Raw genomic sequence first — 68,626 nt, 5'->3', positions numbered from 1 at the left:
ATCCTCAGTCTGCAGGGTATGCTTGTTTGACAACGGAGCTTCTGCTTTGGAAGAAAAAAATTCAAGGGGACATAACGAGGGGATGTTGGAACCTCTGAGGCTGGGAAAGTGGTCTCGGAAAGAAGGGGTAGGGCAAGGGCTCAGACCAACCCACCCCAGTGCCCTATCTTCATAGAGGGTCTTCAAAGTGAAAGTCAAGGAATGTGGTGTAGGGATCTTCCCTTCCCAGGACAGCCAAGGGTAGATAGGATCCCCGTGGGGCTGAATGGCCCTGTGCAGTTCCACCTCGGCTCCATGTAGCCCACATAGGACATCACCCCCTACAACTGCCCTTTCCCCACCCCACCCCCGATTCCTAGGATGGACAAGGGAAAGGGGAGTGAATCTCACCTTCTGCAGCCACTAGAGCCAGAAATAAGATCAGCAAAGAGACAGGTAGCAAGAACCTAAGATTGGAGTAGGGGGAGTTACCTGGGGAGCCAGGTGGCTCAAGAGCTACACATGTCCTGACTTCCATCCCAGATGGCCTCCCCAAAGGCCTCCTGACTGAGGCCTGGGAACCCCAGTTCAGAAGTTGGAGCACCCCCTCCAGCTGCCGTACAAACCCAGAAACCCTCTTTTCTTCCAAGTCTTAGACCCAGTGCCCCATGATCTCACCGGGGGCAGGGAGCCATGGCTGCATCCAACGGAAGGGCAGAAAGAGCAATAGCAGCCTGGGCAAAAACAGGGCTATATGGAGAGGGTGGGTGGGACCTGGGCAGGGACCGCCCCTCAGGAGCCACTTAGACCTCGCCCCTTCAGCTCAGGCCAGCCCACCTCTTCCTCCACCATTCTGTCTTCCACTTCCTATTCTCGTCTGTTGGCTCCTGACTGCCCTCTAAGGGAGGGCAATCTCTGCCCCACTGGGACAGCTTCCTGGACCCAAGCAGTACCTGGGCATGCATCTAGTGCGTGCTCTTGTTCCCAAGGGGAAATGAGGAACTCGGGTCAGGAAAAGTAGGACGAGGAAACAGAAAGTGTGGAAAGGTACCAGGACCAGACCAGAGATAATAGTGGGGACAAAGCAGGAAGATAAGGGCCCTGGCAGGACTGGCTCCACGTGGTCCTGAGCTGACCCAAAGGCCCAAGAACAAGGGGCCTTTTCTAGGCAAACTAATTCAACGCCCCATTGTCTTGCCCAGAAAGTGAAAGCCTGGGAGGAAGGGGCGGTTACTGCCAACGGCAACTCTGAAGGGGTTTTGTTCCTCAGAATAAATTGGAATTAGATCCTAGCCCTGCCCTGCACCCCTGGGTGCTTGTACTAGAAGCATTGTGTTGAATTCCCTCCATTTCTACTAATTATCCCTTTGTTTAGGGCCCACTTCAGGAAGATGGAAGAATAGGAGAGAATAGTATTCCTCCCACCCACCAACCCCAGTCCTAAAGTCCTGGGCATCTAGGTCATGTGATGCTTTTTTCCCTTCCCAATGTCCACATGCCATGGCAACTTGGAGGTCCTTTGTGGGGGGATTAAAAGGCTGGTGGAGCTGGGAGTCTGGAACTGATGAGCCACGTATCTACCCTATCCTTCCTCCCAGGATCCCCTTCCAAAAAGCTCAACCATCAGGGCTATTGATCAGGATCCCAGGACTATACCCAAAGCCAGAGAAGAGCAGAGTCAAACCTGGGCCACGCCCTGCCTAGTTTCCAGAAAGAGGCAGGACCCATTGTGCTTGGAGACCTGGAGAACTCGGGGGGCTTTACAATCAATCTGGGAAGCCTCGCCAGCTCTAACTCTGCTTCCGTCTCCTACAACTGACCTAACGGGAACCACCGGAACCTAGCAGGGCTCACTGTGACCTAGACAGTGTTCTATGCTTTTGAGACATATAACTCCAGAGCCCCGCTCTGGAAAGCATCTCTTGCATCAGGGATACTGGTGTGGGGTCTTCCAGGGGCAGAGATGTTCATGTTCCAGGACCCACATTTTGTTTCAGACCAGGACATCCAGTCTTCTGAGCTCACTGACCTTCAGATTGTGGTAGCATGTTAGCTGGCCCCCACTCAGTGTCTCAGTCCCTGCTGTGGACAAATCCCTGAAGTCCTTGCTTTAGGATCTTTGGTCCAGTTGGGGTATCCTAACTCTTGGGGGTCAGTGTCCCTCCTCTGGTTAGGATCTCCACTGCCCTTAAGCATCACCAGTCCAGGCAGGTAAGCCATGCATTTCCCAGGTCAGGAGGATGGAGGGGGCTTATGTGCCCTGGCAGATTTTGGTATTAGTAACAGCTGGGGCTGGATTACCAAACCTAAGTCTAACCAGACCAATTTTGGGAAAGTTCTCATCACGGACTGATGCTAGCCCTAGGAACCTGACTGCCTCAAAATAGTTCCTAATGTCATCCTGCCCTTCACAGCAATGAAGGCTTCCTCCCATTAGGATTCCATGTTTTCCTAGGATCCCTGAAAATTAAGCTCATTTCCTCTTAGGTACAATTATACAAAGTCTATAGAAAAACACATTGCCTTTGCCAAAGGACAATGTGATTATTGGACACCACTGAGTTATGCTCCCCTAGGTCCCAAGAGCTACAGAAGCCCTTGTTTACATATACACATACACATGATCTTCCAGGGTCATTATGCCCATTTAGATTGGCAACAGTCATTGCACCATTGTGCATGGATTCCCTCACGTGATTGAGGAAGGGACTATCGATAACAAACAAGGCTGAGGTGGAATCGGAAGGAAGGATCTGATCAGAATTGCTGCTGGTCCAGGGAAGGGGAGTCAACGACAAGGCTAAGAGTAGGACTTGAGATTTATAGGGATATTGTAGCTGCCAACAAAAGCTACAAAATCAAAAGGTTTGATGGAGAAAACTGTTGATTACAAATCCCATACTCTTTGGAATTGTCACCTGGAGTGTGTCAGTCATTCTGTCTCTCTGGCCTGTTTCCTTGTCTGTAAAACAAGGAAGATGAACTAGATATGTCCTCTGAATCAAGTTTTTGATAAGTTCAATTTGGAGCCCCCGAGGGGGAGGTTCTGGTAGAACAGCAATGGGAAATGTCCTGAATGAAGTCAGATGCTCAGCTGGAGCTCAGAGGAGCCAGGGCTGGAGATTTGGGAGTCCGGTACAGAGAGGTGGTGTTTGAAGCTGAGGTAGAGAATTGGTGAGATTTGACAGGGAGAAAATAGGGAGTTTGAAAGCAGCTGACTAGAAGGTGTTGTTTGAGGTGTACTGGAGAAATACAAAGCTATGTAAGCTGTTGGGGGGAGGACACCCCTGGTGAGTATCGAGGAAAGTTTCCTGGAGTAGAGGACATTTGATCTGAGCTGAAATAGTTCAAAAATGGGAAAAACAATCTTAGATTTAGAGTGAGAAGGAACATTAGATGGCATCCAAACCTGTCATTGTGCAAAGAAACTTAGGTCTTGGGAGATTAAGGGATACACTTCAGTTCCCATACAGGTATAAATGAAGGCAGGCTCTGTGTCCTGATTTCAAATCCAAGGCTCTCTTCATAGAACCACAATGACATTGCACATAAACAAAAGGCCAGAAGGTACAGAGAGGGTCTGTGAGAGGGATAGAGGTACCCACCCTGCACAGCCAAGTTAGCCATTTTAGTTGAATTGGAGTGCATAGAAGAATGTTACATAAAAGGTAAGGTGACACCTTGTTGGAGTCAAATAGAAAACCGGAACATAGGCAATCTCAAGCTTTTTACTATTGAGTCCTAGGGATTCATCCCTCAGTAAACATTAGCAGGCACTATGCCAAATGCTGCCTTTTCCTATAATTTAGAGAATGTGAAGTACCAGGATAGATTGACCCCCTATGAAGGAATGTCAATATTGCTGATTGTCACTTGGGCCCCTTTTGCTCACCTTGCATTTCCTCTTTCATTCTGTTGGGCTTTAACTCTGCTTAGTGAGTACCTTGGAGAGGATCTCAGAAGGAATTTTGGAACCAAGATCTCTTGTCCCCTCCCTCCCTGGATAAGAATTGCCACTACAACATCCCCAGCTAATGGTGATCATCCATCCTCCCCTTGGATATCTGTAGGGATGAGGCAACAGCTTCCCTAAGGCACCCCATTCACCACCTGGAAAGCTGTTTTTTCTGCTTTTGAATTAAAAGGCTTCTGAGCCTCCACTGCTCTTAATTCTAGTTCAATCCACATGATAGGCCTTCCAAACCTGGAAGGTGGCTCTCAAACCCTTCCCCTTCCCCCATGCCAGCTCATCCAGCCTTGGGCCTCAATAACCAGATTCCAAGGATCTTTGCTCCTCAGTTAAAAACTAAACCCCAGAGGACCTTTGCGTCCTCCTTCCCTCCCGTCTTGCACTTCCTCCTTACCCCTAGGTTTGCACTGCTCTTCAAAAGCACCCAGGTGCCTTACCTTAGGTAAAAGTAGCCCTGATGTTCCCTTAGTTATCTTCCCAATTTGGGGAAAAGTAGGTCTTCAATCTGGAGTATATGTGTTTCCAAAGTGCAAACCAGATAACGTTTCATAGAATGTAAAAGGAAAATACCCTCATTTTCACATTTCTCCGCGTATTAGTGTTCTGAGCTCTGGCCTACCTTTTCTAGCCTTGTTTACCTGTCACTCCTGTTCTCATATCCATGTTCCAGTCTAACCGGACTTGGAGATGTTCTTTGAACTCGGCCTGCTATTTCTCATCTGTCTTTGTACGAGGCTTTCCATCATGCCTGGAATATTTATCTTCCTTCAGGGTGCATCTTTCTCCACAAAACCTCTGATTTCTGCCTCACAGACTACTGGGTAGTGAACTTTATCTTCTGTGTCTGTCTGTGCAATATTGTGTCACTCCTGGAGAGTATCATTTTCTAATGGGCAGGAATTTTGTTTTTGTACCTGTAGCACCTAGCACAGAACCATTCCCAAAGCAGGTCCTCAGTAGTGGTTTGGGGTTTTTTTGATACTTGAACCCTAACCCAAGCTTCTAGATCTTCCCAGCCTTTGAGCCTATTTAGATCTCTGGGATCTAGAAAAAAGCCAGCCCAATTCCTGATGGCCTCCCTGTGGCTGCTACCGCCATTGTGAGTGGACATGCCATTCTAGCAATTACACCTTCTTTCCCTGCATCCATCCTCCAAACTAGATGAGTGCATTTTAGAGGGGAAAGGAGAATGAACATTCAACTCATTTGCACACACATTAAGTGCCTAAAGGAGAAAAACCACACTTCTTGACCTCAGGGAGCTTATAGCATCCCCCTATAAAGGGAAGAATAAGACTTTTTTTTTTAATTAGGGGTCTTTAAGTGGAGGCTACAGGAGCCCTTGTTGATGTTGTAGAGGGGATTTCTGTTGAAGTATTAATCACTCAACACATTGCCTGCAGTGTGCCAGACACTGAACTAAATATAGGTTGAACTAGTTAATCACTGAGGTCCCTCCCAACTCAAAACTATGTGATTCTTTTGACATATACACAGATAAAAGAAAAATCCAAAGAACTCTAGGAATATTTGAGTGAATAATCAGGAAAAATTCCATGAAGAGAATCTTAAGAACTAGAAGGAACCTCAGAGGCCTTCTAGTCCCACCTGTCCCTGACCAAAGATCCTTGTGTTTGTCAGTCATTTTTCAGTCCTGTCTGTGTGATCCCATTTGGGGTTTTCTTGGCAAAGATACTAGAATGGTTTGTCATTTCCCTCTCGGGCCCCTTTTACCGAAGACAAACTAAAGCAAATAGGGTAAAAGTGACTTGCCCAGAGTGTGAGGCCATATTTGAACATGGGAAGATGAGCCTTCCTGACTCCTGGCCCAGCACACTCTCCACTGCAGCCCATAGCTGCCCGATCCAAGATGATTGCCTATGCCTGCTGGTTCTGCTAGGGTAAGGCCTCTGAAAGCAGCTGTGTGACCCTGTTCAAGTTATATGGCCTCTGCCAGTTTCCTTGTCTGTAAAATTGATAGAACAGCACTATTTTCCAGAGTATCTTGTGAGAAGTAAGATCAAGACCACTGTAGTGTTGTACAAAGTGCTATGTAAATGCTGCTTCAGTGAGGGTTCGTGAACTATGCCATTGCCATTTTTCAGTCGTGTCCAACTCTGTGACTATTTAGGGGTTTCCTTGAGAAAAAAATTAAGAGTGGACTTAGCCGTTTTCTTCTCCAGCTCATTTTACAGATGAGGAACTGTGACCAAACAGGTCACTTTTGACTTGCCAGGGTCCTACAGCGAGTGATGTTGGGTGTGGTTTCAAGAATGTGACAGTCTTGGCCTGGCATTCTATTCATTGTGCCACCTAGCTGTCCTTAAATACCTCTTTCTGGATAAAGACCCCATCTTAGGAGAGCTACTATTTATTCACTGGGTGGTCTTTCTCACACGGAGCTTCAATCTGGTTCCACTCAGCCATTCTAGCATGGCAAGATTTTACTTTGCTCTGATGTTCACTTCCAGAGTAGAAGTGGGATAATATACTACTACTAGTTGTCTGTAGCTACGGATTTGACTCACAAAAGAACTAAATCTTAAGGTAATGGGTCGTCCCATGACAAAGAAAACTTTCCCGAGTGGGAATAAGTTGCCTATCAATCAGCTGCAGTTAAGCAGAACTAATTCAGCAGATGCTATCAGCAGTTCATTGGAGAAGTGGCAACAGCTCAGAGGACAGAACCATTGTGGAATCTTTCAGAGTATGACATAGATGGTCCATGTTGCACACCACCTTAGTAAATTTTGAGATACGGGTGTTTTTTTTCCCCACTGGCAAGCTGAGATTCTGGCAGTGTCCCTTATTCCCTCCTCAGTTTTCAAATAAGGAGTGGATGCAGGGGAAGGATTTTTTCCTAAGTTTATTCACCAATGATTTCTTGTATCAAGGCTAGTCTGCTAGAGAATACAAAATGGAAGTTTTGAGCCAAAAGTTTTGGATACTGATTGGGTGTTACTTTCAGTAGATCATGTGGAGGGAGCCTATGCTTATTTATTAACGATCTTTTGTTTTATATCTCCAACATATTTCTAATCCCCTTACCTTCCTGGTAAATTAGGGTGACTCAAGAGCAGTTGCTCTGAGTCCTCAAATTTAAGATTTCTTCTGTTCATTTTTGTTCATTTGATGTCAAAAACCTCAATTAAGCAGCAAATCATCTCTGCTAGGGGAAAAAAAAACTGGCACCATAATTGTGTACACAAACAAGATTTATTAAAGGACATTCTTTACATTACTAGAGGGACTTCCAAGTCTTCTAGATTTGAGTCACCACCATTTGTGTGACAGTTCCAATGATGGCTTTCCAGTTTTTTGAGGATTCTTAAGGCAGTGGCTGTTCTCAAATTTTCAGATCTATATATCCGGCCCTTGCATTACAATTAGTTGAAGGAACAAAGGAAGGGTAAAGAAAATGAAGAGAAGCTTGAGCTATTCATGGCTGATTTGGGGCCTATAAAAGAAAACTCCCTTGTCCATCTGGGCAATTCAAAAAACAATGACACAAAATTTGTTCACAACCCTTATTTCTGCTTCAACTATCCTAAACTTTCCTTAGGGTCTATATTTTGGGATATCTTGCCTCTATGAAATGGAATAGGCAGTTGATCAGTAGAATAGACTCTAACAACTAGTTACCTCTCTTCTTGACATGGTCCAACTGATTGACTGTCCAACTGTCCTTTCTAAAATAAGTCTTCCTCCATCAAAATAGTTCCCACACAAAATAGTTCAACATCAGAAAAAGTATATTCCTCCTTCCAGGCAGGAATATAATTCCCTCCAGGGAAGACTCAATTTGTAGAGCAGTAATGTAAAAGCTTTTTATTAAACATAATGAAAAGAAAAATCTATAATTAGAATAAAAAACAATAGGATTTTTAATCTCATCTCTTTACCCTGCAAACTGTCCCAACTGTCCCTTTCCTTAAACTTTCACCCCCAAGACCCTCAAGGTTTGGCCTCCTTGTGTTATTGCTGGAAAACTCTGGAGAACACGATGTCACTCCCACCGACTAGGGCTCTGCACTTCTTGCCCATTACTTTTACAAAAAGGCCAATTGCTTTTTTAGTATTATCCTGGGAGAATGCTTGAAGAGTATTATTGTTAGTGCTTTTTTTTTTCCCCCAGTTAAATTCTCCAAGGAAATCTGCCTTGAGGGGGTGGGAGGGAGAGAGAGGTTATTTATGTTCAGTCATCATACATTTGTATAGTTAAAAGTTTGGAAAGTGCTTTGCTTAATTCTTTTATGGTCCCACTGCCTGGGACAGGATCCTTGGCCCCCACCAGCTGGTTTCTTTTTATATGCTTCACCACTTTATCTGAATGCCACTGGCAAATCTGGCAATAGTAGTAATAGAAATTTTATCTCCCTCACCTAGGTCTGGAGACCCCAGACTCGGTTAGGGCGAGTGCTTTGTACACCACCTTTACCCAACCCCAGGGTACATACAAGGGAGCTTAAGGATTCTCCCTTTCATTGCCTTTCTCTGAAGCTGGGGACAAAGCAACCACTCTTTTATGTGCACCTCTCCATTCCCATTCCATTAAACAAGCCTCAAGGAGTTGTTAAAATTGGGAGAATGACAGTCTGGCTGTCAGCATTTTCAAAGGCACATTTGTAAAACCCTTGTCAAACTTAAAATGTGATATCTACATAGGAACCCAGTTGCTCTTATGGACAAAGTGGAACAGAAATATTACCATTGTTTTGGACACCAGCTCTCTTCTAAAGCAATCCACTCTGCTGGCTACTTAGTCACACTACTGACTTCATACTAAATACCTCTCCCATTTGATAATTTGTTTAAGTTCCTTGTTTTAGCCTGTGTAAAAACGTTGCATTTGTTCCTTATACTCTTTTGGTTTGTCCCATCATTCTAACTTGTTGAAATCTTTTTTGATCTAGACTATGTTTTAGCTATCTAAGCTTCATGTCATCTGCAAATTTGACACCTATGCTATGCCTTCAGATGAGTCATTGATGATAATGTTAAAACAGCACAGAACCCTGGGGCACACCACTGGACATAACCCTCCAAAGTGACATCAACCTATTAATAATTGATTCTTTGGAGATAGTATTAAGTAAACTTGAATGACCATCACATAACCCAATGGCTCCCAAAACCAACAGGTCTGGGAATCTCTAGGGGGAAAGGGAGCTTCAGGCCGATTCATGAGATCCACAAAAAAAAAAAAAAAAAAAAAAAAAAAAAAAAAAAAAAAAAAAAAAAAATTATTTTTATAATACTATGAAATTTTAACTTCTAACTAGGTAAATAGCAATAGATATTACCAGATGTTCTGGTAAGTGTTTTAACAACCACTTCTCAGGGAAAAAAAAAACAAACAAAAAAAAAAACTGTGTGCACTATACACTTAAGCTTAATATGCATTATTACAATTCTCTCCATTCTCAAGACTAAACAATCAACAGAATAAACCAAACCCTGATTTGTAGCATTTTCTGAAGTATAAATGCTCACACAATCAATCAGCTTTCTCAAGGCAGTTTAAACTAGCTCCAGTACATCCCTGAATGCAACCCACATAAAGAAAAATCTGTGGGAAGGGGGTGGGTGAAGTGGGAGAGGTGAGGGGATGAGGGAGAGTCCTCAATAAAAAGTGTAAAGAAGTTCTGAGAACAATAAAATTGAAAATTAATGATCTAATTCACAGCTTTCCATCCTATCTATAAGCACTGCATGAAAGACTTTGTCAAAACTCTGCTGAAATCTATTTCAGTCTATTGTGATTACACATCCCTTCTCCAATCTGCCCACCTAGGAAAATAATGTGAGTTTGGGGAAAACATCTTCGCCTGAGAAAATTTTCAAGCCTAAAACATCAGGGGTTATCAACTCTGAGACCATGTTTCATTTCACTCGTTGAGCAACAAGGGGCTCTTAGCAACTAATCATAGTGATTTGTGATTCCTGTGGCTCCCTAGCTTTCATATTTTGCCTGATTTTCTTTTCTATGATAATGCTATTATCAGCTGTGTACTCTATCTAGAGAGATTAAAAAGCTTTAAAAACCCAAAATGTACCCTATGCCCTAAATAAAAAACTGAAGCTGCTACCAGCTGGGGCAGTGTCCCTTGGAGACCTGATATGACCTGGCCTTGAAGCTGTATTTTGGCTTCTTGTGGTCATCTTTTCCCTTTCTAAATGTTCACAAATTATCCTCTTGAAAACATGGTGCAAAATTTTCACAAGGTTTAAAGTCAAAATTATTGTTTGAAATTTTCATCCCTTTTGGGGTTTTTTGAAAATTGGGATATTTATCCTTCTCTAATCCTGAAGGAAAGTAACGTCAGATTCAAACAAGAAGATCCGACTGCTCACGCTAACATTAAACCATAAGTAAGGTTATGTATGTTCTATTGTATTTTATTTTGTCAAATATTTTCCAATTACATTTCAATCTGGAACTGACTTGATACCTCTCCTGGAGCAATTTTTCCCATACTCCAACATTCAAATCACAACTCTAAGCACATTGAGTTCCCATTAAATATTTCAGCACCTTAAGTTGTAGTTTGTGTCTAGTACTCATTGAACACAGCATGTTTAACTGTTAGCAAGTTTTTCTTGCCATCTAACAAATTTGTTTCTTTCCAACTACCATCCGTTCCTCCTAGTTCTACTACACCTCTTAATTCTGTTAAATCTTATCTCAAACTTGCTTCATCTGCAAATGTAATATGCTTTTATAAAAGTAGGCACTTGAGAGTAAAGGACTGGAATTCAGAGGAAGAATTAGGACCAGATATATAGATTTAGTAGTAATTTACACAGATCTACTAATTATCTCACTCATGGAAGTAGGTGAGACCACCAATAATAAGAAAAAGAACCCAGATCTTGAGGGACACCCATGATAAAGGTCCAGGATATGGATGATGTGCCTGTTGAGGCAACTGAATAGGAAGAAATTAGGAGGGAGCAGTTACAAGTCAAGGGAGGAAAGTGTATCCAGAGTAAGGGAAAAAACTACCAATGAAACAGTTACAGAAAGGTCAAGAAGATCTATTAAGATGCCACCAAGTTTAACAGTGGAAAGTAAGTTTAGGAAAAGTTTCATAAAAAACCTCACCATAAGCAATGGAGAAATTAGTAGTTAAGTTTTAATCACTCAATAAATCCACAAGCATTTATTAAGCACTTAAATGCCAAGCACTCTGCTAGGCATGCAAAAAAAACTTTAACAGCTCTGAGGGGACTTACATTTTACTGGAGATAACAGGTATATAAAAGAGAGATACAAAGCAGATGCCAAGTTCCATTGTAGGAGTAAGGTCAATACTAGCAACTGAGGAAAGGTAGCCAGGAAAAGGTGGCACTTTAACCAAGCCAGGGGACTGCCAGAGCCAAAATGCAGAGATGGGAACTGCAAGCACGTGGGTATTGCTAGAGTATTCAACATGTGGAAGGGAGTGAGGTTTAAGACTGGGAAGGTAAGGTGTGAAGACCTTTAAAGAACACACAGAAGACAGTTTAGAGATAATGCTCGAGTTACCAGGGAGCCACTGAAGTGGGGAGTGAGATGGTCACACTTGTGCTTTGGAAGTCTGGATGGGAACCTACAGGGACTTGAGGAAGAGGGGACAAAAAGTAGGCTATTGCAATAGACGTCAAAGGTGATAAGGCCCTGAGTACTTTGTTAATCATAACAGTGAAGGCACTCGGGATGTTAAGTAATACAAATAATATTTGGCAATTGATTGGATTTGTGTGACGTCTTAAGTCTAACAAGTTGAGGAAAACCATGAAATTGCAAAAAAGATCAGAATGATGGTCTTGATATAAGGAATTCTAGAAAAGGATGGTTTTAGAGGGAAAGATAATGATTTATTTGGATACATCGAGCTCGAGATGCTTTTGGAACATCCATTTTGAGATATCTAAAAGACAACTGCTGATATTACCTATCCTTCAAAAGTGTGACATGGCTAAGATTCAGCAACAGAGAACATCCAAAAAAAGCAGTTGCTATGAAGGGCATCAAAGTCAAAAAAGGTTGAGGATTGAGCAATTGCCATTAAATTTGGCAATTAAGAGATCATTGCCAACTTTGGAAAAGAGCAGTTCCAAATGATGAGATTTGAAGACAAGTTGCAGAAGTCTGGGAAGTGAATGGGAGGACAGAAATATAGGTGCCTAGTAAAGATTGCTTTTGTAAGAAATTTAGCTGAGAAGAGAAACGGGACAAATCTAACAGGGATGCTCAGATTGAGAGAGGTTTTGTAAGGATGAGCAAGGCCAGTTTGTTGGTAGCCGGAAAGAAACCAATAAATACAGGCACGGAACAGTAGGGGCAAGGCAGGAAGGGTCAGTAGGATCATGTAGATGGATTTGCTTTGGCAAGAGGAGCCATCTCTTCCTCCAAAGCATAATACTGTCTAAGCAACATGAGAGGAGAAGAAGCAACTCTCAGCAAATGGCCTCAATTTTTGCCTCAATTTTTTTTTTTTAAGGGAAGAATGGATCAAAGTTCTCAGCTGAGAGGGTAAAGGGGTGACTAAAAAAAAAAATGCAAGGTGCTACACATCACTAACAAAGGAAATACAAGTCACAATAATTCTAAGGTTCTACCTTAATCATATTGAAAAGTTTAAAAGAGAAAATAGAAATAGTTGGAGAGGCACACTAATGCACTATGGGTGGAAATTATGAACTGGAAAGTAATCTGGAACTATACTTCAAAAAAACAATCTAAGCTTATATCCTAACACCTCCAAACCCATCCCTGTACCACACACATACCAAGGAGATCATTTTTTTTTAAAGGAGCTATGTTACAAAAATGCTTGTAGCATCACTTTTTGCTATAGTAATGAGGAACAAGGGAGTATCAATCAATTGGGGAATGGCTGAGCAAATTATGGCATGTTAATGCCATATTGGAAGGAAGGAATTTAGAGAAATTTGGAATGGGTCATATAAAATGATGCAGAATAAATTAACTAGGACAATTTATGCAATAACTGACATTGTAAAGCAAACTTAACTCCGATCAATGAATAAACTAATTCCGAAAGATCAATACCAACACCTCCCACCTCTTCACAAAGAACTGCTAGACTATGGATGCAGAATGAGACACATTTCCTATCTGGCCAATATGCGGATCTGCTTTGCTTATTACAAGACAGGACTTTATTTTTAAAGGGAGTGAGAACTGAGTTATGGAGGAAGAAATTAGAAATAATGTCCAAAAAAAAAAAAAAAGTCAGAAAACATAAAAGAGCAGGAAATTCAGAGCCAAGAGCTGAGGGCAGTATTTGAATTACCACTTCCAATTAGTATGATTGGTTCATTACAAATGCAAGCGGCACATAATATGATTCAACATTTCAATGAAATGGCTTTTTATGTTCTTTGTATATAGAAATACATATATAGAATGATCATGTGTATTTTTTTCTATCAAGGTCAACCAATAAAATTGAGAATGGATGTGGTCAAGGGACATAAATAATTCTCAAAAGAATTGTAAATTGTTACCATATGGAAGAATGCTACAAATCACTGGAAATGCAAATCAAGTTCAGCTAAGTACCTATCTAATATGCAAAGAATAAAAAATGTTATGGCTGTAGAAAGATACAATATAATATACTACTGATGGAGCTGTAAATTGGTCCAGTCATTCCCACTAGCAGGCATATACTACTAGGAAGTCAAAGATGTGAAAGGTCCAAAATACTCCAATCATAGCAGCACTTTTTCATAATAGCAAAGATTTGAAAAATAGGTAAACAGAAGCATGGGAAGATGTGTGAGCTGACAAAGTGAAGTAGCAGAGCCAGGAAAACAATATGTGCAATTACAATGGAAATGGAAACAGTAACAAAAGTGGAAATTGAAAACTACAGAACTATGACCACCAAATTTGGCCCCAAAGAAGAGATGAGTATGGATCTCCTTTTTTGCAGATGTGCAAGGCTTTGAAAGCAGAACATAGTCTAAACTGTCAACCATGATTAAAGTGTTAAGTTTTGCTATAAACTGCTCTTTTATGCGCTTTTTTATTCTTACAGAGAGAATGGCCCTCTGGGTGGGGGAAATGTAATAACAAGAGATAATCAATTTTTTTTTTTAATAATAAGAGACACCTGAGCAGAGGAGATGGAAGATGTAAGAAATGGAATGATTGATGTGGTAGGAGAGTAAGGAAGGGATTCAAGAACACAAGTATCAAGAAAGGGTTAATATCTCTTCATACTGAAAAAGGAAAGGAGGGGCAGCTATGCCATGGGTAGAACACCAGCCCTGAAATCAGGAGGACCCGAGTTCTTCCTAGCTGTGTGACCCTGGGCAAGACACTTAACCTTAATTGCCTCAGCAAAAAAGTAAAGAAGTGAAAATGTGGATGGAATTTCAAGTGAAGTAGGGGCAGATTTTTATAGTAAAATCATGTAATAAAATCCAGCAAGGATTTGTTAAGACACCTACTATGTGGCAGACTCTATTTTAAAACACTAGGGGATGCAAACCTAATACATCTCTGCTTTCAAGTTTATATCCTAATGGGAAAGGCAAACACACAAAATGTATGTACAGCATAAACAGAGAATACAAAAAATATATTTCATATGTGTGCATTAAAAGGTAGTTTAGAGAGAAGATACTTATTAGCACCCAAGAGGAATCATTAGTTTCTTATATAGTGCTCAGCCTGAAATCTTAAAAGACAGAAGTGAGAAGGGAATGCATTCAGGAATGGAGAGTTAATGCAAAGCCATTTATCTGTGAGACAAGTGTCTTATGTGAGAAACGGAGTTCAGTTTGGGTGGATCACAGTGCAGGAGAATAACAATTGTAGAATGAGGGGGAAAATATGGGTAAGAAAAGTGAAACAAAAAATATTGTGTGCTAAGACACAGGGACCCTTCGGAATTAAGACTTGAACATAGTGTATCTAATTTATATTTTAATATATTTAACATCTACTGGTCATCCTGCCATCTAGGGGAGGGGGTGGGGGGGTAAGAGGTGAAAAATTGGAACAAGAGGTTTGGCAATTGTTAATGCTGTAAAGTTACCCATGCATATATCCTGTAAATAAAAGGCTATTAAATTAAAAAAAAAAAAGACTTGAACATAATCAAAATCACTTTGGCAGGCACCAGCATGTAGGGATTTAATACAGGGATATTAAAAGGCTGTTGAAATTAGGCAAGAGGTGCTGAGGATCTGAATTAAGATGGTAGCTAAAATGAATAGAGGAGTTAATTGAAAGAGAATGGTAAGACTTGCCAATTGATTGGCTCTGTGAGGTAAAAGATATTGAGTTGAGGATAATGCCAGGGTTATGAACTTGAAGTATGGGGTTACCTTTTACAGAGAGAGAGAAGTTCAGAGGAGAAAAAAAGAGATTTCCGTTTTTGGACATACAAGATTGAGATGTCCTTGGGAAATCAATCTCCAATTGGCAACTGGTGACATAGGACTAAAGTTTAGTGAAGAGAGAAGCAAATCTGTGAGTCATTTGCATAGAGATAACTCCCAATTGCCAATGTCACTGAAAGAGAAAAGGGCAAGCTTTGGCTAACACCCATCGTTAGAGTGTAGGAAAACCACTGAGAAAGGTCATAGTCTGTCCAGAGCTCTCAAGAGTCTGGGGCAGACCTGGAGCTGCAAGGAATCTCATTAGTGATAAGGCCTAGTGAGCCAGTCTTCTTGAATCCCTACTTTGCTTTGTCATTGTGGGCTCTAGAACATCACTATGTTGTGCTTCCAAATAGTGTGGATAAAAAAGGGTTAAAATTTTAAAGATTATCACCAAGTACAGAAGCAGATCCAAGATAATTATAGCAATCAGTACTTTACTTTATTAATTCTGGAGCTATCAAGTCCAAAAGCTGCATTCCGGCAGACGCAAAAAGTAGCTGGCTGCCAGCAGGTGGAAAGGACAGATGTAGCAGCAGAGGATCTCTAACAAATGTTGCAGCTTGAGTATCTCCCATAACCAACACAAGGGAAAGAACAGTTTGAGTGAAGTGCCACCTGGCGGTTACCTTAGAAACGTCCTCCTTGACTGTATTTTAACCAGCAATGTCTTCCTGATTTGTTAAAGAAACACTATTAGTTGGCCAAACCAAGCATAAAAATATAACGTGCAATTTGCAAACTTTTAAGGCCCTACTTCTATAAATGCCAGTCATTAAAAAGGCCGTCCATGTACATTTGGGCAGCTGGGTGGCACAGGGGAAAGAATGCCGGCCCTAGAGTGAGCAGGGGAGGGAGAACCTGATTCAACAACAAATGAGTAAGTTTTTCCTCACATAAAGCCCACAAGTGCATGTCTTAACTTGCCCTTTCCCACCCTAATTACTACCAATTCTGCCCTTGGATCAAACAGAATAAATCCATGACTAGCCAGTATGGCACGACCATCTCTAGTCGTGCTGATCTCTATCTGGTCACTGATGGGCCCTACCATGTGGGCATTGGTTCTGGAAGAGAAAGGAAGGTGACCTGGCCCAGCCCTCCCTCACTTGAGTTATCACCTCCCAGATGTCAAGGGTGTCCTCCACTACCAAGGACAAACAACATGACAAGCCACAGCCTAACACTCTACCTTCTTAGAGAACCGTGAGTATAAGCAGCAAGGGGTGACAAGGAGTTCTGGCCAGGCAGAGCATCTCCATCAATAAATCCTTAAGGCATCAGTATTCCCAGGATTGGACTGAACTGTTCACCAGGTTCTTTCTTAGCCTCAGCCTAAAAAGGCAAGGCATGAGACACAAAGAGTCAGGATGCATCCAGATCCCTGAGTTGCTCTGCAATGAGCTCTTCTCAACCCTGTTTGGGAACTCTGTATTGGAGCACCTTTCTCTACAGACTCTACAATCCAGAGATCCCTACACATGAGGATGTTCCCAAGATTCCTGGGCAATTTCCTTACCTCAGAGAAGTTTCCTCTGAAAATACAATTCATCTCGGGGCAAAATGGTGACATTTATCTTCCCTCTTCAAGAATTAAGATTAGGGAACCCTGGGATCCAGTCAAGTCAAAGGATCTCACCATGTTTTTCTCTCCAACTTCCAGTAGCAATTAAAACATGCCATAGCTCTATTCTGGGAATATTTTGTTAAGACTCAAGACTTTCTGCTATCATTTTCTAGATGGGGCCAGCAAGGGGCAGAAGACCCCAGGGAAGTATCACACTATCAAACAGGGCTCAGGACTCTAGCATGGGAGACATTCAGGTAGATGAAGCTGGCATGCTGCTGCTTTTCTTGGAAGTTGTACAGAGGCTAATTTTGGCTCCTTGTAAGGGAAAACTTCGATAATCAGCAAAATGAGCTACTCTGGGAGGTAATGGGTTCCTCTTCCCAAATGGAGGCTTGAAGTCAGTGAATTTACATAGGGTTATTTATTGTAGGTCAGGTACCACCAGTCAGTGGCTCTAAATTCCTCGTAGGTCATTTCCAATTTTGAGATTGTGATTTTTGTGTCAAGCTAATAGTTGATCATATTTTGGGGATGCAATATATATCCCCATAATCCTACATAATCAAACCTGCTAAGTACTAATAGTCCTAAGGCAACTGAGAGGTCATCCATCCATTCTAATTTGAAGCAGCTCTAATGATTGGGAAATTTTCCCCTCTTTTAGCTCTGCCCTCTGAACAATGAACTCCTTCTGAACGCCAATCCCCTAATCAGTTGTCACCTCTCCTCACCTTTATTCCTGGTGACTTGAACCAGTTTTTTTTTTTGTTTGGTTTTTTTTTTGTTTGTTTTTTCTTTTTTTTTTTTAATTTAATAGCCTTTTATTTACAGGATATATGCATGGGTAACTTTACAGCATTAACAATTGCCAAACCTCTTGTTCCAATATTTTACCTCTTACCCCCCCCACCCTCTCCCCTAGATGGCAGGATGACCAGTAGATGTTAAATATATTAAAATATAAATTAGATACACAATAAGTATACATGACCAAACCGTTATTTTGCTGTACAAAAAGAATCAGACTCTGAAATATTGTACAATTAGCTTGTGAAGGAAATCAAAAATGCAGGTGTGCATAAATATAGGGATTGGGAATTCAATGTAATGGTTTTTAGTCATCTCCCAGAGTTCTTTTTCTGGGCATAGCTGGTTCAGTTCATTACTGCTCCCAATGGAAATGATTTGTTGAACCAGTTTTTGTGTAAATATCTCTCCACCATTCTGGTCACCCTCCTATGCACACACTTCCCAAAATTTGGTGCCCAGAATGGAATACTACAGTCTAGCTATTGTCTGCCTAGGGCACGGAATACTGGAATCATCACCTCTCTTGTTATTGATATATGCCAGTACTAAACCAGGATAAAATTGAGTTTTTATGTTGCATAATCCACTCATTCTAGAGAAAGCTCATTCCTTATGTTCTCATAAATCCCACATTTTGTTCACATGGATTGCTAAACTGGTCCCATCATTTTTACAGTTGTTTGAACCTAAATATAGGACTTGACATTTTATCCCAATTTAATTTCACATTAGATTGAACCTATTTGTTCTACTTAGATCTTCAAAGTGTTTGCTTTGTCTTCCAGCTTCCCATTCATCTGTAAATCTGATCAACAGGCCATGTAAGCTTTTATCCTGGGCATTGATAAGGCTGGATCACTGGGAAACTCTAAAGAAAGAATTCACTCTCTCCCCCCTCTCATTGGCATCTATTCACTAATGACTATTCTGAGTTGGCTCATTCAATGACTTTTAAGGCTGACTAATTGTACGTTCAGCCTACATCACACTATCTTCCACAAAAACAGCCCAAGAGATTGCCATATTTTCTATATCTCTACACTTCCCTGAGCAATCATTAGCCCAATCAAAAAAAAGGAAATGGTCCTTTCTTGAGAAGCCAAGTTGCTTCTTTAGCGCTTGCTGCTCCCCGCCCCCCCCCGACATTAATCTGGAGGGAAGGTAGAACTGGTCCTCAGAGGGGAAATGAGCACCATGTATCTTGAGCCAAAGTCCCCAGAGAGGTGAAGGTGAAGAGAAAGTTCAGCAGCACACACATCCAACCCCTTCCCCCAGCCCACAATTACGCATTTGCTGCCATCCCCTCCCCTTCCCTTCCTGTCTCCACTGAAGATTCAATGAAGCTGGGGTCACTTTGGACATTGCTTTAATGACAGACTTGGTCATACGGGCAGAATCATTAAAAAGTCACTATCAGGACCAGTCCTGGAAAGAGGACCCCCAACTCCCTCCACCTCGGGCTGGGGACAGAGCCGTTTAGGCCCACACATTCTGAGGTCAGTGGGGAAATGAGGGTTGGGGGTAGACAGAAACCCCAGGAGGAAAGCAGCCCTGTACCAAGGGGGAAGGGAGCCAGAAGAAACCAAACCCATATAGGGCCAAGAGGGTTCTGTCCCTCCCCAACATGGAAAAGGGCCCCAAGAAGGAAAGAGGAGGCATGGTGGGACACTCTGCAGCAACAAGATGACTCCTTTCCCCTTCACAGGGAGGACTCAGGGATGGGAGAGACAAGACAGGAACCCCAAGAGTGCAAACCCGAGATGGATAGGAGAAATTCTGCATTCCCACTTCATAAGGACAGAACCTGGAGAATCAAAGCCCTTAGACAAAGGACAAATCTTTCATAAAGTGCCATGGAGGTAGCTGCAACACAGCTGTAAGAGCAGGGGTCACCCTGCCCTGTCCCTTAATGTTCCTGGAGAAGTCCAGTTTCCGCAAAACAATGCCAGGCCTGGGGCTTAGGGGGTCGGCTGGGCCTCGTAGTTGAGCACGTAGTAGTCATGGACATACATGAGCACAGCCACAGGCTGCCCGATGATCAAAGACAACCACACTGCTGCGTTGCCATAGTTCCCCTGGAGGAATCGGCCTACGAGCCAGGCCAGAGGGATCTGGGGACACATGCAACAGGTCAATTCTATCACTGACCTCAGAACCCAAAGGCCAGGAGCCCCAGGTCAGGGAATGAAAGGAGGGATCAATGGAGGGGATGAGGGAGAGGATTTGGAGATAGATCATGGGAGTAGATGAGGAAAATATTTAGGGTATCTCACCTGTGCCATCATGCCAGTGAAGGCCCAAGGCCGGAACATCCTGAGGGGGACACTCACAAGGTACTAGGTGGAAGAGAGATAAGAAAATGGATTATAAGATCAGCTCTGAGGTCTCTTCCTATTACAAGGCTCCTACAAGAAGCATGACCCTGGACAGGAAACATATACTTGGAGACCCAAGATGTTCCTATTCCTCTCGCTGCCTCTGCTGAGTAAACTAACCTCATGAAAAAAGGCTGAAGCCAGGAACACACCAATCTTAGCCATCCACCTATTGACGCCCATTTTTAACACTGGTTTGTAGAAGTGTCTAACAAGGAGGAGAAAGAAAGAGTTATTCCCTGAATCTCAGGTTCAGCCCAAAGACAAAACAAATTTTCTGTTTTATTCTTACCCTTTCCTCCCATATATACAGTCCAGGTTTTGAAAAAACCCCTTCCCCAAGCCTGCCCAGATCCCCACCTGATGCACCATTTGTGGACAGGAATATTCCAGTTCTGCCAAAAGTAAATGATTGACTCTGAGTTCCTGTGGAAGCACAGCATTGTCAGGTGCCAGTCCCTGCAGAGCTCCCCATCCAGCCCCCCAACCGTGACCTCTTCCACTCACCACCAGTCTCTGTAGAACTCTCGGTCACCAAACTGCATGAGTTCAGCCACAACATTGAGGCAGGAGTGGAAGAACCAATAGAAAAAAATGAGCCAGATAAAGTGGTTGGGCACCTGAGGAGGAAGGGATGCAGTCAATGAGGGGCTCTCTGAGCCAGACTCCATGACCTGCTTGTTCCCCCTTCTCGTTCCCCGCAAGGGCCATATAACACTTACTGCTAATTTCAAAAGCCGTTCGATGATACGGGAATAGTCCATATCCTAGGAATGATAGGGATCAACCTTATCTTTTCAGCATATTGGAGGGAAGGGGGAGCAGGAAGAATAACATTCCTCACTGCCATCTCCCCCCAGAAAATACTTAAATAGAAATTCTTGTCGTCTCCTCCATCTAATAAAAGCAGAAATTCCCATCTCCCCATCCACTGAACTTCACCACTCTCAGCCACAGAGACTGTTTTCCCTTCCACACACATACCAGATACCCCAATTATCTCTCACCTTGAATGGCTTCATGGAGTTCTGAATGGTGGGGACCATCCACTGAAAAAGGGGAGAAGTTTTATACCTATCAAGCCCTAAGAGATCCTATGAGAGAACCCCTCCACCAGGTTGAGTGCTCCTCCAGCCCCAAACTCCATCTATCTTCCCATACCTGCTGGATGAGCCCCACCAGTAGCTGAGTGAAGAAGAGCTAGGGAAAAAAGAGGCAGATAGTCAGAGAACAGGAAATGACAATAATTCTGTACCCCAAGGTCCTTATTAAACCAAAGGGTCCCTCCCTTACCATCTCAAAGAGCCTGCGTAACAGGAAGCGTTTCCGGATCCGGGGGGATCGAGGGAAGTTGAGCTCATAGCAGAGAGTGGGGGCAAACAGGAAGTAGTACAGATCTATAAAGAGGAAGAAAGGAGAAGGCACAAATACTAGACCCTCATCACCTCCAAAGTATAGCCCTACCAAACTGGCTTTTCCCAATTATTCTTCAGAGGCTCAAAGGGTGGGGGGAAAGGGGTGATCCAATTTACCCCCTCCTCTTTTCAGGCTTACCTCGGTAAGTCAAATTAGCAGGGTACTTCACCCCACTGGATACCACATCCCCATTGGCCTTTTTGGTTCCTGAGGCTGCAATCCCAAAAGAATCATTATGAGAAATGGAGGGCAGGTTTGATGACTCTGATCCCCAAGGCCTCAGCAAGGCTGGGATATCAAGCTTTTTTAATCCTTCCTGGCTACTTCCTGACCTCCTTACCTGCTTGGTTCTTGGCCCTGTACTGCCTGCACCACAGGTTGACATGATAGTAGGAGAACATCTTGAGGAAAAGGACAGTGTAGGCACCCAGAGCAAACACTGAGCCCACTGTTGGAAGAGAAGAAAGAGTCTTAGCTTGCCTGGTCTTGTTCCATGGGGGAAAAAGCCTTATTTCAACTCTAGACAGAGGAAAAGCAGCATAACAGGGACCAAGCAAGGCTCAGGAAATATTCTTAACTCCATTCTCCCATGATTTGGAGAGGCAGGAAAGCCTACCAGAAGGACTGTCCCAATTTAGGAACCCGAGGCAAAGCTAGGCACGTGGATAGGAGACAAAAATCCAGAGCCTAGAGGGTGAAATGTGGGGCCCAGGAAATATAAAAGTGTGAAATGTAGTGGTAAGGGGTACCTGGTGTAATAGATTTGACCATAAAGACCACAGCTGCAGGAAAGCAGAGCATGGTGACCAGATTGGCCATGTGCAGCAGGAGCCCTACCCGCTCTGTGATAGCACCCTGGAAGGAAAAATGGAAAGAGTCAAACTCTCAACACTCTCACAACTCTGCTCTTCTTCCTGTTATTGCCTCTACATGTGATCGTTCCCTGAGCTAAGTTCTCTTTTCCCTAATATATTTCTTTCTAGAACAAGCTCATTTACTTTCTGGGCTCCAAGTATCATGTCTGTGCAGATGATCCTTAAATGTAAACCTTTAGCCCTTAGCCTTCGTCTGAGCTCTAATCCTGCATCTCCAATCCTGCCGAACATTCACACTGTCTTCATCTTCCCTTCCTGCTCAAACTTACTCCTGTCACTAACTTCATTATCAGTTTGTGGTACCATCTTCTTCAAAACCTCCACCAGGTTTTATGCTTTTATGAACTACTGCAGACTAAAGTGAGAAAAACCAGGAGAACATCACACATTAACAACAATACTGTTCAATGAAAAGCCATGAATGACTAATCTATTTTCAGCATTACAATGATCTAAGACAACTCTGAAGAATTCAATTAAAAATGGCATCCACCTCCAGAGAAGAACTGAAGCAGTCTGAATATTGATTGAAGCATACTTTTTTTCACTTTAATTTTTTTCATGATTTTTTTGGTTAAATATTTTCTTTTGCACCATGAATTATATGGAAATGTTTTGCATGACTATATATACATATAGCTGTGTCAAATTGCTTACCATCTCAAGGAGAGGAAAGAAGGGAGCAGAGAAAAAAATTAGAACTCAAAATTTTTTAAAAATGAGTGTTAAATATTGTTTTTACCTGCAATTGGAAACAAAATTATCCCAAAAAAAGCCATTGCGCTTCATTTCCCCCCTAATACTCCTATACTTGTTAATGTAAGAGTCAGAACTGATTAGATGGCCAAACTCAAAAAGTAATTGCTAATACTTCAATGTCAGCATAGCAGGAGGTCTGTAGTACAGTACCCTGGAATCTTTGATTAGCTCTATACTGTTTAACAATTTTATCAATGGCATATTGGATGAGATGTTTATTAAATCTAAAAATGACCTAAAAAGGAGAGCTAACAATGCCTGACAGAGACAGGATCCAAAAGGACTTTGACAGGTTAGAACACATCTTCTTGGTGTCATGGATTCCTTGGGCAGCCTAGTGAAGCATTAAGATCCCTTCTTGGAATAATGTTTTAAATGAATAAAGTAAAATACATAAAATTACAAAAGAAGTCAATTATATTGACAGTTATCAAAATATAAACAACAACAAAACAAATTCACAAATTCCAGGCTAAGAATTGCTAGGAGAGATCACTGGAGCTTGAATTTAATAAGGTAGAATTCAATAGGAATTTTTAAAGTCTTGTACGTAGGTTAAAAAAAAAAAAAAGGTACAAGATGGGGAGGCATGGGTTATTCTGAAAAAGACCTGGGGATTTTTGGTAAACTTAAAGCTCAGGATGAATTAGCAAGTAAAAGTTAATGTAATATTCAGCTACATTAAGAATGGCTTTCAGGAATTTTTCCCATCATCTTCTGCCTTGTCAGACTATCTGGAGATCTGGGGCCAGTTCTCTACACAGAACAGTTAAAGAAAGGCACTGATAAGCTAAAGATTGTCTAAAAGAAGGGAATCAGGATAGTGAAAGGATCTGAATCTGACTCAGTGGAAGAATCTGGAGCAGGGGTCCTCAAACTAGGGCCCACGAATCAGATGTGGCAGCTGAGGACATTTATCTCCCTCACCCAAGGCTATGAAGTTTATTTAAAGACTCACAAAACAAAGTTTTTGTTTTTACTATAGCCTGGCCCTCCAACAGTCTGAGAGACAGTGAACTGGCCCCCTGTTTAAAAAGTTTGAGGACCCCTGATTTGGGGAGATAAGATAGCTGTCTTCCGAGTATTTGAAAACTGCCACCTAGAGGAGGATATTATGATTGTTTTGTTTGGCCCAAAGGGCTAAACCAGGAATAATGGATAAGACATTGCAGAGAGGCAATTTTTTTCCTAATTCCTAATTTTAATTTAGGTTTGATTTCATAAAAAAATTTCTTAACAATTAGAGCTATTTGCAATAGTAATGAACTGTTTCTAGAGGTGGTAGACTCCTCCCTGTTTAAAAGTCTTCAAGAGGAGGATGAACAACCACTTGTCAGGTATGTTACAGCAAGGATTTCTTTTATGTAAGGGTTGAAATTAGCAGCCACTAACATCCCTTCCAAATCTCAAATTCTCTAATTCTGTTCTCTGGAGCAGAACACTCTTCATTCCTGCAGCCAGTGCCTTACTCTAGACCTAAAACCTCAACCCTAAACAGCTAAAACAAGTTCCTAGTCTCCCTACCTCTAATTTTCTAGCTTCCTTATCTTCAGTTCACCCTACACAGACTGTCAAATACATCTTGCTAAAGTGTTGACTCTTTAAGTTGCTTTTCTACAATCCTGCCAAGATGAGTTCCTCATAGCTTATAGAACTAGAAGTAACCTAAGAACATAGTCCCAGCCTATACCCCATTTCATGAATTCTTTTTATCTTATCTAGTCTCAACTGGGATCTCACTAATTTTTGTTGCTGTTTATAGTCCTTTTTCAGTTGTGTCCAACTTTTTGTGTGTTTCTTTTTGGAGTTTTCTTGGCAAAGATACTGGAGTGGTTTCCTTCTCCATTTCCTTCTCCAGCTTATTTTATAGTTGAGGAAACTGAGGCAAAAAGGATTAAATAGCTTGCCCAAGATCACACAGCTAATAAGTATCTGAGGCTAAAGTTAAATTCAGGAAGATGAGTTTTTATGAAGCCCAGCACTCTCTTCACTACAAAACCTAGCTGCTAATAGGAATCCTTTTAGTCTTTCCAGATTGAAAATCACAACTCCTCACAGTAATTGTTCCAAATTTCCTCAAGTTCCCAAATCCTCATTTTAGCAAACATACTTGCTACACTGTTTTTTTTTTAAATCAATTTTTTTTTATTATGAAATCTTTTCTTTTGGTCTAGTCTCATAGCTTGTATCCTTGTCCTTATCCTTTAGGAGCTTTTCCCAAGAATCATTCCCCCTCTTTCTGTAGTATCTCCCTATTGCTTCCCATCACGTTTTTATTTTCATTTTTTTTTTTTTTTAGAGACAATTGGGGTTAAGTGAATTGCTCAGGGTCATACAGCTAAGTGCTAAATATGAACTCAGGTCCTCCTGACTCCAGGATGCTCTTATCCACTTCGCCCTCTATATGCCCCATATACCTCATTTTAAAAGATTTTCTCCTAACCCTGCCATCCCCTGAAGCTAACATTCTCTATCTCAACTTCCTTTCACTGCCAAAACCTAGGAAAATAGCATATACTTATCAATCATCTTCTCCAACCACTTTCACAAATGGTAACCCCTAATCTCAAGGGCTAAATTAGGTAGACTCTTCTCAGTCCTCGTCTTCCTTGGCTCTCCTGTAACTTTTGATACAGTCTATACCTCCTGGATATTATCTACTACTTTGACTTCTGTGACACTTATCTCCCCTGATCTTTCTCCTGCCTTTATCATTCTTCTTAGTAGATCATTCAGCTCCCATTCTAAGTGTAAATATTCTTCAAGGTTCTACCTTGAACCCCTCTATTCTCTTCCTTCTCTATGAAGTTCACCAGCTCCCATGGGTGCAATTATCTCTATGAGAATAACTTTTGATTTGATATATCTAACCCTAATTTCTCCCCTAAAGCCCAACATCCAGCTACCTAGTAAACACTTTGACCATTGATATATTGAGCTCAACAATATTGAGCTTGCCCTCATAATCCCTCCTTCCTTTTCCCAATTTTTTGCTTCAGCCTTCTCCCAATCACACAGGTTTTCAACTTCAGTCTAATTTCAACTTTTCCTTTTCCCTTGCTGACACCAACCCCCAAGAGCTCCCACCCCCACCCCATAACTTTCATTTGTCCCCAGTTCAGGCCTTCTCTTCAGCTTACCTTATCACCTAATTCTTAATTGGTCTATCTCCTCTCTATTATAACTTTCATACAGCAACCAAGGCACCAGTGTGCTCCCTATATTATAGAGATAGGAGCACTGGACCTGGAGTTGGAAAGACTTGAATTCAAACCCAGAATTACACTCTTACTAGCTGTATGAACTTGAACAAGTCACCTAACTTGTTTGCCTCAGTTTCCTCAACTGTACAACAGCACTATCTCTCAGGGTAGCTGTGAGAATCAAATGAGATAGCTGTAAAAAGCATTTAGTATGGTTCTTTGGACATACTAGGCACTATATAAATGCTTATTCCCTCACCCTTTCCCCTACATTCATTTGCACAAGTTTTACCCTGTCCTGGAATATAATCCCTTCCTCAATCTTCCTTGTCAGACATTTCTGCTTTATGGTCACCTCTCTGATAAAACTTTCCCTGATAGCCTCATCACAAGTATTCCCCCATTTTGTTGTTAGATTCCCCCCTACTGGGGGGGGGGTCTAACACATATATAATCATATATGTGTGTGTGTTTGTGTATATATTTCACTTCCAGAGAAAGAACTGACAAAAAGTATTCATATTAAGATTTATATATATCCAACCATATATATGTGTGTTTATGTATGTATGTTTATATTAAGTATATTTATTTGTTCATCTGTGTCAAATGTAGCCTTCTCTAGTGTGGGGTGGTGTGAGGGAGATAGTTCATAATTTACAATGTAACAGGAAAAAAAATTAAAAAGTAAAAATCCAATTCCCTGTAATTTCTACTTATTATTCCTACTCTGCCCTAGAGACACAAAGAACAAATTTAAATTGTCACTGTCATAATAATTCTTCAGATATTTAAAAACAGTAATTATAACACCACAATGCCTCTTTCTATTTCTCCAACAATTTCCATGGTTTACCACCACACAATGTCATCTGTGCCTGAAATCCCAACCTGAAATCTGTACCTCAAAACCCTGCTCAGAATCATGGTCCCCATACATCCTCCTTGATTACCTCTCCTTCCTCAGAACTTGGAGAAATAATCCTTTCTTGTTATTCCACAGAAGCCTTACTGAAAACTCCCCAAAGTATACTTCCTACCCTACACATGAACCATTAAATCAGGAGCTCCCTAGATCTTACATAAGCCTTACTCTATAGGAGCAAACAATGTGTGTTTATAGAGGGAAGGCAACATATATTTGGGGAAAGATGGAAACAGCTATTAGTAGAGTATGAAACACTATGACAAAGTTGATGAGTATTTGAGATAGAATGAGGACTGAGGGGCGAGGAGAGGGACGGTACTAAGGAAACATGGTTAAGGTAGCACTGTCAAGAGGCAGGTAGGTGGCGCAGTGGATGAAACACCAGCCCTGAAGTCAGGAGGATCTGAGTTCAAATCTGACCTCAGACACTTAATACTTTCTGACTGGGTGACCCTGGGCAAGTCACGTAACCCCGATTTCCTCAGCAAAAAAAAAAAAAAAAAAAAAGGGTAGCATTTGTCTTCCTCATTGCCAATGGAAATAATTTGGAATATTCCAGACTAGTAGTCAAACTTGTACCTTCTTGATGCAGATGTATGTGTATGCAACAGGAATAAGAAGAGACACTCACCACAGCCAGACGCTTCTCCACCTGGAAGGCAGCTAATGCAAACCCATTGGCTACTGAAAAAAGAAATCAAACAGCTTTGGGAATTACTGAAGCTTCATCAGGAAAAGCCTTTGGGAGGAAGGACTAAGCCTGTTATTAGGTGGTCTCCTCCTGTCTCTCCCAGAGGCCTGGTCCCACTTCTGCCCTTCCTCCCCACTCCATACATCTTCTCACCCAAATCAAGCTCACCTATAATGAGGCACAAGGAGGGCCAGCTGTAGGGATCCTTCAGGAACAACGACACCACCTGGATTGGGTCCACTAGAATGCCGTACCTGAGGGTAGGAATCTAGGGCATTGGGGGCTGGGGGACTGGGGTAGGGGCCTCTCAACTTTAGCTCCAAGAAGTTGAAACCTGAGCTGCAATAGAGCCCTGTTGCCACAAGGGGACACTGGCATTCCAGTCTCACATCCAGCAAGCCTAGGCTAAACAGGCAGGGTTAAGGGTCCTGACACAGGGAGGAGTGAAGGGAGAAGGACATTAGGGGAGAGGGAGCAAGAGTTGGGATGACCCTTTACCCCTCTCCAGTTAAGGGTATGGGGAAGGCCATAGTGAATACCACTCACTTGATGATGTTTTCCAAAAATAATCTAGCATTGCTCAAGATCTGTAAGAGAAGAGGAAAGAGAAGAAAAGCGTGTGAATAGACACACGCCTCCTCAACTCGAGGCATCGCCAAGCCCTGTGGGGCTCCCTTTGCTCCCCAGTCACCCACCTAACTACCCACCATATCCAAGGCAGAGAAATTTCAGACCCCAGAGAAGCCTGGCCTTACAGAGGCAGCTAGGTGGACTGGGCCCAGAATCAGAAACACAGAGTTCAAATCCAGCGCCAGGCACTAGCAATGGGATCGTGGACAGATCAGTAAGATGGGGTCTTAATAACAGCAGCTACCTCCCAGGATGGCTATGAGGATCAAATTAAAATGCAAAGAGCTAAACAGTGCTGTGACTGAATCTAATTCTGAGGTTCTGGCCATCCTGTCCCTCTTCTCCCACAAATAAAAGGCCAGTACAAAGCCATTTTCCCCAAATGGAAACTAATAAGCAATTTCCTGTAACCCTACTCTTAATTAGGGAGCATCTCAAGAGGCCGACTGAGCTGTCACCTAGGACGCTTAGGAAACTCTAGAGTCACAGACTCTCAAAGCTTCAGAAAAGACCTGGACTTAATGCTCTTCTCCATCTTTCCTGATGGGATTTGCAACATAATTTGGGGCTGCTGCTTCTGCCTGCTTGGCTCCTGACTTAAATGCTGTCCCTTTCCCAAGCCCAGGGAACAGAAAAGGCACCACCAAAAAACAGCTAAGTCTAACTTCCTTTTCCTATTGCCTCAGCTGTCTAAACTCTGCTAACTCATCAGGCCTGGTCGGAGAGGTATCTTAACCTTTGTAAGCAATGGGCCTTGCTCTCCCTGGGGCTTTGGCAAAGGGTGGAATAGTGAGCTGCTCTCTGGATTGGGAGGTTAAAGTGGGATGAGCCCTGCCAGCCTGGTGATCCTGTTATTGCAACCCATCCCTGCCAAGTCCCTTTGGTCGAGCAGCTGGGCCATGCCAAACTGAGTTACTCCAGAATCTGGCCTACTTTGAGGTTTGCCAGGGAACCCTAAAGAATTGTGGGTTATTCTGAAACTCCAGGCTTACTGGAGGCCAAGTAAACTGAAAGGGATGGCCAATCAATAGATATTCAACAAACCATTGGTGAAAGAATGAAACTAAGATTTAAAGATTGCTAGGTCATGGAAAAGGAAGAGTGAAAAGCATAAAGTTTCAAAATGAACAAGAAAAAAGATCTAGGGTAGGAGAATGAAGATAGAGGAAAAGACAAGAAATGAAAACAAATGACAGAAATTAGTCTGAAGCTGAGAACTAACAATGCAACTTAAAGGGAGGGGAAGTCTGAGTAGTCTAGATAAAACCCACTTTAAGAACAGTGGTTACAATCCCTATATTTATGCACACCTGCATTTTTTATTTCCTTCACAAGCTAATTGTACAATATTTCAGAGTCTGATTCTTTTTCTACAGCAAAATAACGTTTTGGTCAGGTATACTTATTGTGTATCTAATTTATATTTTAATATATTTAACATCTACTGGTCATCCTGCCATCTAGGGGAGGGGGTGGGGGGGGGGGGAAGAGGTGAAAAATTGGAACAAGAGGTTTGGCAATTGTTAATGCTGTAAAGTTACCCATGTATATATCCTGTAAATAAAAGGCTATTAAATAAAAATTAAAAAAATGAAAAAAAAAAAAAAAAAGAACAGTGGTTAAAGGGTCTCTGAATGTAGAAGTTGTGAAATTAAGATTATCAATAAATGTTTAATTTGTATACCTGTTTTATATACCTATATACCCAGAGTCACATAAAAATTTTTTAGGTGAAAAGAGGTCATGAATGGAAAAAGTTTAAGAAGCCCTGAGGCAAAGGTCTTTCTTCCAAGTCCAAGGTGCCTCTGCTGCCTTCCTTTCTTCCAAAAAAACTGTCTTCCACAAGTGCTACTTCTATCACATCCTCATCTCAACTCAGCATTCATGCATCTGAGCTAAATAAAAGAGCCTACAGCAGATACTCATCAAGCTTTGGAGGCCACCTACTGTAGGGGAAACAGCCAAGGATCTGTAATTGGAAGACCTGGGAAACTAGCTCTGTTCCTCACTGCTTTGCCCTCCTGAGTCTCCAATACTACTTCTCAGACTGGATCTCTAGGGTCCCTTCCAGATATAAATTTTAGGATATACCTTTCTCTGAATTGCTTGTTCTTCTTCATTACCTACTGTCATTCTTATCACCCACTATTCCTATCAATTCGCCAGCCCAAACCACTCCAGCTCCCAGTGTCCTCTCCTTTCTCCATCCTCCTTAGCCCTTAAGAGTTGACTTCATATCACTTAGCCTTAGTAGTCAACTTGTCTGGGGCCTGGGACAAAGCTGGGCCCACAATAAACTTTCCTATGATTCTTGTTTTCCCAAACTCAAAGTCTAGCACTCATGCCTGCCAACTGGTCAGGTCTCAGTGAGTACTTGGTCTTGGTGGTCTTGGCCTACAACTGTTCCCACTCCTAATTAGGACTCTGCCAGACTAATGCAAGAAAGAAATAGCCTCTAAACTCACAAGAGTCAGATCCCAGAGACCAGGGTACCAACTCTTCCTTGGAAGTGACTTATTTCTTGACAATTCTTTATCTTCTTTCAAAGAGAAATTTGAGTGCCTACCTCTTGTTTACGGCCTTTTTTTTCCCTCTAGTTCCACCCTCCTGTCCCAAACTAATCCTAGTTCCCCTTTTCTCCTCAAATGTTCCTGAGGCACTGCTAGATATCTTCACCCTTCCCTACCTGGCATTATCCTCATCTGTGTACTTACCACATTTCCTTTAAGGAAAGAACATAAGGTCCTGGAAAGCAAAGGCTTTTGTTTTTATGTTTATATCCCAGCATCTTATAGCATACCTTGTACACAGAAATTTCATAAAGGTTTGTTGAATTTATTATTCAATTTTCTTCCAGTTAAGACTAATGAGAGGCCTATTGTGTGACAATGCAAGGAGCAAGGAAAGCCCTTAAGAGTTCCAGCCCACCAAAAGATCAGAGACCTCTAGAGGTAGAAGGCATATGGCTGTGCTCCCAGGGATGGCTAAAGGCAGACCTCTGAGATGAAGAGAAAAGCTGGCTGACAGTTGCCTGACAGACTAGCTGGATCAAGAAGCCCTGTCTGCCTATTTGGGGGAAGGAGGAGGAGAGGAATCCTGGGCTCTATTAGGCTGCCCAACTTCTGGGTGGGCTCTTTCACACTATCTTTGGGAGGCATTGCCCTGACCATCAAAGAAACAGTATGGATACAGTCATTTCCAGACTTTCAGGCAGTCAGCCGAGTCCTCTTCTTTAGCAACAACAGAGTTCACACACTATTTACTTAATTCCCCTTTCTTATATAAATCTGTTCCTCTCAACTACTGATCCAAAGTGATAGGCTTTGGAAACATCATAGAGGTAATGATGCAGCTTTTAAAAGCCCAACTGAAAAATCTCTCTTTGAAGCCTTTCCTCATCTCCTAGCCTAAATTCAATTCAATGAATACTTAAGTTTCTGCAAAGCACAATGTGAAAAGTATGATATAGTGAAACAAGAAATTCTGAGAAATTCAGACAAGATCTGGATTTGAATCCTGTCTTTCTTTAAGACACTGATTAGCTATGTAACTGTAGGACAAGTCACTTTGTTTGCCTGAACCTCAGTTTCTTCACCTGTAAAACAGGTACCCTACAGGGTCTTTAAGTGGTTCAAATTAGAAAATATATATGATATTTTAACATGTTTAACATATATTGAATTGCTTGCCATCTAGGGGAGAGGGTGGGGGAAAGGAGGAGAAAATCTGAAACACAAGGCTATGCAAGGGTTAATGTCAAATAAAAAGCTTTATTAATATATATATATATATATATACCCCTCAAAGTACTATATAAATTTCAGCTCTTATCAAAAATACATATGCTTACCTCAAGGAATTTACAAGCATTAAATTAAATATCATTAAGAGTACTCTCCTATTGTGTGGCCCAACCCACATTACAGCACTTTGGACTACTGAATTCCATTTGTCTTTTTTTTCTGTACTAAAAATCAAACTTTTTGAGACTGAGAACTAAAGCAAACTTTGAAATGCTCAAAGAAATGCTTAATAAGTGTTTAATTGGCTTTCTATGTGAAATCACTTCAATAATTTTGACTAATTGATCATAGAATTTCCTGTGCTGATGCATTGATATGTTATGTCTAACATTTTTGCTCTTCTCTGTCTACCCATCTATCCTTTTTTATTTCTTCTCTTTCTACCCCCCACTCCTCTTTTCTTCCTCCCTATTCTCTATGATTATACCTATATATAGGTTATATAAATAACCTTCAAATCTATATATTTTTAGCCCTAATTTCTTTCTTCATTCTTAGTCTCTCATCAATTGTCTACTAGACATCTCCATTAGAGTATTCTGGAGGAATCTTAAATTTTAGGCAACAAAGACTAGAAAAGCCCTTAGTAATCATAAGGTAATCAACCTAAAGGTCCTTTTACTTGCATTTACTGCAAGGAATTCAAATCCAGTTAAGTATTTTATCAGTATGGAGTACAAATACTAGCATTTGGAGTGCCCTGAAATTTGACATCAAAATAGGAATTCAGGAATAGCTAGATGGAACACTGTATAGAGTGTCCTAGAATCAGAAGGATCTGAATTCAAATCTAGTCCCAGACATTTGACAAGTATTAACTGTGTGACCCTGGCCAAGTTATTTAACCCAAATGCCTCACCAAAAAAAAAAAAAAAAAAGTGGGGTGGGGAGTATTCATAATTAAAAAGGTTAGGAGGCACTGATCCAATCCAATGTGCTTACATGATAGATGAAGTAGAAAAATAAAATGACTTTGTCCAAGGTCACACAGGTCCGAACTTTGCTATTTCACTTCATTCTTTTCTGGGTTCTAAGTCATGTGCCTTGGGGCACAGCCACTAGTTAGCTGTTAGGATTGTTGCACAGTATCCGGGAGAAGTTCAACTTCTATCTCAGGTCTTGGAGCCTGCTTCAGCCAGGCCCATATTTGCCAGGTTCAAGCATGAAGAAGTGTTCTTTCCCTGTTTCAAGCTCTGGTGGAATCTCTCATTAATGTAATTTTTCATTGTCCTATAAGAGCTAAGATAAAAAGACTTGCTCTGCTCTGAGTCATAGAATGCCCACACTTTTCCTACTCCAGGTTCCCAGCTCCCCCTTTTTCTTCAATGAGTTTTTATATGATTCAGTGCTCAAGGTCCCCAAGAAACAATTTCCTTTGAATATAAATGAAGTACTATAAGCACAAAAAAAGGAAGGTCCTTTTTCATCAGGTTACTGTCAATAACATGAAATAAAGAAAAGAAAAAGCCAAAGGATGTTCTGGATATTCCCCCTTCTGGGATGTCACTCCACTTCTCCACACCAATTCTAGACAATTTTCAGAGAATCCTGGGTCCTTCTTGCACACCTCTATGTACCTGATAAACTTGGTGGACTTGCAATCTTTCATCATGGCCCAAGTTGTACTTGGAGGAAACCTCAAAAAGCTAATCACAATGGAGTAGAGAAGAACCACAGTCCCTTCTTTTGCCCTGTGCCAGAGTAAGAAAAGTCAGCTTCCAATTAATCAGAAAAAAAAAAGAATCTCCACCAGAGACCTTGGATCTGGGAAGAGAAATTGTTGACATCAAGACTAATAATCTGCACAAGGGTTGGTGAAAGCATAAATTAGCCTACACTGAAGGAAAGTGCCTTAGAGTAGTACGTCACCCTGATTAATATACTCCACCCATGCCTCCCATCCACAGCCTGCCCAAGAAATAAACCAGACCTGGAGAATACATGACCTCTAACCTGAAAAGCAGTAATTCATTAACTCAACCGTTGCTCTGTTGCCCATCTCCACATAGGACTTCAGGGCATGAGTCACCTACAATCAAACATTTAATAAAAGTTGTGTGTGTGGTTTTTTGTTTGTTTTTTTAAACAAAGAACAACTAGGACTAGCATGGCCAAATCCCAGTTCACAAACTGCAACCACCATCCTGCTAACAGGCTCCAAAAGCCAAGCTTCGTGAGCCCAGACCCCCACTTTCCCACAAAGGGTAAGGAGGCGGAGGGTTAGCTGTCCTATACTTCAATCAAAGCAACCCTACTGATAAGAACCAAGGAAAGGTAGAAGATACAAGGGGAGCTAAAAAAAAAAGAGAAATATACAATTCAGGTGAGACAGTCCTTAGAGGCTGGGTTACTTTATCCTAACCCAGCCTTGGAAGCTATTTCCTCTGCCCAGTGCTACTCAGTGTCAGGCAAAAACAGCCTCCTCTCAGCCTACTAGAAGGCCTGTCAACGGCCAGACCAGCAATCCCAAACTCCTTTGGAGAAAGGGGTAGAGGCAGGACTCTTGCCAGGGTATTCAGACAACCCTGGCCTAATCTTCTCTCAACCCAAGCTCAGCATCAGCCTTTCATTCCCTGAGCACCACCATTCAACAACCCAAAGCTTGAAGTAGAAGAAAGATCCTATGTTAAAAAACAAAGAAATCTAATTCCCTATGTACTACCTCATCTGTATCTACCCGTTAGGCTTTGAAAAACTCCCAAAGGCTTTGAAAAACTTCTAAGCTGCTTTCTGGGTTAACCTAACTCAAAACTACCTAAGTCAGGACAAGAATGCGGAGGATCCTTCCTATTCTATGTCAGGCTGAGTGAAGAGGAAGTCTGCGACCGGCTTTACTTAGCTTAACCATCAGGATGGCCAGGAGAGAGCTCTAGGCTGGGCCTCTGCCAATAGAGACAGTTTTTCTGGGGCTGCAGAAAGCTATTTATAGGATGCATGTAGTCAGTAAACTCTCCTATCCAATTCATCACAAAGCTACTGCTTAGTCCACAGCTTCCCCTACACAAGCAAAAGTCAAGGATCCTATGAAGCAATCAGTCCCATAATCGAGACTGCTGCCTTTTGGGGCACCTTCCAATAAACAGACCTGTGGGTCACCTGAGCCAGGGAAGTGTGGAAGTAAACATTCAGAACAGCAGGCCACAATAGACAGAAAACAACACAAGCCAAGGTGAGAGTCTTCTTTGTCCTGTCTCAGTTAAGAATTCTTTCTAGCTTCAATCTAGCTCAACAAATGTTTAATTTCTTTTGATTATTCTAGTGTACCTTAGCACTTCTATAAATAGCTTAGGTCACCAACTGACAAATTTTCTTTGTCTGTCCAATGTCCTATTTGTATTTTACTTATACGCCATCAGATGTGAACTCCTTAATGATAGGGGCTATTCCAGACTCTGGAAGTAGATAAGAGCTCAGCATCATCATATACATCCCACTTTCCTAAGGACTACATGACCATGAGCCTGGTCTAAACAGGTATAGGGCCCAAAGCTCAACTTGCTGACCACACATTCGATCTCGGTAGCCACGAGAGCTCAGATAAGTTCATCATCCTCCCTTACCCCACCATGTGTCTAGTGCTGGAAGAACAAAGAATGCCAACCTTGGATTGCCAATAGCCTTCCCATCTTATCTGCTCCAAGCCCTGAAGAAGTTGGTTTCTCTGCCTCCTACATGCTCTGATCTACAGGGAAAATAATCTGAGGCCCAGGAAGCAAGATGGAAGCAGTATACTAAGAGAAGAGACTCATAATTAGGCCCAGGAAGTAAGATGGAAGCAGTATACTAAGAGAAGAGAATCAGAGATAACCCAGACACCAAAGTCTTTTGGTCAACCAGCTCATTGGACTAAAAGCTGGCTCAGAGAATCTATTTGAAGGAACAACTAGTTCCTGATTGCACAGTAGTAGTCAGTATCGCCAGTGACATAACATGAACAAAGACTTGCAGAAGCAACTAGCAGGAGATGAACTCCAGTGGGAACTTCACGGTGCTAGGTCTGTGTTACACACTTGATAGGAAAGAGATAGGCCATTCCAAAGAACTTCCTTCCTGGGGGTGGCTGATGTTTTTCACTAAAGGGGATTTAGTACCCAGGGAAGGTTAGAATCCATGCCTTTTCCCTCCCCAAGAGCCAAGAAGCAAAGATGGCATATATAAAGGTTCGTGTATGGGCTAACCAGATGGAAGGGCAAGACACTGAAGATCATAACAACCAATTTATTCAACCAATGCTACTATGTGACTTGACAGGGAAAATCAGAGCCTAAAAGATCATGGGCCACTTACCAGCATCACCACACACCAGTTCAGGATACCTCGGTAGTTGCTGAATCCACTAGCTGAGCTGAACAAAGATTCCTGCAACCGGTGGCACCTGGTGGTTTGGGGGAGAGGGGGAAGGGGAATAGGAAACAAAATATTTCAGTGAAAAGTCTGCAACATGTGAAGAAAAAGCAGGAAATTGAGACCTAAGTGAAAGTCCTACACCCTGATCCAAAATGAGTTTTCCTCTCAAACTTGTCAACATTATCATGGAAAAGGGTGGCAAGGTTTAGGGAGTCAATCACAATATATATGGTCTGCTGTTAGGCACTGGGCACAGTGGTAGAAGGTACAGCCCCTCGATTTGCATGTTAGTGAGTTCAGACTGTAGAAAGAAAGCTGAATGAAAACAAAACAATGTCGTAAAAGAACTATACAAATGAAGACAGAACTGACCACCTGCAGAATTTGGGGGACCTAAGAACAAAGGAACAACCAGAGTCCAGGGTAGGTAATACAGGAACCCTAAACAATTTGGTTTTTCACCTGACAGTAAGGAAAGAACTGACAGTTGACACCATTTCTTAACAAACCTGTCTTCTGAAACACACAATATAATAACCTCAAAGTTAACAGAAACAAAGTATCATGACAGGACTGAGAGGGAATAGGTTTTTTTTTTTTAATTCGATTTTCTCTCCTTTCTGCCTCCTCCCCATTGAAAAAACCAACACCCCAACTCTTATAATAATCATAAAAGTTGGGCCAAACAAATCCCCACATTATCCTTCTTCCACGTCTAAAATTATACATTTTATCCTCCATCCTGAGTCCATCACTCCATCCATTGGGTAGCATGTTTTGTCATCAGTTCTCTGGAATCAAGATTGTTCACTAAATTGCTTAAGAGTTCTAAAGCCTTTCAAAGTCATTTGTCTTTTCATCATTGTCATCTCTCCTACTTTTACTTCATTCTGTATCAGTTCAGACATGTATTCTCATGTTTCTCTAAAATAATCCCCTTCATCATTTCTTTAAGCAAAATATTCATATGCCACAATTGATTCAATCATTCTTCAAAAATGCACACAAAAGACAAGCTACCACAAAAGAAAAAAAGAAAAAAAAAAGCTACTATATTTTTGTACATGAGTTCTTTTCCCCTTTCTTTGAGTTTAGGCCTAATGGTCAAAGGGTATGCAGAGTTTATTAAATGTATGTGCATAGTTTCAAATTACTTTCCAGATACTTCCCAATATCTCATAGCTCCTCCAACAATGTACACTTTTGCTCACAGTAGAGGAAAAAGACAATTCTTAAAACTTTCATGCAGTCACATCCCCTGCAAGCTGTGAGAGAGGAGGCCTTTCCATATTCTTAGTATTGTTATTTTGATATCTGTCCAAATGAAACTTTTATTTTTTATTTTATTTTTTTATCATTTTTATTTATTACTTTTTTTTACATCATCGTTTTCCTGAGTGCCCCTCTCATCTGCCAGAGAACCATACTATACAAGTTATTTTTGAAGATTAAAAAATAAAGAGTAATCCATTGAAAAAGTTCAAAAACATGTATGATGTCCAACAACTATGGACTTCTCACCTGCGCAATTTTTTTCATATAAAACTATTTATTCATAAATATCTTCAAAAATGAAAATAGGTTTACGAAAAACAAGTCCTTCCCCAGCTGGGGAGGGGTGGGGAAAGGAGAGTCCTTGGCCCCAAGTGCTGGGGGCAGGCAGGAAGGGGAGGGGGAGAGGGTCAGTGGGCAGGGGTCACTGCAGGTCCCGGTCCTCCAGGTAGCGGTACTCGAAGGTGAACCCCTCCTTCTTCCGCTGGCCCCACTTCTCGTAGTCAAAGTAGATGTAGGTGCCCTGCTCAAACTCGTCTGTGATGGTCTTGGGCTCCTCGTGCTGCTGAAACCACATCATGTATTTGGTGTGAAATCGCCATGATTGCTTCTTGAGGGCCTTGGCAGCTAGGTACTGAGCCTTGGTGCCCTCCAGATAGTAGAAGATGAAAAACAGGGTCTCCGTGGAGAGGCGCTGATAGAATTCCTTTTTGGTTTGGAAACTGCCCTCCTGTATTTTCTTCATTTGAGCCATGCTTGATTTTTTTTTTTTTTTGGCTACTTTCAATCTTGCTTTCTTTCTGAGAGTGGTTCTTCCTTCTATTTACATTGTTACGGTTCTTGATGCCACTTATACTCTCCTATCAGTTCATATAAATCTTTTCATGGCACAGGTAATATTCCATTATATTCATGTACCACAATTTATTTAATCATTCTCCAGCTGATGAGCATCCACTTTGTTTCAATTCTTTGCTATCATAAAAAAAAAAGTGCTGCTATAAATATTTTGGTCTATATGGGGATTTTCTTCTTATCAATGGCTTCCTTGGCATATAAGCTTTGTAATAAGAATCTCTGGTTCAAAAAGTATGGACATTTTACTTTATTTACATAGTTCCAAATTGTTTTTCAAAATAGCTGTACCATTTCACAATTCTACCAACAATTGGTGTGTCTATCTTCAGCCTCCAATATTATTGCCATTTTTTATCATCTTTTTAATTTGTAGAGTATGAGGTGAACAACCTCAGGGTGGTTTTATCATTAGTGATCTGGAACATTCTTTGGAGCATTGTCAATATTTTGCAATTTTTCTTGTAAGAATTGTTTATCAAATGAGGTGATTCGGGGCAATTCCAATAAATTTATGGTGGAGAGAACCATCTATATCTAGAGAGAGGACTATGGGGACTGAGTGGAGTTCAACATAGTATTGTCATCTTTTTTGTAGTTTGCTTTTTCTCATTTTTCTCCCTTCTGATGTGATTTTCTTTGTGCAGCATGTTAAATGTGGAAATATATTTATATAAGAATTGAACATATTTAACCTATATTGGATTACTTGCTGTCTAGGAGAGAGGAGGTGGGAAAGGAGCTAGAAAAACTTGGAATACAAGGTTTTGCAAGAATGAAAATTGAAAACTATCAAGTATTCTGAAAAAATAATAAGCTATTTTTTAAAAAATTGTTTGTTCATATCCTTTGCCAAATGTTATTTCATCCCCATTACCATATCCTGGCATTCCAATTTTTTTCTCCAAAGGGTCATCTTAGTGGCCCTGATATCAGGGTAAAGAAGAATTGGTAACCCCATTTGCAGATGGAGAAATAGTAAGGTAGATAATTACCAAGCTCAAGCAGGTCCTACAAACTTGGTATGTGTCTCGAAGGGTCTCAAGGCCCCTGAACATTCAAGAAGGGGGAAGGTGCAGAGGCCTTAACTATCACCTAAACCTCCCCTTAATATGTCACTGGAATATTATGAGATGGATTGAAGTGAAGAAGACAAGTTACCACTTTTGCCAATATCTGCAACCTCTGATCAACGGCTAACAAGTACATAAACCTTCAACACAAAATGAGACCCTGGGACTTGACATCAGTAGCCAGGAAATCACATCTCTTCCCTCCTGAGTTGAACAAACATCCCTCATTGTTCTCCTCACTAAGCATCCCTAACTGTTCTCATTATTGTCCTAGGGGAACCTGAAAAAACCTAGGAATTCCCCTAAAGTACAGGGAAGACATCTGAAATAGTGATGGGGTCCCTTGGTGCTTGGTCACTTTGTTGTGGGCCATAAGGAGACACATTAACTGAAAAGAACCTGAATTACTGCATACAATCAAGAAGCAAAGCTACTTCCAGGGGCAAGCAGGGAGGAGCATCAACAGATTATCCTGTCCTTAAGTGGGTCTTTATTGCTGTATGCCCTTGTTGAATTCCTTGTCATTTCTAGCACAGACAAAAAATTATCATGACCCCACAAACATCCAATCAGAAAGCTAAGTTATGTCAATGCCCAGAGTTATTTTTCTCTTATAAGAAAACCTACTGATACCACACTTCTTTGCTAATTCTTTTTAGGGTTAACCCACCAGTCAATGGCTTAATAACCCACTGTCTCCTTTTAGGAATTGCCTCCCTTATGGCATCTCAAGTTCATTAGGAACTGCCTGACTTTTGGCATCTTCCCTCTTGTTAGTTGTTTTCTCCTTTGTTTAATAGCTAATTTCTCTTCTGGCATTAATAAAATCTAAGCCTCTAGATGTAGAGATGGTGTAAGCCTACAAATTCTTTTGAAAAACCTAGCAACACCAATCCAAAACCCAACTATTTTGAGGGTTCAACCTCATACCCCAGTCACTAGAAATTTCCTTTTGGCTTTTCAGTATCATTGAAATGAGAGATCCAGTCTCTTATTCTTTCCAAATATAGACCTGACTGAGACAGACAGGTAAGCCAGCCCACCATTTTCAAACAATTTCCCCAATTCAGCTTAATACCTAACCTTAGTTTTCTTATTTGGCCTCCAGGTTGGCCCAACTATCCCATCCATTTATTTTCACTATATTTACCCTTCAGGGTAGCCAGGAAAAACTGAAGTTTCTCTATAACCACAGCTCCAAGCCCTGACTCTAGGGTAGATGACATCTGAGGGGCAAAGAGGCAAAAAATTTTATATAGGTTCTTTCTGTTTCATGGCCAGAAAAGATCCCAAGGACTACCAACACCTACACTTGCCACTCTCATTGGGAGAGTTTTCTTTTTCTCAGACTGCAAAAGCTGATACAGAATACTGATCTCCAGTTAACAGATTTCTTTCTTCATTTAACCCCAAAGGAAACCTGTATCCCTTAGAACAGGGAGCAAATCAAAACAAGGGCACCTCAAAAAAAACCTAAGCGTTTGGGAACTAGCACAGAACCAAGTTCCATTGCTGGAAAACTAGTTTCATGCTTTAAAATCCCGTGCTCTGCTTAATTGATTTGCCTGGGCAAAGACAAGCTCTTCAGGCTATGTCTTCTCCCTTCAGATCAAATCTCAGTGAAAGGGGGCACTTACTATTAGAATAGACTCCATATCTACCCCGTGTTGCTTTGGGTTCTAGACTCTCACTACTCACCTTAAGCAGTACTGCGCAGGATGGAAAGGAAAAGAGAGGTAAGGAACATACCAAGCTACCTCCTACTGTTCCAACCTAACTCGGGCAAAAACCCTAGGACCTTTCAGACAGAAATGTAAAGCAACCTTTGAATCTCATAGAGAAGGGAGGCAGGAAGGAATAAGCATTTATATAGTTACTTACAATCTGCTGGGCATTGTGCTAAGTGATTTACAAATCTTATTTAATATCAAACAAGATCTACCAAGTGAGCAGAGCGGGGAAGAAAACACTTCAAAACTCAAAATGGTCAGAGCCTCCTAAGAGGCAGCTAGACTTCCAGCTCAAACCTGACTTCCAGCTCAATACAGGTAGCTGCAGTTCACCCAAATGAAAACAGACATCTGAGCCTACACAGAGATGGGAAGACGTAAAAGCCTTTGAAAAGCTAAGTTACCCTTTCCCAGAGGCAATGAACAAATTGTAGTGTGAGGAATTGAGCTGAAACTCTCTAAGGAGTCATGCACAAACCTTCAACTTTCTGCTGCAGGGCCAGGGAGCTGGGGTGGGGTAGAGAAGGGAGGAGTTATTAAGTATTTATTAGCCAGAGTGGGGACAATGGACAACTGACCTTTGCCTACTCCTGATAAGACCATCACAAAGTCATACCTACATAGACCCTAATTCTAACCACACCCTCTTTATTGGCCATCTATAATGCCTAGCTCCATGATATATGAAGACCAAAGTTCTACAGGACCCTCAAAGCATGCCAGAAATCTTGCCTAAGTCCCCAGCCTTCAAAGGAGCTAAGAACATGTCCTGAATCCCCCCCCCCCGTCCCCACCCCTCTTCGCTGTGTCTCTCTGTGTCTGTCTCTCTTACACACACACACACACACACACACACACACACACACACACACATTTTATGTCTCTTTCCTTCCCAATTGGATTATAGTTAAAAATGGAATCAAGAATTGTTTGTTAGAAACTTTATTATAATATAAAACAAGTTACCCTTTTTTGAATTCTAGCAATATGGCCAACCATAATGAAAAACTGCTTTTGAAAGCCTACCCTTTCTTAAAAAAATCTTCAAATTCTCAATGTTGGATACTACTAAACAATTCTCCCTTCTGGAAACAACTTATTTCCAAAGTATGGCATTCTCCTGGTCCTCCCCTTTCTCTCTTTTTTGACTAACTCATCTTCCCTTCCTACTTACTTCCTCTAAATTAGCAGGCAGCTAGGGGCTTAGATTCAGAAAGGCCCGAGTTCAAATCCACCTTCAGACACTTCCTAGCTGTGTGATCCTGGGCAAATCATTCCACCTCAAAAAAAAAAAAAAAGAGGTGTTATGTATGTTAAATGTATGTTCAAAATTGTGTTCAACCTGGAAAAGAAAAAGAAAAGAAAAGACATTGGGGGGATGAGAGCTATCTTTAATTGAAGGATTGTCATGAGGAAGAGCAAGAGCAGAAGTGGGAGCAATGTACAAAGAGGCAGATTATCAGGAAAAACTTCCTAATGGAACTATTCTGACAAAAGAGTGTAGCGAGCTCCTTCACTAGATGCTTTCAAGTACAATCTGTATGACCACTAGAATGGAGATTAAGTATGGATTGGATTAGATGACTGTTGAGATACATACATACATGTTGAACGTACTTTTTTTTTTTTTTTTTTTTTTTTTGCTGAGGCAATTGGTGTTAAGTGACTTGCCCAGTCACAACCAAGAAATGTCACATTTGAACTCCGGTCCTCCTGACTTCAGGGCTGGTGCTCTATCCACTGCGCCACCTAGCTGCTCCCTGTCTGTCTTTAAGAATTGTGAGGATCAAATGATTTTTCATGAAGATTAAATATTTATAAAGCACTTACACCCTGCTTAGCATATAGTAGACAGTATGTCAATGTTTATCCCCTTCTCCCTTTTCCCAAAGTTTAGTCTTCAACTTATCTCAACAGTGCCTCCTCTCAACCACTCCTAGGACTTCAAACTCTCCCTTTCTATAATCTTATCCACAAGCCAACCTGAATTACTAGTAATCCTTAGATTTATGTACTACTTGCGCTTCAGGTATTTGCTCACTTATGACCTGCAATTCTCTCTCACCATATCTACCTATTTAAAATTCTACCTAACCTAGGGGTTGGATAAATTCAACCTAGAAATTTATGGCCAAAGAACAACTTGGGAACATTATGAAATGCAAAATAGAAAATTTTGATGACATTAAATTAAAAAGGGTTGCACAAACAACACTAATGTATTCAAGATTAACTGGTCATCCTGCCATTTAGGGGAGGGGGTGGGGGGGGTAAGAGGTGAAAAATTGGAACAAGAGGTTTGGCAATTGTTAATGCTGTAAAGTTACCCATGTATATATCCTGTAAATTAAAGGCTATTAAATAAAAAAAAAAATATGTATTCAAGATTAGAAGGGAAATAAAAAACTGGGGAAAAAATTTTAAAGCCACTGTTTCTGAGAAAGGCCTTGTTTCTAAAATATATAGAGAACTGAGTAAAATTTATAGGAATGCAAGTCTTTGCCAATTGATAAATGGTCAAAAGATATGAATAAACAATTTTCAGATAAAGAAATTAAGGCCATTTCTAATTATATGAAAAAAATAATCTAAATCATATTGATTAGAGAAAGGGAAATTAAGACAACTCTCAGGTTAGCTAAAATGACAGGAAAGGATAATGATAAATGTTGGAGGGAAAGGGGATATTAATGTATTGTTGGAAGAATTGTGAAATGATCCAACCACTCTGGAGAGCAATTTGGAACTCTGCCCAAAAGGTTATCAAACTGTGCATACCCTTTTGATCCAAAAGTCTCACTTCTAGGTCTGTATCCCAAAGACATCATAAAAGAGGGGAAAGGACCCACATGTTCGAAAATGTTTGCAGCAGCTTTTTTTGTAGTAACAAGGAACTGGAAACTGAGCACATGCCCAACAGTTGGAGAATGACTGAATAAGTTATGGTATATGAATGTAATGGAATATTACTGTTCTATAAGAAATGGTGAGCAGGCTGATTTCATAAAAACCTGAACTTACATGAACTGATGCTGAGTGAAGTGAGCAAAATCAAGAGAACTTTGTACACAGTAATAACAACATTGTATAATGACCAAGTATGATGAACTTCTCAACAGTTTGGTGATTCAAGGCAATTCCAATAGACGTGGGATGGAAAATGTAATCTGAATCCAGAGAGAAGACTATGAGGACTGAATGTGGAGCTCAACTAATTATTTTCACTTTTTTTTTTTGTAGTTATTTGTTTGCTTGGGTTTTTTCTCATGGGTTTTTTCCCCCTTTGATTTTTCTTGCACAACATGACAAATATCAAAATGTGTTTAAAATGACTGCACATTATTTAACCTGTATCAGATTACTTGCTATCTTGGGGAGAGGAGAGGGAAGGTAAGAGGGAGGGAAAAAAATTTGGAACACAAGTCTTACAAAAATAAACGATGAAGGAGGCAGCTAGGTGGCGCAGTGGATAGAGCACCAGACCTGAAGTCAGGAGGACCCGAGTTCAAATATGATCTCAGATACTTAACACTTCCTAGCTATGACCCTGGGCAAGTCACTTAACCCCTTAATTGCCCCAGCACAAATAAATAAATGTTGAAAACTATCTTTATATGCATTTGAAAAAATAAAATACTATTGAAAATTAAAAACAACAACAAAAATTCTACCCAACCTTTAAGATGCTGCTCCTCCTTTATGGAGATCCCTCAGCCAAAAGTTCGAAGGGACCTCATGAGTTCATCTAATACAAAGATGTTAAATTCAGGGCTAGCACAACTACCTTAACCAGATTAAAATGTAATTTGAGAAATGTTTAGCAAAATAAATAAAAGTACAATAACACATATTGTTATTTCATGTTTTTCTAAGTCAATATGAGCCAGCATGGATTTATTTCTATTTGAGTTTGACACCAGTGATCTAGTATAGCTAAACCTGAATATGAATCCTCTTTATAATCTTCACTTGTCAGGGCAGCTAGATACAGTGAATACATATACTCATATACTTAATACTTACTAGCTGTGTGACCCTGGACAAGTCCATTCTAATTGCCTGGCAAAAAACCCTCATACAATCTTCCCTTGTCAAATGATCTTTAAGCCTCCATTCCATAATTCAATAAACTCAATTCAACACATTTATTAAGTACCTAGAGTCTGGAGATAACGGGGAGGGGGGGGGGGGAAGTTACTACCCTTTAGAGTCTTACACTCTATTTGAAGGAAACATGCACATAGAGAAGTATACACAAAAATATATACAAGATGTAAAGTAATTTTGAGAAGGAAAAAACAACACTTAGGTTCATCAGAAAATTTTTCCTGTACCAAGTGGCACCTGAGTTATGTCCTGAAGGAAGGCAGGGATTCCAAGAGATAAAGAGATAACAAAGGAATCCATAAGAGGCCACCTATGCAAAGGCAAGGAGCCAAGAGGTGAAATGTTGTATGTGGAAAAGAGCTAACAGGTCATTTTGACTGGAAAAGTATGTGTGAAGGGAAATAACATGAAATTAAAAACTAGAAAAGTTGATGAGACCTAGACTATGAAAGGTTGGACATCTTAAATGCCAAACTTTGTATTTTATTCCAGAGATGAGAGCCTTGAAAATGTTTGTATAAAGTGGTGATGTAGTCAAGATATGTGATTTTTTTTTTAGTTTAACAGTTCTGTGAAAGATGGATTAAAGATTAGAAAAACAAAGTAGGGAGACAAATTACAACACTTGTAAGAGTACGGGCAAGTGTACTGAACTATGATAGAATCTATGGGAGTCAAGAGGAGATTCATTCAAGACATATTATAGGGAGTGGAAAAAAAAGGATGCTTCCAAACGTATGAACTCATTGAATGACTAAAACGATACTAATATCCTCAATAGAAATAGGAAAATTTGGAAGTGGGATGGGTCAGGATAAAATAAAGTTAGTTTCCTTTCTAACATGTTGAGTTTGAGATGTCTATGGGACATCAAGGTGGAGATATCCAGCTAATAGTTGGTAATAAATCTGTGCAGACAATTTCTGTACAGATTTTTTAAAAATAAATTTAGGCAGATAAAGAGATTACAAAAAGACTATAAGAGTAGAGGGTCCAGGGCAGAGTTTTGGGAATGATCACATTTAGGAGACAGAAGACAGGTGATTTAGTATGTATAAATAAATAAATAAATAAAACAAAACAAAACAAAACAAACTGAGAAATAGCAGAAGCAGGAAAACCAAGAGAGAGAAATGTCATAAAATCTAAGGCAGGAAAGGGTGTCAGGACATGATATTCCAGAAGCAGAGGATTTCATTTTAGAACTGGAAAGGATCTCAACAATCATCTAATCCAATCCATACTTAATCTCCATTCTAGTGGTCATACAGATTGTACTTGAAAGCATCTAGTGAAGGAGCTCACTACACTCTTTTGTCAGAATAGTTCCATTAGGAAGTTTTTCCTGATAGTAAACCTAAATCTGCCTCTTTGTACATCTAGACCATTGCTCCCGCTTCTGCTCTTGCTCTTCCTCATGACAATCCTTCAATTAAAGATAGCTCTCATCCTCCCAATGTCTTTTCTTTTCCAGGTTGAACACAACAATTTCTTTTAAACTAATCCTCATACAACATAAGACTCAAATCCCTTCACCATCCAGGTAGCCTACCTTAGCTTAGCAATATCTTTTCTAAATTATGTATCTAGAATTTAACACCATACTTCAGACAATCTGACAAGGGGAGACTACAGAGGTTACCTATTCAATCCTGAAAGCTAGACTTCTCTTGATGTATCCCAAGGTCACACTAACTTTTCTAACTGTCAATTACACTTAATCCTTATTGATCTCATAGTTCACTAAAAATCCATAATCTTTTTCAGACAAGTTGGTGTAGAATTGTGGTCCTTATAACTGTTAAGCCTAGGACTTTGCTTAAATTTACTAAACAAATGTTTTGGCTTGAGATGTTTTTGAATTATGTCTCTTATCTAACTTAATAGCTATTCTTCCCACCTTTGTATCATCTGCATATCTTTTAAGCATCAAAGCACACACAGATGCTTGAGGCACACCACTGGAAATCTACCAAACTGATAAAAATAATTAATTATTTTAATTTCTGAACTTAGCAATTTAATCAATTCAATCAAGTAAGCACTTATCAAATGTGTGTTGTCTCACCCTTTAAAATGAGAGCTTATTTGAGAGTAGGGACTATCTCACTTTGCAATTTTCACCCCTATTGCTTAGCAGTGTTTTGCATATAGTGTTTAGTAAATACTTCCTTCCTTCATTTATTCAAGCTATATTCCAAATAAGTGAAACAGCTCCTTTCTTCAAGGAGCTTACTTTCTATGGGAAGATACATGTTTTAAGTAAATAAAATAAATAACAATGCCCCATAAAGTCCTACTGCAACTTTAAGATCTGACTAAAAAAGTGCACGAAGTGTTTGGAGATGCCTTGTGTACAAATACAATGTGACTTCAGGGAGGAAAGGGTCCTAACAATTGAGGGACTAAGTTGGCACTTGAGGTGGGCCTTAAAGGGCACCTAAGGATTTCAAGAGGCAGAAAAGCATTCCAGGCAAAGGCATATAAGCAGTAGACATAATCTCATGCATGTAGGGGAACAACAAAAAAGTCAAGTTTGCCTAAAGCAAACAATAATGAGGGAGTAATGTAAGCAGACTGAAAGGGTAGATGAGGGCCAAATCACAAAGAGCTTTAAATATCAAGCAGATAAGTCTATATTTTAATCATAAAAGCATCAGGGAACCACTACAGCAAGATCATAATCTTTTTGTGTCATTAATCCCTTTGGCTATCTAGTGAAATCTATGAATCTCTTAAATTATTTTTAAATGCATAAAAAATAATTAGACTGAAATACATTAAAAAAAATTTTTTTTAAGTTTACGAATTCCACATTAAAAGTCTCTGAAACTAAAGTTTCTTGAACAGGAAATATATGGTCATATATACAAAATCCTTTAAAATTATTCCTTCAGCAGTTATACAAAAGACAAATAAGAGAGGGGAAATACTTGAATGTGGAAATCAGTTAAGGATGTTGCAACAATTCTGGCAAAAAAAACTTTGAGGGCCTGGTTGTAGCATAAAATGACACAAATGTCAAATGAGGAGAAACAACATAGTAGCAGAAATGACAAATGGAGGGAAGAGGGATGCCATCTTACCTACATCTCTCCAACTTTTTCACTAAATTAGTGCAAGAGATTAGATCAAATGCTTTGCTAAAATTAAAATCAAACATTAGCACCCCATCCCTATCTATTAATTTAGTGAATAAGTGACAAAAAGGGAAGTAAGATTAGGCTGGCAGGATGTATTCTTCATTGAGTGGTGATGGATCTTTAGCATCTCTGCCTCCTGTTCTAAACATTCCCCCATCATCCTTAATTTGTGGAAAATGCTAGAGATTACTAAAGTCAAGAGCACGAGGTTTTCATTTGCAGAATCCATTCTCTTTCTTGAAAATCTGAACATTGCCTTTCTCAGGTTTTGCATGCATACCTATCATGTTTATGTTTTTTCAAGTATCACCAACAGTGGCTCCATAAAGACAGTGGCTCAGTAATTAAGGTTGCCAGGTAGTTTATCTGGGCCAAGTACCTTTAATCTTTTGAGTACAGATGGTATTTTCTTATGATCTCCTTCCTTATCTTGGGTATCAACTCCGTTATCCATTTTTGCTCTGTGCTTTCTTGGACAAGGGTCACTTTCCTTGCTAGATAAAACAGAAGCTCTACTTTTGCTCTGGCGTCACTAATCTTCCTCTGCTTTGACTTAAGCAAGAACTTCTCTCTCCCTCAAAAGAACCTCAAAAAATGCCTTTGGGTAGATTTAGCTTTTTTGGCAGCACTTTAGGGCTCCTGTAATTTCTCTAAGTACTGCTCTACCTTTTTTGTGTTCATCCCGATTCCTTCCCTTACCACCATCTTCTACCACTAGTTTTAAATTCTAAAACACCTAGCAACTTCTCTGTGCCTTCGGTCTCAATCACAAATCTCATTTTTCCTCCATCAAAACTGCTTTCCTTTGTGACTTCAGAATTTTATTTTTGAAATTCTTCCTGAGCTTGTTACCAATTACAAATTATTATTTGAATTTCTCAGCAGGCTTCCCCTGCAGGACCCTCCATGAGATCCTGTCTTTCCTCCAATCCTGTAAAATCTGCTTTCCAAAATCTAGGGTTCAGATCAAACTGTGGTGGATGTGGTGGATTTTATACTTTCTAAGAGAGACAGATACACTTTCCCCCAACATTTCCCTCATTTTGACCTTAGCAATCATTCCTATTAGGGAATATCAAAACCAAGAGAAAACTTCCTACCTACTGTTGGTTCATCCATCTTTTGAATAATGAAATTATCATCAGAGGTCACAAAATTGCTAGGAAGAGAACTCCACAAAATCTGGATAATTGAAGTTCCCAATCACTATTATACTAGATTTCCATGCTATGTGATTTTATTCTTGAATTCCTCAACTATGTCCTCTTTCTATCCAGATGTTCTATATAGAATAAAGGCTTTGAAAAGATCATTGGATTTATTAGCTGGTAAGAAGAAATGGATGGTAATCTTGAAAAGAGTAGTTTTAGGGCACTGGTAGCCAGAAACCATAATAAAGCTTTAAGAACTGATAAGTCAAAGGTGAGAAAATGGAGGCAATTATAAACAAACTTCTCTAAAACTCTGGCTGTGAAAGGGAAAATAAGTTTAGGAGCTATCTTCCAACCTCAAGTAAAGGCCTTTACTCTCTTTTCCTAACTCCTCCATGGAAGCTTGGGAGGTGATCAAAGGGGGGAGGAGGGGAAGACTGCTAAGTTAACCTCAGACATATCCTGGGGGAGAAATTATTTGGCAAGGTTTCTCTCATTGAGAAATGGACTGATCCCACAGAAGCTTTGGAGTTGATCAAAAGGGAAAGAGGTCAAAAGAGTTAAGATAACAGACTTCTTTTCTCTCCCCCCCCCCCCAAACTTCACTCAAAAGGCCAAGTTGCTCTAAAGACATTTCCATTCTCCTCACTCTCTCCCTACTCCCACCACTCCCACCATAACCTTGAGGAAAGCCACACATCAGCTTTCCCTATCACTAGACTGGAGCCTTTTATTGCATTCCCCCAAAAGGTTACCTTGCCTTAGTTAAAATGGGGGAGAGGGAAGAGAGGAAGGAGGAAAGAACAGTAGTTTGAATAGCCAGGTCATCTGCCTGGTACCTAGCCTAAGTCTAGAATTCTGTACTTGGCTACCTTCAGAAACACCAGGACTGACAACCTCTCAAGACCCTTCAATCCAAATCCCCAAACACAAAACTTTCCCCCTGCTTATACCTTCACCTCTAAAATTAAAGAATATCAGAATTGAACTATATGACTGAATGGTACCTTCCAATTTCATCTGAGCAAAATCCCCTCAATAATAACCTAAAGAGCCTCCAGGTGAAACTTTAATACTTTCCAAGGAAATTAATTTCCTATTGAACTGTTGGACAGCTCCAATTCTTGGAAATTTCCCACATTACAAGCTAAAAATCGGCCTTTCTCCCTACCCCCAAAATTTCCTCTCTTAATGTAAATAGTCTACTCCTTGGAATCAAGCAGATTCAATTAATTTTCCCTCAAAAAATTAACCTTCTAATATTTGAAAACAGTGATCATGTGTCTCAAAGTCCAGCTAATAAACAGTGTCTTCATGGAAAATAAGGAAGTTGAAGTATAAGAAAAAGGGATGTGATTCAGAAGGTGAACAGCAAACCCTTCTAGATTCTTTCATCATAGCCTCACCTTGCAACAGGGATAGGAAAAACCTAATTTACACCCCAAAGCATAACTGTTTGCCCTGCCCAAGCTAAGCAGGAAGTATTGAGAAAATAGTGAAGAAATTATTTTTCATAGGGTCAAAGTGAAGAACAGAAGGAAAGCAAGGGGTGATGAAGGGAAAAGGCAGGAAAAGGGCAGAGATAAGGGAAGACTATTATAGGAAAAGGAAAACAGTGAAAAAGTAGGCAATTATTGGGGGAAAATAGGGAAAAGGAGGTTAAAGAGATAATAAAAATACATTGAGATTACCACGTAACTACTTACAAAATAGTTTACATTTATCATCTCATTTAATCATTAAAATAACCATGTAAATAAACTGACAGTACAATTATTTTACAGACTGGAGAACAGATCCAGAGCTGTTAAAATCATTTGCCTGAAGTAACATAATTAGTGATAGAGCTGAGAATCAAACACAACTTTAGACTCCTAGTCCAGTGTTCTTTCTACTATGCTGTTATTGGGACAGACAGTAAGGAAACAAGCAGAAAGACCGAAAAGAAAAATGATGTGAGGGAAGGATGACAGAGCATTGATGAAGATGGAAGAATGGTGAGAGACATACTGAGTTCCCAGTCTGGGAGGATCCCCCAGATACCATTTCACCTACTCCCTTGTTATAAAGCAAGATGGCAACAGCTCCTAATATAGTGAAATAGGATAAAGAAAAAAGATTAAATCTTTTTTCTTTATAGCAAATGTTTCCATTAATGTTTTATATATATATATATATATATATATATATATATATATATATTCCAGGACTTCCTACCCACATGACATGTACTCAATAATGTTATCTCTTTCTTAATCATTCTATTTAGAAGTAACCGTCTACTTTACTCTCTCAGCACTATGTTCATACTACTAATATGAGATGGCATTTTGTCTCATATTACACTATAGGTCATACTGAAACAGCAAAGCTGAAAAAGACTTTGCACACAGTAGGTTCTTTACGAAGTTCGCTGACTGGCTGGTATGAAAAATTCTTTTTCATAGGATGGGAAGTGGGAATTCAAATGGGAAGTGATGAGAGCTTGAATTAGGGTAGATACTTTCATAGGCAGATGAATACCATGGCCTTTTTTATATGGTACCTAAAAGGGTCAAGAGCCCAAGAGTTGTCCGTCCTTCAGATGCGATCAATTCCCCAAGCAGCTGCGGGACCAAGGGTTTCCTTCCTTGGTTTTGTGTGGTCTGGATTACTTAGAACTGAATTCCTTCTGAGGTGGAATCTGAAGAGGTGGCTCAGGAACACTAGCTCTTGGGCAGTTTAAGGAGCCAGACTGAGCAGCAGCTGAAGGTTAGCTCCGAGGAACAGCCTCTTGGCCAGTCTTTCTTCCTTTAGCCTCTCCTGCCCAATCCATCCCACATGCGCTGGCTGATCCCTCCTTTTCCTTCCTAGTTCTGATCACATTACTCTCTTGCTCAAAAAACGTCTGTGCCCTAACAGAACAAAATCCAAAGTCCTTAGCACAGAACGACCCGCAGCCCGACAGTCAAGGCCTTCTGACTTACTGGCCCCCTGAAGCCCCTCCGTGTGAGTGCGACTTCCTCCCCCACCCCGGCCCATTCCCCTCCTTGTGTTCGTGCCTCCCTCGGGCCCACCTACGGCAGCCTATCACAACTCTGGCCGTCCTTCCAGGCCTGCCTTGAATGCCCCTCCCTCCACGTAGCTTTCCCTGGACTCTCAGCTGTAAGTGACTCCGGGGTCCGGTAAAGAACACTCCCCTTTCCCCTCTTTCTTCTCGTTCCGTCCTTTCACTTGGCTCCCTCGCGCTGCCTGGAGGCGGAACCCCGTCCATAGCGTGTTACCGAAGCTAACTTGTCTGAATTATCCCAGTTCATCTTGTATCCCTTTTTCCCGACACTCCCTCTCCGGCTGGCTCATAAACGCCTAGATAACAGGAACTGTATCCTATTTCATCTCGTATTGTCAGCGCCGCCGAGGACAGAGCCTCGCCTGCAGCAGGCACAGGAGTGGGTTTCTGGGGTCTGTTTTACAACAAATGCATGAATGAGAGACTCTCCAGACCCTCCGACCCGGACTGAGGGAACCATCGGATCCAAGAATCTGGGGGAGGGGAAAAAGTAAAGAATCCGGCAGTCACAGGATGGAAGCAGGGCTAGAGACCGAGAAGGCCCGGGAGGGGAGGGGGCTGGGGAAGCGACCGCAGCCAGACTGGGGCTGGAGCTGGGCATGGGAAGGGAAGGAGGTCAGAAGTGGGATGGGGGTCAGGGGTCGGGCCGGGAAGGGTCACCAGGGGTCAGAGGGCAGCGGGATTGGAGCCCATTACCTTAAGTCCGGGGGGCCCACGCCCTCTCCGTCTCCTTCCCCCCCCGGTGTCCGGGCATGAACAGGGGCAGCGGCCGGGGTCGGGGTCTGGGCCGGGGCGTCCCCCCCGCCGCCTGCGTCTGCTCCCTCGCCCGCCGCCGCCGCCGCCCTTAGTTCCTCCTCAGTCTGGCCGCCCGCGGTCCCGCCACCGCCGCTGCCCCCGCTCGGCGTCCGTGGACCCGTCCTGCGGCGCCGAGAGCCGCCCGCGCCGCCTCGGTCCCCCATCTCCTCGGCCTCGGCCTCAATCTCAGCCACTGCAGCCGAGCGCCTAGCCGCCCAGCGGCTCAGGCACCGCACGGCCCGGCCCGGCCCGGCCCCGCCCAGCTCCGGGCCCGCCTTCGGCCCCGCCTCCCGCCCCCTCAGCCAACGGCCGCCAACCGCCAACCGCTGCCCCCTGTCGGCCGCCGTAGGCCACGCGACAAGCCGCTCTAGTCCCACAAGCTCCGGCAGCGCGTGGGGGGGGAGGGAAGCGGCGGACTGATGAAAGCGCAGGCGCACGCCGCCCTCGAGGATTTGTAGATCCCGCGGAGGTGGGGCGAGGCACGTGGGAGGGTGAAGCGCGGAGGAAGTGGTGACTATAGGCACGCCGGGTCTTGTAGTCAAGAGAAAGAGGGGGAGGAGGGAGGAAGGGGAGGGAGGGAAGGCGTCAGCATCTCCTCCTCCTGACAAGCCACGGACTAAGACTAAGACTAAGGTGTGAGACGAAAACTTGGGAGTTGTAGTCTGGAAGGGACTCCGTTCCTTGCTCTGGGTTCCTGAGCTCCCGGGCCGTCCCACCTGTGATTCTGGTCCCCAGCGTGTTGAGGATCAGGAGAATTGCAAAGACACAACAATAAATTGCGTGAATTACATGTCAATGTCTGTGGCAGAGACAGACCCTTTGGTTATTAGCTCCTCGGTATCCTGACAATTTCACACAGCTGACCAAAACAAACAAACAAACCACCTTTTCTGTGGCATAATCGACCGAGTTACTGCTGCAGCTACACAATGAAGGGGTTCGATAAATGACCTCTAAAGTCCCTTACCATTCTTGTATTTTATTGTTCTCTCTTTGAAAACCTCCTAGGCCTAAAAGATGAAATGACAACTTCTTAGTCTTACATTTAAGGCCTTCTACAATCTGCTCTTTTAAGCCTTTCCGGCTTAAGTTCTTATTCCGCTCTAATTGAACAACTTTTCTAGCCTCTGAACTCCCTTGGCACGTTTCCCCGGTCAAGCCTAAACTGCACTTTGTTACCCAAGGCCTACTGAAATTCTCCCAGGGAGAGGGAAGCATGAGTGAACATACCTAACCCCTGCTCCCCTAAACATCTTACAACGGTGATAAATGAGGAAAGTAGAATATGGGAAAAGAGCCGGGGTAAAAGGACAATTTTTAAAAGTAGGAAAAACTTTCAAAGGCAAATTAACAGAACAATGAAATGAGGCCAAACCCCTCCCCCAGAAAACTGGACCCCACTCAATACAACGAAGTAAATACTCAATGAGATAAAAGAAAATGAATCTTGAATTTTGAGCTGTAAGACCAATAAATTAAATATTCTCATTTTACAAATGAAGAAATTAAGCATAGCTACAATAACAATTATATCTCTAGAAAAGGTAATGGATGTACCATAAGATGTTTCAGAGTATTTAGAATTATGAGTATATAAAGAAGGCTCTGCTACCCATAAAACTGGAAATGTTACTTGATGGAAAAAGTCAATAAGAACAGAAATAATTAGATGGAGAGTGGAGCTGGAGTAGAAAATTTCTGAGGAACAGAGTGACTCAGGATGAAAAGATACACAGATTAAAAAACAAAAAACAGAGCCAAGTTGTTTTTTAAAAGCCAACACTGAAAGTTATCAGTCTTCTTCAAGCAAAAACAACAGAGGTAAAGGACTGGGATCAGTAAGATAATCAGAGAATTATTGGCTAGAAAGAAGAAAAAAGCCTGTGGTATAAATACCATATTCCAGTTATACGGAATAGTATTTTCTAGAAAATTCTTTACAAGCATTAGAAACAAAGCAGAGTGAAAATTTATAGGATCATAAGATACTAACAAAGAAAAACTCTAAAAGTTGACTCCTTAAATATAATCTTCAAGTTTCAAAGCTACACTGTCAAGGAGAATTTTACTAGTAACCAAGAAGCATTTCACATAACAAACAAAATAAAAGCATTCACATTGTGAAAGACTATTTGATAATGACAAAAAATTGAAAAAGACAGTAGAATTCAATATGCTGAAAATCACAGGAAATTGGCTTGCATCCCAAAATTACTTATTCCAATAGAATGTTCCTCAATGAAGTCAGAAAGTTCAGTGCTTTCCTATTGCGAAAAACAGAACACCACATCAGGGTGTTCGATATGCAAACTGAAAAAGAAGCAGAAATAATGCAATCTAAATATAAGTACTTGTCATGAGGGAAAAAAGATACGCATCAAAAAGACAACATTAGATTGGGCAACTGAGAAACCATTGAGGGGAAGAGAAATTCAGAGAAACAGAGAAGAAGGGAGACAGACAGACAGACAGACAGAGACATAGAGAAGATAGGGGGCAATAGAGAAAGAGAAAGACGAGAGGGAGAGACAAAAATAAAGAAGAAAGAAAAGAGAGAGAAGACAGAGAGAGAAGGGGGGTGAAATTCAGAGAAAGAGCTGTTTCATTCTGTAAAAGGTTTAGAAGAAAATTAGATAAGAAGAAGTATCTGACTTGGAATATACTGTACACAACTTGTTCAAGGAATTTATTTGAGAAGGGGAGGAAAGATAGATGATAGCTGACAGACAAGATCATATGTCTTTGAAAATCTTAAAATGCAATATAAATGTTTTAGCTTTTCCTATTAATATCTAGTAAAACTTTTGTTTTGATTTTTTTTAATGGAGGAGACTTGGGTATATTTGTATGCAACAGGAAAGGAGCCAGTAGATGGGGATAAATTATAGAATGGAGATAATGAGGTTGGGGGTGAGAGCCGACCAAAGAGCTTAGGATCAAGTATGTATGTAGAAGAGTTAACTTTGCAAATATCATGTCCATCTCATTGTCAGAGATTGGAAGAAAGGAGGAGATATTGGAATGATATTAGAAAAAGGAGTGGATAAGAAGGCATTCTCTGTAAATAGTCACATTTTCTTCGATTAAGCCTAAGTCAGGTTCCTTAACTTAGAGGCTAAGAGGGAGAAAGTCCCAAAAAGGAAGGAATGAAAGCCAAGTTCTAGGCACCCAAGACTCATATTTGAGAGTGGAAGATGGGATAAGGTTCTTCAGAGTTTATATGACTTCACTTATACATGTATATGTATGTCTAGACATTCCACTAATCTAGTGGCTTAGTAGGATAAAACCTAGACCTATGATTCTATCCGTGTGAGGAAATCCCCTTTATCATTGCAAGGGCAGCTACATGGTGCAGTGGATCAATTGTCAGACCTAGAGTTAAGAAGACCCATTTTCTTGAGTCCAATCAGGCCTCAGACATTTACTGGACAAATTACTTAATTTCCTCATCTATATAAGGAGCTGGAGAAGGAAATAGTAAACCACTCCAATAACTTTGCCAAGAAAACCCCAAATGGAGTCACAAAGAGATGAACACAACTGAAAAATGAGTAAACAACAGCTGCAATTTATAGTATTGTTTTAGAGAATTGTCTCCTGTCCTGAGAAGTTAAGCAATTTGTTCAAGATCACAATCAGTATGTGCCCGAGGCAACACTTGAACCCAGGGCCTTCTGGCCTCAAGGCCACCTCTTTATCCACTCTGTCACTGCTTCTCATCAGTTTGGTAACCCTCTATCAAAAACACTTGATGAAAGCTCCATCGTTCTTCATGCTCACCTTACCTCTCTCGGGTCTGCTTCTGATTCTTCAGACTTTGCCAAGAGCGAACATCCCTTTACTACACCAGCTCCCTTCTTGGTATTGTTCAGCAACTTTTTTGGTATTGTCCTTCCCCAATACCATGTAAAGTCCTTCAGGTCAGAAACTTGTCCTTTTCGTTTTTATGTTATTAACATAGTAAAATATTTTTAAGTCTTAATAAATGATTGTCACCTTGCCTTGATTTGACACTTCCTCTTCTAGATGGTCATTAGTCATCTTTCTTTTTTATTTTTCAAAACATAAGCATGAACAATTCTTCAACATTAGCCCTTGCAAAACCCTGTGTTCCAATTCCTCCCACCTTTTCCCCCTCCCCTAGATGGCAAGTAGCCCAATATATGATAAATATGTTGGAAATATATGTTAAAGCCAATGTATGTATACATATTTATACAATTATCATAATTAGGCCTCTTTTTAATAAAACAATCTATAATTTCCCCAGGAATTAAACTAAACTTACTAGCCTCTTCCTTTAAAAAAAAGTTGTACCTTTGACCTTCTCTAGTTCTATACCTCTTGAGTTTTCCATTATCTTCACATATCATCACTAGTGATTTAGTAATTATGTGTAGCAGTTCTTTCTATACCTGAGAAAGGTAATTCATCAAGGTCATATGACTTAAACTCATCAAGGACAGATGAAGTCTCTACTTCCTATGAGTCATTTTATTCTGTCTTATTCAGTGTAAAGGTCGTTCTCCTGGGTAGAGAAAACAGAAGCAAATTGAATGACTATGCTTTATCTCTCTTGTTACCCAGTCATCCATTCACCCTAAGCAGAGGTTTTATCCCTCCTTTGATCCATGCCCACCTCTTACAAGTAGGTGTATCTAAGAATACTTTATATTGGACCTTCTCTTTTCTGCTTCTTTTTTCTTTTCCCCTTTCCTTTCTTCTCTGTATCTCTTACTTTCTCTTTTTTTTTCTGTTTTTCTATGTCTTTCTTTGTGACCTCATCACCTCCTATTGATTCAACTATCCTCTCTAAATTCAGGGCTCCGAAGGCTGCATACCCAGCTCTTTCTAATTTTTCTCCTAAGCTCCAGTTTCATATTTCCAACTATCCTATAGCCATCTCACACTTAACATGTCCAAAATAGAACTCATTATCTTTTCTCCCTAAACCAACTCATTCACTTAACTTCCTCATGTCTGTCAAGTATACCACCATCCTTCCAGTTACCTAGATTTCCAGCCTAAATATCATCTTTAATTCTTCACTATCACTCATTCTTTATATCCAACTTGTTGCCAAGTCTTATTGATTCTACCTCCTCAATATCTCTCAAATCCACTGGCCTCTCTCCACTCTCACTCATTTAGTCTTCCTGCCTCTAGTCTTTCTCTTCCCTAATCCATCCTGTACACAGCTGCCAAATGGATATTTCTAAAATTCAGGGCTGATTATGTCATCCCCTGCTCAAGAAACTTCAGGGGCTCTCTGTTGCTTTTAAGACAGAATATATATATGACATGTAAAGCCCTTCCAGTTTTGTCTAAACCTGTCTACAGGTTGATTGCACATCTCCCTCTCTCATATTCTAACTCTTAAGTCAAATTATCCTGCTTGCTATTTCTTGTACTAAATATGCCATCTGCCACCTCTAGGCTTTTACAAAAGTGTGTGTTCTCTTTTCCTTCTCTTCTTAGAACCCCCTGACTCCTTTCAAGGATCAGCTCAAAAGCTGATTCTTCAGGAGTATTTTTCTGATTCTTCCAACTGTTACTAGCCCTCCTTTCCCCCTCACTCCTCCAAATAAAAGTGTATTTATTTCACATATATCTTATATTCACTCATCTGTAAATATTTTTATCTCTAAACAAAACATAAGATCTTGATAGGGCAAAGACAATTTCACCTTTGTCTTGATATTCCCAGAGTTTGATGTATTTAATTGATTGACTTTTTAAAAATATAAACCCAAGGAAAGTATGGATATTAAGAAAAGACCTATCTGTATAGAAATGTAACCCATCATCTGTATTCCAAAAAGATCATAAAAAAGGGAAAAGGACCCACTTGTGCAAAAAAAAAAAAATGTTTGCAGTTGCTCTTTTTGTGGTGGCAAGGAATTGAATATTGAGTGGTTGCCCATCAATTGGATTAATGGCTGAATACATTGTGGTATATAAATGTAATGGAATACTATTTTTCTATAAGAAATGACAAGTAGGCTGATTTCAGAAAATCCTGGAAAGACTTACACAAACTGATGCAGAATGAAGTGAAAAAACTTAAGAGAAGTTGTACATAGTAAGTAGCAAGATTGATTGGAACTAAGCTCAAAAAGTTATCAAACTGTGCATACCCTTTGATCCAGCAGTGTTACTACTGGGCTTATATCCCAAAGAGATCTTAAAGAAGGGAAAGGGATCTACATGTGCAAAAATATTTGTGGCAGCCCTCTTTGTAGTGGCTAGAAACTGGAAACTGAGTGGATGTCCATCAGTTGGAGAATGGCTGAATAAATTATGGTATATGAATGTTATGGAATATTATTGTTCTGTAAGAAATGAGCAGCATGATGATTTCAGAAAGGCCTGGAGAGACTTACATGAACTAATGTTGAGTGAAATGAGCAGGACCAGGAGATCATGATATACTCAATAACAATACTATATGATGATCAATTCTGATGGACATGGCTCTCTTCAACAGTGAGATGAACCAAATCAGTTCCATTTGTTCAATAATGAATAGAACCAGCTACACCCAGAGAAAGAACTCTGGGAAATGAGTGTGAACCACTACATAACATTTACACTCCCTCCGTTTTTGTCCACTTGCATTTTTGATTTCCTTTTCAGGTTAATTTTACATTATTTCAAAGTTCGATTCTTCTTGTGCAGTAAAATAACTATGGATATGTATACATATATTGTATTTAATATATACTTTAACATATTTAACATGTATTGGTCTACCTGCCATCTGGGGGAGGGGGTGGGGAAAGAAGGGAAAAAGTTGAAACAAAAGGCTTTGCAAGGGTCAATGCTGAAAAATTACCCATGCATATATCTTGTAAATAAAAAGCTATAATAATAATTTTTAAATAAAATAAATTTTTTTAAAAAAAGATTGATGTGCTGATCAACTATAACAGACTTAGTTCTTCTCAGCAATATGGTGATACAAAACAATTTTAATGGACTTGTGATAGAAAATGCCATACATACTCAGAGGAAGAACTATGAAAGCTGAATGCAGATCCAAGTATATGAGTTTCTATTTTTTTTTCTTTCTTGCAGTTTTTCCCTTTTGTTCTGATTTTTTCTTTCACAGCATGATTAATATAGAAATATGTTTAAACTGATTGTACATGTATAAACTATAACAGATTGCTTTCTGTTGGCGTGGGGGAAAGTAAGGGAAGAAGGGAGAAAAAATTGGAATTCAAAATCTTATAAAAATGTTGAAAACAATCTTTACGTGTAATTGGAAAAAATGCTATTAAGTGAAAAATGTAATCCATCAATTGGGAAATGTAACCCATCAATTAGGAAATAGCAGAACAAGTTGTGGTATATCACATGAATATAGTGAAATTTCATTGTGCCCAAACAAATGATGAATATGATGGATTTAGAGAAATATAGAAAGACCTATATGAAGTGATTCAGAGTGAAATGAGCAAAACCAGAATGACCGCAATAATCATGAGAGGGAAGAACTTTGAAAGAGCTTGAAACTCTGAACACAGCAGAGTTTTCCTCTCAGAACCTCCTTGTAAGGAGGGTGCTCAAGCCCAAAATGTCTTTATTTTACTCCAGGATGCTCTCCAGAGCTTCTCAACCATGTCCTGTGTCTGATACCTTCATCTACTCTTTTCTCTTTTCTTTCCCTTTTCAAATCCCCTCAAGACAGGGATTCTCTTACTGCTTGTATTTGTATTACCATAAGCCAAGCCCAAAGTAAGCACTTAATAAATGCTTGACTGACTAAAAAATGATAGACTAATAGTACAGAATCAGATGTACACTTTCAAACCTGGCTAGTGTTTTAAATTATTTTACTTGACTATTAATACTTGTTACAAGGGAGATTTTTATTTGTAGGCTAGATGGGTTGGTGGGAAGTAGTTAAAAAAAACTATCCATAAAATATTTTTTAAAATATGCCTCAGAAAAACTAATTTAATACTACATTCTGCATTTTAGCTGCAAGTCTGCTAGAAATATTTTAAAATTAATTTAACATTTTTATACTAAATCCAAGCATTTCTAACTTAAGGAAAGACTGGCATGTTTCCTTCCCTGATCTCTCTACCCCAAGATAATTTATAGAAATCTTGAACAAGGGAAAGGTCACAATATTTTAAAATGTGTTTGGGGTCAATGTTTTGGTTCATTTTCTGCTAAAATTATGCAATTTTGTTTTCTTACTTGACCCCTCCCCTAGGATTGATTAGGCTTCTTCCCAGAAACAGTTTCTTAATCCTTTCTGAACAGAGAAGAGGATACTCCACTTTTAGGTGGATCAGAGATCAGGGAAAGGAATAATATTTTTTTTCTTTTTAATATATTTAATTAGTATTTATTCTCCACCCCACCCCGTTTACACGTAAAACAAAATTTAACATTCATTTTTAAAACTCTGAGTTCCAAATTCTTTCCCTTTCTCCCTCCCCACTCCTCTCATTGACTTAGGTCATAATGTGTAGTCATGTTGAACTATTCTGTATTAGTTATTCTGTGAAAGAAAATATAAGGGGAAAAAAACCCACAAAACAAAAACCTCAAGAAAAAAAAAGTTTAAAATACATCCTTCAATCTATTTTCAGACACCATCAGTTTTTTCTCTGAAGATGGATAGCATTTTACATAAAGTCTTCAGAGTCTTGGATCAAGATTAAGTCTTTCATAGCTGATCATCTTACAGTATTCCCATTAACTTTGTACACAGGACATTTCACTTTGCATCAGCTCAGATGAGTCTTCCCAGGTTTTTCTGAGTATCCTGCTTATTATTTTGAATAATACAATAGTATTTCATCATAATCACATACCACAATTTGTTTAGCCATTCCCTAATTGATAGGCATACTCTCAATTTCCATTTCTTTGCTACCATAAAAGAGTTTCTACATACATTTTTGTACATATAGATGCTTTTTCTTTTTGTTTTTTATCTTTTTTTTGGATATACTTGTAATAGTGATATTTCTAGGTCGAAGATGCATGGATTTATAGCCTTTTGAGTATAATTTCAATTCCTCTATTGGTTCACAAATCCATCACCAGTGAATTAAAGTCTCATTTTTTTACATTCCCTCAAAAATTTTTCATTTTCCTTTTCAGTCCTATTAGCCAATATAATAGGTATGAGGGACTACCTCAGATTTATTTTAATTTGCATTTCTCCTATCAATAGTAAGAACTTTTTTTATATGGCTATAGATAGTTTGATTACTTAATCTGAAATATCTTTTGATCATTTATCAATTGGGGAATGGTTCTTTTATAAATTTGATTTACTTAAGCCTTTATCACAGAAATTTGCTTGAAAATGTTACTATTTATTTCCTCCAAACTTAATCCACCCCCACCCCCACCCCCGTGCTATTCCCCATACCCCACACATTGTTTATTGAATTCTCTCTCCTTTCACCCTGTCCTTCCTCAAAAGTGTTTTGCTTTTGACTACCCCCTCTTTCAATATGCCCTCCCTTTTATCACCCTTCCCCTCTCCTCTTATTCCCTTCCCCTCTTACTTTCCTGTAGAATCAGATATGTTTCTGTTCACAAATGAATGTGTATGTTATTCCCTCTTTGATCCAATTCTGATGAAAGTAAGGTTCACTTACCCTCACCTCTTCCATAAAAGTTTTTTTCTTATTTCTTTTATGTGAGATAATCTACCCCATTCTACCTCTCCCTTTCCCTTTCTCCCAACACATTCCTTTCTCATCCCTTAATTTTGTTCTTTTAGACATCATCTATCTCTTCATATTCAACTCACACCTGTGCCGTCCCTCTGTCTATATATATTTCTTCCAACTGCTCTAAGTTCTTACAAGTATTACATCTTCTCATGTAGGAATGTAAACAGTTTAATTTTATTAAGTCCCTTATGATTTCCCTTTCCTGTTTATCTTGAGTCTTGTATTTGAAAGTCAAATTTATTTTTGTCCAGCTTTGGTCTTTTCATCAAGAATGCTTGAAATTCCTCTATTTCATTGACTATCCATTTTCCCCCTGAACAATTATAGTGTTTTTCTGCTTAAATGATTCTTGGTTTTAATATCCTAAATCTTTTGCCCTCCAGAATATTAAATTCCAAGCCCTTCAATCCTTTAAAGTCTAAGTTGCTAAATCTTGTGCTATCCTGCCTTGAATTGTTACTTTCTATCTATTTGTAATATTTTCTCCTTGACCTGGGATCTTTGAAATTTGGCTATAACATTTCTGGAAATTTTCATTTTGGGATTTCTTTCAGAAGTTGATTGGCAGATTATTTCAATTTCTATTTTACCCTCTGATTTTAGAATAACAGGGCAGTTTTTTCGATAATTTCTTGAAAAATGATGTCTAGGCTCTTTCTTTAATTGTGGCTTTCAGGTAGCCCAACAATTTTTAAATTTTCTCTCTTGCATCTATTTTCCAGGTCAATTATTTATCCAACAAGATAGTTCACGTTGTCTTCTTTTTTTCACTCTTTTGGTTTTGTTTTATTATTTCTTGATTTCTCAGAAAGTCATTAGCTTCCATTTGCTTAGTTCTAAATTTTAAGGAATGATTTTCTTCAGTGAGCTTTTGTATTTGGCCTTTTTCCTTTCCATTCGGCCAATTCCACTTTTTAAGGAGTTTTTTCCTTCATTGAATTTTTGCAACTCTTTTTTCCGTTTCTGCTTTTTAAGGCATTCTTCTCATTGACTTTTTCAGCTTCTTCAGAATTTGACCTAGTCTGTTTTTTAAGATGTTATTTTCTTCAATTTTTTTGTGTCTCCTTTAGCAAGGTTTTGACTCCTTTTTCACGATATTCTTGTCTCATTCATCTTCCCAATGTTTCTCCTACTTCTCTTACTTGATTTTCAGAATCCTTTTTGAGCTTTTCCATGGCCTGAGACAAATTCATATTTTTCTTGGAGGCTTTGGACGTTACATCATTGACTTTGTTGTCCTTTTCTGAATATATGTTTTGATTTTCCTTGTCACCAAAGCAATCTTCTGTGATCAGAATCTTTTCCTGTTTGTTCATTTTCTCAACCTATTTCTTGACTTTTAACTCTTTGTTAAAGTGGAGCTCTGTTTCCAGGGTGGAGGGTGAATTGTCCCAAGCATTGGGGGTTTTGACCAGATGTTTTCAGAGATATGTCTAAGGACCTAGAAGTTTTCCCTTGTTTCCAAGAACTGTCCCCTGGCCTGTGATTGGGTCTGTGAGTAGTCATAAGTACTCTTTTCTGCCCTGAAACGGTGACAAGGGTTTCTATTCCACTACTGCCACAAGTTCTGGGGTGCTAGTACTCCTCACATTGGGACTTCCATTCAGAACTTCAACCAGATCCAAGAGTCCTGTCTCAAGGCTAGCAAAGAAACTCCTGTAATCTCCTTCTGACTGCTTGTTTGACCTCTTACAGTCTATGGGTTAGGAGCTTCTTGTTCTGCTGATGATGATTCCGTGGGTCCCACAGTCTGCTCCTTTTGTAATAGCCCCTAGGTTGGATTCTTTCTACTCCGCCTAGTATCTAAGGGGCACCTGAAATGTGGGTTTTAAACAGATAAAGAATTTACCACCGGGCAGCTAGGCAGTGAATTGGATAGAGCACCAGTCCTAAAGTCAGGAGGACCTGAGTTCAAATATGACCTCAGACACTTAACACTTCCTGCTGTGTGATCCTGGGTAAATCATTTAACCCCAATTGCCTCAGGGAAAAAAAAGAATTTACAACCATTCTCTTTGGAGAAAATTGAACTCAGAGTTGCCAACCATTCTGGGGAATACTTAGTTCTCCTACAGCGTCTTCCCTGGTTTCTTCCAGATTCACAGTAACCCTTGTGTTTCTTACTCTCTCTAAAAGGCAGACACCTCTTAGAACTGCCAGACAGGCAAGCCCCTTTACACTGGACGCTCGCTGTCATAGTGTGGAGTATGTTCTTGGGGGAGAGATAGAAAAACTCACATCTGCTCCCCACTTTGAGGCTTTAACCTTTGTTACTCTTCCAGCTGCACTGGAGAAAGAATAAGACTCTTTATTTTCTCCCATAAATATGATGTTAAAGAGCTTACCTTTTTTCCAGACCTTTAAACTCTTAACTTTGGGTTTACTCCCAAGGCAAGTCTCCAGGCCCATTATTAATTTGACAAATTTCCCTTCTCTGACCAGATGCTGAGATTACAATTCTTAAGAAATCAAAATCTTTCTTCCTCTGCACAGGAGGTTGAAGTTCAGGAATACTGTTCACATTTTACTTCTTATGACATATAGATAAGTACGTTTCTGTTTCTGTAATATCACTGTTCTGCCTCTGACATCTCTTAGGTCTGAAAAACTGCTATCAGATCTCTTATCTCTAACCTATCCTTGGAAAATTCTGAGCTAACGAATTTAACACTTATCTGCTTCTGCCCCAAGGCAATCAATTGTAGCACCTGAGGGGGAAGTCTTCGGCTGTTTATATGTACAACTTTCTCACATACATCTTTTAATGTAGCTGAAAACAAAGAACAAAACCTTCCTCTGTAGCATACTGCTCTGTCCTATGAAATGGGAAAAAGAAAAATTTGAGAGCCCTCTATTGATGTTTTTCTATAGACCAGCACTGAGTCCTGTGAAAGTTACAATAATTGGCTCATTTTAAACGTAGGAGCAATATAATGGCACCTCAGGTCCATGTGATTCCCTTCTCTGCTGCTTTAGGTTTATATTTTAAAAGTTAGGAATACCATCACAATGATTCTGAGACCCCAGTGAGGACAATTCTGAGCATTTAGATAGCGGTTTGGCTCTTTGCCTTAACTTACATTTATATTTATCTCTCGCTAAAGTCTTTCCCTCTTTGTGGTTGAGATAAAATTCAGGTCATCAGAAACTTTTGTATAAAGAAGCATTAAAGTATATTACAGTGTCTATTAATAGACAGTCCTGAAAGGAAAAAAATGGAGAAATATTAAAGTTTTTTTATAGAACTTCTTTGAAGAGGTAGATATGCCTGAAGAAATCAGCCCGAGTCTTCTTCAAGATAAGTTACCCACAGGGCTAGTGGCCCTCCTAATTCTTTCCCTTTTCCAGCCCAGCTCAATTCTATTTTCTCTTTTTCTGAGTCATTTTGAGCCCCTGTGCTGCTAACCCTTTTCAATCCAGTTATTAGTGTCTTCACTCCTTCTTTTCTGAAGCCAGATGTTCAAAAAAATCCTTTTTCTTTTCCTTTCACATAAGCTCCTTCAGGATTGAACAAGTTTCTTACCCAATGAGAAGAGATTTTCTGTAAAAATGAGTCTATTGATTCAAGAAAGAGTCTAGTCTTTCTTTATACCTAGAGAACAATTCTGTGTTTTCATGGATATATCTATCAAAGCTTAGCCCCCTGATGCTCACTTTAAGTTGGATAGGTTGATTTGATTTATTCAAGTGAACCTCACCTTGGAGGTGCCTCTTATAAATATAAGGGAGGCTCATTTTCCTCAGTTTAAACTACAGTTCCTATCTTGCTGAATTAAGAAAGAGGTTGGTTACCGCTATAACCAAAGCCAATAGTCACTTTGTTCATCTGGCATTTCCATATAAAATTTTCTCTAAATTGTCTCTTATACACTGGGGGATTCCGGACCCAAAACCTGCTCCTATTACAACTTGCCCTAATTTTTTTGTTTATTTGTTTTTCCAAGGAAGATCTGATTGCTAAAGCAGAAATGACAAGAACATGGATCTACATGTACAAAAATATTCACAGGGGCTCTTTTCTTTGGTAGCAAAGAACTGGAAATTGAGGGAATGCCCATCAATTGAGGAATGGCTGAACAAGTATATGAATGTAATGGAATATTATTGTGCTATACGAAAGGAGATTTCAGAAAAAACCTGGAAAGATTTGTACAAACTGATGCTGAGTAAAGTGAGCTTAATCAAAAGAATATCACATACATTGAATAACACCAATATTGTGTGATGATCAGCTATGACTGACACTTCTCAGCAATGATACAAGACAATTCCAAAATATTCATGAAGGAAAATGCTATGCACATCCAGAGAAAGAACTGATGACACATGTGTGAACACAGATTGAAGCATATTTTTTTTCTTTTGTGTGTGTGTGTGTGTGTGTGTGTGTGTGTGTTTTTCCTTTTGTGGTTTCTTCTTTTACAATATGACTAGTGTGGAAATATGTTTTACATGATTGTACATGTATACCTATATCAGATTGCTTGCTGTCTTGAGGAGGGGAGAGGGAAGAAGGGAAGGAAGAAAAATTTGGAACTCAAAATCTTCTAAAAAATAAATGTTGAAAATTGAATCTGCATGTAATTAGGGGGGAAATACTATTAAAAATCACTACTCCATCTTAAAAGCTGTGAAAGAGGAGAGGAAAGTCTGATATGCTTCCTACATTGGGAAGGCAAATTCCAAAAGGATCAGAGAAAAAAACAGGTAAGATACTGTAGTGGGGCAGTGGATAGAGCACTGGACCTGAAATCAAGAGGATCTAAGTTCAAATCCAATCTCAGCCGCCTACTGGCTATGTGACCCTGGAGAAGGGACCCATGAGTTCTGGATGTTTGAAAGACCTCTGAGCCCTCATTGTTGCATATGTGTGGAAAGACATTAGAGAAGGAGAAAAAGATGGAGTAAAAGAAAAGATAAGAACTTCTGAATGGCTTGTAAAAACTTGTAGAAGCCCCCAGAGTCACAGATATGTGGGG

At 40.3% G+C, this 68,626-nt stretch overlaps 1 protein-coding gene across 1 annotated transcript; it reads right to left on the bottom strand.

Moving 5' to 3' along the window:
• Window positions 1-19,081: 19,081 nt before the first annotated feature.
• On the bottom strand, window positions 19,082-54,195 carry DGAT1 (diacylglycerol O-acyltransferase 1). Its single transcript, XM_031947380.1, has 17 exons — window positions 53,836-54,195; window positions 36,700-36,787; window positions 28,526-28,566; window positions 28,148-28,233; window positions 27,920-27,972; window positions 22,273-22,378; window positions 21,864-21,971; window positions 21,662-21,736; window positions 21,401-21,504; window positions 21,269-21,307; window positions 21,115-21,156; window positions 20,830-20,874; window positions 20,615-20,727; window positions 20,468-20,533; window positions 20,228-20,315; window positions 20,006-20,068; window positions 19,082-19,843 (listed from the first exon to the last, which is right to left on the bottom strand). Exons 1-17 carry the CDS (start codon window positions 54,096-54,098, stop codon window positions 19,691-19,693), a joined length of 1,533 nt encoding a protein of 510 aa, XP_031803240.1. The 5' UTR covers window positions 54,099-54,195; the 3' UTR covers window positions 19,082-19,690.
• Between the last annotated feature and the right edge of the window lie 14,431 nt (window positions 54,196-68,626).

Source organism: Sarcophilus harrisii, chromosome 1 (assembly GCF_902635505.1).
Source record: "Sarcophilus harrisii chromosome 1, mSarHar1.11, whole genome shotgun sequence".
Taxonomy (NCBI): Eukaryota; Metazoa; Chordata; class Mammalia; order Dasyuromorphia; family Dasyuridae; genus Sarcophilus; species Sarcophilus harrisii.
This window is presented reverse-complemented; position numbering and strand designations above follow the sequence as displayed.

Coding starts and splice junctions, on each gene's coding strand:
- DGAT1 (XM_031947380.1), bottom strand. CDS start 54,098: ATGGGGGACCGAGGCGGCGCGGGCGGCTCTCGGCGCCGCAGGACGGGT. Junction 28,234..28,525: donor TTTTTGGAAAACATCATCAA/GTGAGTGGTATT, acceptor TCCTACCCTCAG/GTACGGCATTCTAGTGGACC. Junction 20,069..20,227: donor CTTCAGCCTTTTTTCATGAG/GTTAGTTTACTC, acceptor TCTTCCACCTAG/TACCTTGTGAGTGTCCCCCT.